Source organism: Catharus ustulatus, chromosome 2, assembly GCF_009819885.2.
Source record: "Catharus ustulatus isolate bCatUst1 chromosome 2, bCatUst1.pri.v2, whole genome shotgun sequence".
Taxonomy (NCBI): domain Eukaryota; kingdom Metazoa; phylum Chordata; class Aves; order Passeriformes; family Turdidae; genus Catharus; species Catharus ustulatus.
The window spans coordinates 120,335,618-120,407,706 of NC_046222.1; the positions used below are offsets into that span (position 1 = coordinate 120,335,618).

A 72,089-nucleotide genomic window follows, 5' to 3' on the forward strand; every position below is an offset into this window, starting at 1 on the left:
GCTGGCATATCAGAAAATGATGCCTCTGTTAATAAATGATTGAAACTATTGAAGACTGCACTTCCAGCCCTTAAAGCAACAATAATCCAGCTCTAAACCCAAACCACTGTGCGGTAATGAAAAATTCCTCTATTTTTATTAAAGAAAGGAATATTGACTAGGAGTTGGGATAAGTTAATTTTGAAATAAATTTATTGTATAAGTAGATTCCATAGGGAAAACTTTTAAGCCCTTTAGGAACTTTGTCACCACCTCAATACAGTGAAAAAAACACTTCACTGGCCATCAGTGTCTATTGGAAAAAATGAAATTTTACCTGCTTTTACCCACAAGAAAAGTGTAGCAGTTTACTTTTCATTATTGCTTAAAGTACACGGAACTACACCCAAGCATTAGCTACAAATCCTGGTTTGCTGGCCTGCCAGATCCCAGGGATCCAGTGGCTGAGGGGATTTTAAGTGCCTCAGGAAGAGGAAATTCTAAAATGTTTTACTTCAGGTATTCTAGTTTTGTATCTGCAAAAAAACCCAAGTGACTCTTCTTTCTTTAGTGATTAACCAAAGATGTGGGGGTGCAGAACCCTTGTGAAAGATCATTTCTGATTTCACCCTGCAGACATTCATTCTGCAATTTGAAAGCTTCAAGAAAAACTTACAAAATATTAATCTGCACTCTCAATTCCTGCGAGGCTGTAAGACCCTTTGGTGATAAGCAGACCAGGAAATCTGCTCAGGAAAGAAATGGCACTGAATGGAGCAGGTGAATGCATCTACAGGGTCTTATCACAAAATCCAGTCAGCAGAAGAAGTTTATGGTCTAACACAGTTTAAACCACACCAGCAAGTTCCTGCTTGCCCTTTGAACCACAGCACCAAGGGAGATTTTCTGCATCCACCTCACTTGACTTACAAATGAGCAAAAGTGTCATTCCAGCCCTGGTAAGAATTTCATTTATGGGTTTTCTGCTTGCCCACAAATGGCCAGCAGTGGATTTTCAATCCTGCCAGGATGAGTTCAAATAATTTAATGATTTAAAATGGAGGCAGAGTTTGCAAGACAGGGAGAGAATGCTGGACTAAATCTTTGCTTGTAGAGCTCACAAGAACTTTTAAAAATAGATCTCCTACATAGAATGTGCAACTGGTGTCTAATTTTACCTAAGACTTGGGGCAGACAAGAGCATGCACATGAACAGCAGGGGCAGCAGTGTGGAAGAGCAATTATTTAATTCCCCCATAATTTAGCATGTGTCTGTGCCATAGTTTAACTCACTCATAATTCACCACATGCCTGTGCCATAAATCAGCATCCTGTGTGTGGTGGTGACTTGAAGGGGAACATAGAGAAATAGAGATGGAAATGTCTATTGTAATAAAATTACTGTTGATTTTTGTTTGTTTGTTTTTTTCTGGTTTTTGTTTGTTTTGGTTCCCCCCCCCACACTCCTTTTTTAAAATTATTTTTTTTTTTTCTGGTATACCTTGATTGTCTTTATGAAACCCAGGAGCAAATACTTAAAACAAGATGAGAACTTTTAGACACTTATTTTGTGAATATAAAGGATTAAAGTTACCTTCCCCAAGATATGCAAAAAAGGATCATTTAACAAAGGGCAATAAGCAAGCATGGATTACTGCCAGCTGATAAGCTGCAAAACCTGTAAAGCTTGTGAGTCTGGGGCATTGCTGGCCCACAAAGGTGGGGCTAATTTGTGTATTTTTCTTCTGCTTTTTTAATCCAGAGAAGGATGTGGAAAATATATTTAACTGCACTTCATCCAGATAGAAGATGGATACATCAGCAAAAATAAATCAGCAGTTAAAAATCAGTATAAACCACCAGCCTGGAGAATGTTCAAGCTGTCCAACAATACAAACAATCTCATTCAATAAGAATGCAGAAAGCAATGTGAAAATTACAATTAAAAAGCACTCAAGGGAAAAGTAAATAGTATTCCTACTCAGAGTACTTCAGAACAGTTCTGGGTGCATGAAAAGAAAGAGTTTGAAGAATCACAATACCTTGTTTATTCATAGAAAGCAGTCTCATCTAGCTAACTGCTATAAAAATCCAATACTCTAATATTTGTGTAGCCACTGGCAGTGCAGATCCTTGTATTCTTCTCAACAATCTGTATTTATTCTTCTCAACAATCTGTATTTCTTGGGAAATGCTATTGAATTCCCTAGCCAAACAGATGATGAGTCAAGGTATAGGCAAGTGGTACTTGTCAGCCTCTAGAAGGAAAGAAAAAGAAAAAACAACCCACAGGCCATTTATTTTTAAAGAGTTTGTTTTGGTGGAGAAAGGGGAGAATAGTAAATGTTTACTGCTTAACTGGCCATCAGAATTACACATTGTACTGGAAAATTATACAGAGCACTTGCATTCCAACCTTCAGGTATTTGTGTACACTATCATTGTTTTAAAAAAACTGTATTCTTGCAGTAAATTCTTACTTTTGTGATTTACACAAAAACTGAAAAGCTGTTTTGTCTAAACTGGGCGGTTTTCATGGGCAAGGACGAGAAAGGGAAGTGTGAATAAACAGTTGTACAGATCTGGATGCAATGAGCCTGGAGTGCAGAGGGTGCTCTGAAGGTGATGGTGATTTCAGGAGCATAAGGGAAGTTTAGGGAAGAAAAAGAATGAAAAGTTGTGAGCAGAGCTGTGCAATAACAGGATCGTGCAATGGTTTGAAGGAAAAATATTAAACAGTTGGTACTCCATCTTACTTAACTAATACCCTGAATTTACAACATATACAATCAACACACTGTGCTGACTTAAAAAAGCTCAGGGCTTAAAATAATGGATTTTAAAAGAGGTGTTCAGGTGGAGGGAAGAGGGAGATGCGAAACGATCAGAAGACCCTAAGCTAAGGACCTTTGAGGTCGGATATTCAAAAAAGAAAGCGAAAATAACTTTTAAGGGAATTCGGGAAAAAAACCAGAAAGTGCAGAAAGGGCTCCCAGAGTTGGAGAACGCCCCTTGGGCTCCACCTGGCGAGGAAAGAGCGCGGAGCAGGGACAGGGACTGGGACAGGGACTGGGACAAGGACAGGGACGGGACAGGGACTGGGATGGGAACAGGGACAAGGACAGGGACAAGGACAAGGACAGGGACATGGACAGGGACTGGGACAGGGACATGGACAGGGACAGGGACAAGGACAGGGACTGGGGACAGGGACAAGGACAGGGACAGGGAATGGGGACAGGGACTGGGATAGGGACAGGGGACAAGGACAAGGACAGGGAATGGGGACAGGGACAGGGACTGGGACAGGGACAAGGACAGAGACAAGGACAGGGACTGGGACAAGGACTGGGGAGAGGGACACGGATTTGTGTCCCTTCCCCATCCCATCCCAGGGCAGGAACAGCCCCAGGTGTGACCCGGAGCTTCCCCTCTCAGCTCCGTGAATCTCTGCTCTTTCTGCCCCATACCAAAGGCTGAAGCAGGAATATCTGATACTTTGGGTTTTAGCTTTTGTATTTTCCAGATTCTCTGCTGCTCAGTGTGTAACTCTAACTTCACATCAGGTGTGAGTTTTCTTCACAGGGTGGTTGGAAAAAACAATTCCTTTATAGCTGGAGAATCAAGGACACCCAAAAAGCAGAAACAGCAGTGAGGGAAAAGGGGCAAACCAGGGGCTGAGACTTCACAGCCTGGGGCTGTGGTTGGACAATTGACCCCAGTGTGTGGATGAACCAAAACTGATAAAAGTGTAAAAACTCCTGACCAGGATCCATCTGGGATTTGATTTGGGTGCAGCCCCAGCCAGGCTCTTGCACTGCCCAAGGTGAATCCTTCCAATAAATTCCTATTTTATCCCTTCTGCTCTGTTCCAGCTCAGCCTTTCCAGGCAACAATCAGTGATTTGGGAATAAGCAAGGGGAAAAAAAAATCACCTTGGAGCTAAACTTGGCTGCCTGCCCCTCCTGCCAGGGTCAGATGGGATCTACAGCAGCTCTGCTTTCCCTGCAGAGCTACAGCCAAAAACTGGAATTGAGAGTCACAGGGGGAATTTGGACTGATATAATTTATCAGCTTTGAAGTTTGTCTTAGCAGGATTTAAAAAGACACACAGCATAGGTGGAAAGAATTAATAATTTATTTTATGCAGCATAAAATCTGATTTTTTACATAGTGTTGTATCTGAAAATGGCAAGACCTGAAAGTACAAAGTATCAAGTTTTGGAGAACTGAGTGATGAGGCTTGATAGTAAGTGGGATAGAGATCCTAACAGAACCTGAAGATTGAATTAGAAAGACTATTCCCCTTTTTTCAAAATTTTGATCCCATTTTCTTTTCAGTCAATGTTAAAAACATTGTCTAATTAAAACAAAACAAAACAACAGGTGAAGAAATGCCTCTATAAGTTGGAGTAATTTCCTTAAAGTTGAAATCCTTTCCACACTTCCTGAATAAATATCAAGTAACAACAGTTAATGTAGTGTTAAAAGCCTTAAAAGATCTCTGCATCTCCATATAAAATTTGCAATAAAAAATGTGAACTGCCTGTTTCAGGTAAGTCTTAAACACTGAACTTTGTATAGTTTATGCACACAGAGAGTGTTGGCTTCCAAGGCAATTTTTTCCAGCACATATTGCAGTAATCCACACCTTTGTGCTATCAAGAAATTGTCAGTCGTCTTCTTATTACCTCTAAACATTCTCAACTCCTTTTTCTTTTTTTTTTTAATCACAGAATTTTCCAAAGGACAACCATGCTGCAAATACAGCCATTTGAACATTCAGCTCTACAGCCCCTCTCTGAAAACACAGCAATAAAAAAACATCCTTTGCAGGTTTGGCTTGGCCCTGTGAAAATTTCCTTCACCAGAGGGGGATGGGATGAGAGGATTATTATAAACAATGTCCTTTAGTCAAGTGTTTTCCCTAAATACACATTGCTGTAAAATCAGAGCAAACTCAGTTGCTCAGCTGGAGTTGTTTTTAGGACAAAAATGTCACTGATGGAGCTGTCACAGCTCCTTGTGGTCCTCCTCTCCACCCTGTACTTCCTGAGGATGGAGAAAAAGGAGAATATACAGGACCAGGGTGTGTTTCCAAGTGGGATGTGAAAAGCCAGGGAATGTAGTCAAATGCACAAAGGAGTTCTTGGCACACAATAAAATTCAGAGACCATTGGCACAGGTAAAGTTCTGGCTTAAATTCTTCTCCTAATGGCACTGCAAGTATTTTCAACCTACAGTTGATTTTTAAAGCATTAAGGAACTACTTGAAAACAGTTCTGTGAATGGTATAAACAAGAAAAATGTATCCTTTGTTAGAAAGCTGAAATTGGAAAATGGAGATCTTAATCTTTTGGCAACTTTTTTTTGGGGGGGGAATGAAAAAGGGTGAATGGCCTAGAAGACAAATCAGATTTACAACCAACTAATTAGGACAGCAACTATACGAAAATATATTTATTTTAAGAGATTGTTATCAATCAGGGGAAAAAAAAAAAGAAAGAGAGTACTTATTGAGGGCTACTTCTTTTTAAATTCTAAAAATTACATTTTGTGTTTTACTTTTTGGCTAGCTCAAAAGAAATTCTGCGTGTGCCTTCACGGTCTAATGTAAAATTCCCAGTATTTCAAAGACTACCTGACCACAAAGGTCCAGCCAAATACAATCCATTATTCTATTAGTACTGCACAGTACTGACACCAGCACGTTTTGTGATTTCCTCTCCTGCTGCTGGGGGTGAGAAACAGCATTGTGTGCACTGGTTCATGGAGAGGGGAATATTCAGCAGCTGGAATATTCAGCTCCTACCTAAAGATGATCACCTGGGAGTGGATAATTCCCAGGAGCACCAAAAGGCACCTTGGAGTGCTGGTTTCCAAAATATTGAGGCAAGTGGAGCCTTGCCAAAGGAAATGGGGCTGTTGGATGCTGCACCCAGAGCAGCTTCTCAGCAGCTGCTCTCTCTCTGTGGCTTTTGTGTTTTGGTTCCATCTCACCCAGGGGTTTGGCTGAAGCCAAGTATTTCTGCTAGCATTCCCCAGGAGCCATAACCAGCATGCTGGATTACTCACAAGCTGCATTAGCATCTCATTTAGCCTCAAATGCCAGCAAATCTGACTGGCTCACAAGATTGCTCTATACCATTACCAACCTGTCTTCCCTTCTCTCAACAGCAGCAAGGACTTCAGCAACCAGAAATGAACAATTTATCAATCAGAAAGTCAAGTTTGACAGGAACTAATGTCTTGGTAAAAAGTACAGCCTTTTCTGAAAAGGATCAATCTGTTATGCTCTTGCAATTTTTAATGAAGCTAAAGGCATCCTATTTATTTTTCTTTCTGTAATTCCCTTTACTTACACCTCCACAGGTCACTGTAACAACACCCTTCATTACTCTGCTCATATTGCTATTTATATTCATGTCTGAGATGAGGATATGACAACCAACACCAGCCCAGTTGTGGGAAAACTCTGCAGAAATCAAAGAAACTTTCAGCAGCACAACAATTTTGTAATACTGGAAAATGTAAGGATATCTCTCTCTCTCTGGAAATGTTGCTGTGCTATGCAACTCTCACAAGCCTTTTAATATTTAAAAGAAAAAGCTTGGCAGACAAATGCTCATCCTTCAGTAAGACAAAGGCAGCCAACACACAACAAGGAACTGGGTACTCAGAGGTTGACTTTAGCTGATAAATTTTACAGCTGTTGAGCACAAGAGATACCAAAACCCCTTGATACCTTGCATTTAGGTCGATTCAACATGCACATCCTAAACACAATCCTTCACCTAAAAACAGAACAACTCCCTCCACCTAACTTCTTTTGCAGCACCTGAACAAAAGCCTTATTATTATAATTATTATTATTATTAAAATGCTTCATCTGTTTCCCTCAGCATTTAAATTGTAGCAAAAAAAACATGGTTAGATTTCTAAAACCTGCAGAGGCAGCGGGGTAGAATTAACCTGTTCCTGGGGTTGGGCTCAGGTTTAACCACTCAGGCTCAAATCTCTGGTGATTGCACTGATGGTATCAAATAACCTGCGAGGCTGCAGCCAGGGGAATGCAGCTTTCTGACACTTCCCTGGGACCTGCTGTTACATCCCCATCACAGGAGACCAAGAAATATTGATATTTCTCACAAGGGATGGTTTGGAGCACTGTGATTTGGGGCATCCTGTCTTCCATAATAAATATTTTCCAGTTCATCTTTACTCAATGCTCTGTTTTTTCTTTTCACTCCTTCTCCCTCCTTTTATTTTTAAGGTGTGGTTTATTTTTACACCTGAAGTTGGTTAACAGGAGCATAATATATCTCACAACATGTATATTTTTTGAAATATATCAGAGGGAGGGATCACTATGAGTTACCAAGTGCCTACACTTGGTTATAGTGTAGTCTATCACCGTGTTTCATCTTCCATACAAAACTGCTCGAGAGCATCATTTTTCTTAATGTGTTGTAGGCTAAAAACGAACCCTCCAGGGTTTCCACTGCTCTCCTTGTTGCCAGAGCAACAAAGCAATGCTCACCTGAATTTCTGCCAGTGTAAGTATCAATTTACAAGCCCAGATGAAGTTTGTGCTGCTCGCAGGTGTCACTCACAGCATTTTTACTACGAGCCACGTTTTTAGTGTGAAGGAATGCCAGGAAAACTCAAGAATATATCAGCATTTCGTTTGTGCTACTTGGTTATTGCTCCTCTTCATTCAAGTGCTTCCCTTAAAATATCTTGACCAAGGACATTCAAAGGGAAAGGGTAACACTTAAATCTTTTATATGAAATCCAGTGCACTGAGAAGACTTTGTTCACCAACTCAGAAGAAATCTCATAAAAAGCCTACTCAGAACCTTTCCCAATAAATTCCTTCCTAAAACTCTTCGTGGTGAGGGGAGCAGTGATGAAACCTTTTAAGAACATACAAGTTGTTTTTACTTTCTGGATTGAAGGAGGGTTTATTGTTTAACACCATCCATCCAAAATCCATACCATGTTTCTGTTTGAAACAAGTGACAGAAGCAGAACTTCTATTGTCATGCTGTAGAAAAAGAAGGAATACAACTCTGAAGTTATTTGTTATGTGTAAAATTAAACCCAGGAGGACAACATCCCTATATTAATAATATCTAATTAAAAGATATTAAGAGATATGGAAAATAGAACACTGAGAAAATAGCTAAGCTCTATGGCTTATGTAATTCACAATTTTCCTCCTCTTAAAAACTAAGAGGAAGAGGAAGAAGGAGACAAACTCAAAATCTCCTCCTGTTTCCAACTCCAAATTTCACAAGAAATCATTTTCAGACGTTGGATCACAGCATCAATTATTTTACTCTACTGAGCCAAGCAATCTGAAAGTGCAAGAATTGAAAAGAAAACCACAGGCACTTCCAGTTATGACGTGAAAGACATAAGTTAGTTAAAAAAAAAAATCCACAGTGTTTTATTTTCACACACATGACGTGCACCTTGTAAATGCACCATTCCTGAAGAAAAAAAACCAAAAATCTTTCCTTATTCCATGCAGAGTGTGATGCAGAGGCAGTGTGAATCACAGAGCTATATGAAGGGGATTTGGGCAGAAAATTGTCTAGGCAAGGGACTGGGAAATTCAGAACTAAGCTTTTTTTTCTCCCCCCTCATTTCCCACAGATATGCAAACTGCTCTGCCATCAAAATGCAAAGGAATATTTTTCCTTTTCCTATATACATAAAATAACCCTCAGCCTAGCACTGTTTATCTTTCCAATCCAAACACTTAGGCCAGTGTTACAGAGAAGCCTGCAACTAGAGAAAAGAAAAATTGTCCTATCTGCAAAGAAAATGCCTCATTCTGACCCCAGCATGATGATCTGCACTTGCAGAATGGAAGCCTGATCAAATTCATTCTGCCCTGCTCTCTCCCACTGTTATTTCCAGTCCCACCACGTGTTTGTTTTCAGCCTGGACACACACACTTCTTGTTTGATTGATGCCAAACTGAACACCTCAAGCTGAAAAACAAGCCAGCAAAAAGACCTTCACTTCACAGCCTGTCCATAAAGACAGGTACTTCTTTGAATTTCTAGGTTGCTGAGCTCAGCTGAATTAAAACAAAAAAAAAAAGAGTTGTCTTTCTTATTTGGTTTTCTTTCTGTTACATGCTCTCTAGAAATACAGTAGAACACAGACCTTTCTTTCTTGTCTGTCCATACATATGCAGATCAGCCTTTTCTAAATATCAAATTCATAAAAAAACCCAGCAAAACTCCACATGAGGGGGGGAAACTGAAAGGTTTTTTTTGTTGTTGCTGTTTTTGGGGTTTTTTTGTGCACCAAAGTGGAAAATCATGAAGTATTAATTTTTATAAAATCCCAAAAAATTCAAAGCCAAGTAGTTCCATTTGGTTGTATGGAGCATCTTTGTGCTTCAAGACCAGTTCTAATCCACACTCTGACCAGTGGTAGCATCCTTGTAAATTAAGAGAGGTAGTCTTGTTTTACTCTAAGGCTGAACAAGTTTGTTTCCCAGTTTTCACCACCTTGGACTATTTTGTTACAGCTCTCAGGGAGGGTGACCCTCTCAAGTGGCAGCAGTGTTCTTGAGGGAGGGAAACCACACACCAAAATTTCTTCTTGATCTCCCTTGCTCTTTCTCTGCTGCCTGACTTTCCTCCCTCCCCCACACCATAAGCACAGTTTCAAAATAAGCTGATGTAAACAGAAAGCAGTATTCATTTAATGAAATTAATAAGAAAGATTATTAATGTTTTTTTCTCTTTTTCTACAGTCAGGGCTCGATTAGTTAGAAAATACTGACAGCTCCTTTTTTTTTTTTGTGAAAGAGAGATGGGCAATTTTGTTCAGACAGTGGAAGAACATCATGGTGTGGTTATCTTTTTTTTTTAACTTTTTTTTTTAGTTTTTTTTTTTTTTTAAGAAGGTACTGTAGAGAGCATAAAGGCTCCTTGTACTGCAGTAGCAAATCCAGTACCGAGCACTTCAGAGGTGGTTAACAGTGCTTTGGTTCAGAACCGGCGTTAGAAAATAAAGCTGTAAAAGTCACGACGCGGGATATTTGGTGGGATTTTCAACAGCGTTTTGTAGGGAGGACTGAGGAAGCATCGGCTCCTTCCCCTTGGCACAGCCCTTTGCCCTGCTCTTGAGCCAGTTTTTGGGAGCCAAAGCTCATTTCCAGCGGTGGCGCACCAGCGAGGACTCGTCGTTGACCACGTCGTTGTCGGTGTAGCGGTGCTGGCAGCGGGGAGGGATGAGCAGCAGCACGAGCAGGACCAGCAGGATGATCCCACACAGGCTCATCAGGGCGTAGGAGGCGATCCAGAGCACGGGCTCGTGGAAGGAGACGCTGGACACGCAGTTGCTGGCGACGTCTGCCGTGGTGAAAGGGCCCTCGATCTCCGAGACGGGAGAGCCATCAGCTTCTGGGGGTACAGAAGGGAAAGGATCAGCTCTACAGACATCATTAAAAAAGTATCTGTGGGTCCCTCTCCCTCGTGTTTTACCGCATTCCTCATTGCAATACAAATGCAAGAATCCCGCTAAAAAGGAGAACGTGACTCTCCCACATCTCCACAGGCTGCCTAGGAGAGAACAGGCATTTCAATCAAAGCCCAAACCACTGGATCATGGTTTTTTTCTCTGCACTAATCTTTCCAAAATAGCCATTTAAATATCCTCCAACATCCACCCAGTTTTTTTCTTGTTTCTGGTACTTCCAACAACTGGAAAAGCACCTCGGGTGATTCTTTAATCTTCTGTGTTTGTTGTCATCTTAGGGAGCAGCAGGAAGGTTCATCAGCTTCACTGCCACCTTTAAGGACTTCATCCTGAACACAAGGAGCAGTGTGGGAAGCAGCACAGACAGCCTTGTGGATGAAAATGCAGCAGGAAGGCGAGGTGAGGCAGGAGAGCTGGTGACAGCTGTCCACAAAAGGGGAGTGGGGGAGAGGAAGGTCAGTGAGGAACAGGGACATGAAGGATCAGCAGTGTTGGGGCAGGAGAACTCACCCAGCAGCTCCAAATATGATCACAAAATTAAGGCAAGAAGCAGTCATAATTCACTTCTCCACTTCCATGACACATCTGACTATTTTTTCATGAAGGTCTCAGTTTTAACTGTCCTGCTGGATTTCTGGCACATTTTACATACAGACACAGTCTTGCCTGATTGGAAGTGATCCCATCTACTAAAAATTGTATCTCTTATTTTCACATATCTTAGTCATAACTGCTGAAACCACATTTAAAGAGATTACCATGAACTACCCACTTGGAAGGAGGAAGGGAGCCTGGATTTTGCAAAGCTGGACTTAAGATTCTTAAAAGGTTCTAAAGATTCTTTAAAAAAATGCAGAGTAGGTTAGTTGCTTTATCTTCATAGATTTTGGTTGTCATTCAGTCCCTGGCCTCATAAGACCTCGTATTATTTTAAGATTTAGGTTTTGTTAGACTTTATTCAAGTTAATTGTGGGCTGGTGTTGAAATGGACAATCCTGCACCCTCACTCCTGTCCCTCACAGTCCCTTTCGTGTTGGTGGAGGGAATGGGAGGCTGCAACTCACAGATCAGATGGGAAACCAACCTTCACAACAAACAAAATGCCCAAACAAGGAATTTTCTGTGGAATCACTCATCCAAACCAACCCTTCCTCCACCCCTAAGTGTGGGAAGACTCCTTTAGCAGGAATATGCTGTCAGAGCAAACTGGGGGAACCTGAGGCTGCACCCACGAGGACCCTGGCACTGGTGAATAACCAAACACCCACTCCCCAAACTCATTAGACTGTAAAATTCTGCCTAGAAGGTCTGTGCCAGAAATCCTTTCTGTCCAGAGCCCTAGGATTGCACTTTGTGTGCCATGCAATTATTTCTTCTGGACATCTCACCCCCTCCCACCATGGGTTTGTCTCTGTGAAGTTCTGCAGCAACACCAGACTCAACCACATTTAACACCAATCTGAAATGCAAGGCCTGAGAATCATTACTTAGTTGCACTTTGAATAAGTGGGGGGAAAAGAAAAAGCAGTACAATTTTCCACCTTGGAAATAGCTTTGAAAATAAACAGTCTCTAATTACTCATTATTTGGCTCGAGCACAATAATTACTCCTATTAAAGAAGACAACACAAAGCTGTTGCCATAGTGGCTGACATTTTAAATTGCATTTTGAGGATGCTTGATAGCACAGCCTCTGCTTTCTTCCCTCCAAAAGGGAAAAAAGTTTTCCCTCACACTCCTCCACCCCCAGAGAAATTGAGAGGAAATTTGCCTAAATTGTTCAAAGAAGCCCTTAACATAAACTAAGAGTCTCACACACTCAGCATATTACACATTAACTGAATTAGAGTATTTTGATGTATTATTTTAGAATAACTAGTGGTACCTAACTACAGTACTTTTATAACCGTGAATAAATGAGATTTTCTTCATTGTTGATGACTGCAGGACAAAAGAGGTGCCTCTGGAAAAATGCTATTTTCTAATGTTTGTGTAGAACTCAACACACACTAGCTCACGCACTTGGGTGGTTACAAAGGAAGTAAAAATGGAATTAGAGCAAATTCATCATGGAATTGTAAGGTACAGCTTGAAAGGGGCCCCTGGAAGTCACCTGGACCAGGATCCTCAGAGCAGGACTGTCAGGATCAACAGATCAGTTCTGCTGCAGATTTACCCAGCCAGGCCTTGTAAAACCCCAAGGATAGGGACCCTGTTTCAGTGCTGTACCAGCCATCTGGTGAAGAAAAAACTCCTCATGTCCAACCTTCCTGAATGCTGCTCTTTGTTATGTACAGTAATTTCATGATTATAAGCCGCACCTGATTATAAACCGCATGTTACAATACAGAGTGTGATAAAAGGTATCTGTTCTATCACCATCTGTTGAGGGTGGGGGCAGTGATCCTGATCCCCGTGGGAGATATTCTGCTAATGGGCCATCCACTGAAACCAGGCAGGGCATTGTTCTTTATCTTTTCACAACCCATCCTTCCTCCAGCCAGTCATTTTCTGCTCATGGCCATTGAGTCCCACTGTGGGACTGATAAAATTACTGCATCCCATTGGGAGTTGCTCCAGCCTGGGGGAAGAGCCCAACATTTCTTACCAAGATAAAAACAGAGGTTTTGGGACACTAAGGGAGCCCCTTTCTCCACTGGACTCCAGAGGAAAACCGGATTTCTCCACATCACCACTGGAGCTCCGGAGGGAAACTGCACCTTGTACAGGAGCACTGCTCCAACTGAGCCACATCTGTCACTGCAGGAGGATGCAGCCACCATGGAATGGGACTGCTGCCAACACCCTGCCTGACGGGTGTCAGGTTGTACTCTGACTGTGTCAGGGTTTGGGGTTTGTTTCTTTGTAGTGCTGTATTTCTATTTTAATTTCCCTAGTAAAGAACTGTTATTCCTAATTCCCATATCTTTGCCTGAGAGCCCCTTGATTTCAAAATTCTAATAATTTGGAGGGAGGGGCTTTACATTCTCCATTTCAAAGAGAAGCTCCTGCCTTTCTCAGCAGACACCTGTCCTTCAAACTAAAACAGCAACTTTTTGTTCTTTGTCCATATATAAGCCACACCTGATTATAAGTCGCACTTTGGGTTTGGATCAAAATTTTAGTCAAAATGGTGCGGCTTATAATCGTGAAATTACTGTAATTTCATTTTCACTTACCTCAGCTTGCTTGCAGTTTAGGGCTTACCAAAACCAATTTTTTCTCCCACAGGGCTATTTTTTTTCCTTATTTTTTTCTTTGTTTGGAAAGGGATCATAAAGATTATCTAGTTTAAACCCCCTACCATGGGCAGGGACTTTCCATTAGACCAGGTTCTTCAAATCCCCATCCAGCCTGGCCTTGAACATTTCCAGGTTGCTTCACTAAAACCAACTTGTTGATCTGAACATCCTTTCTCAAGAAGGGACCTGAGCCAAAATCCTGTCCTAGTCATCCTGTAAACATTATGTTATCAACAGGCAACTCAAAATTATTGGTTCTGAATAAGTCTTAAAGGGTTTCATGTAATGAGGAAAAGGCAGATTTCCTGCTACAATGGAATAGCCTCCTGCAGCCATCTAACTTTCCTCATTTTTGGTACATCCTGGAGAATGAAAATGGACTAAGGAATAACGTGGGATAAGCCAGTTCTCATCTCTAGCCAAGTCTGAAAAGTAACCTGGAAGTTCAATGAAATTAAGGTTTTTAGTCCTGTTCCATAATTTTTGTATTTATCACGTACAGCTCTAACATCTTACAAAAACATGGAATTAATTTAATGTTCACAGTAAGAAAGCAAAGGTCATTGCAATGCCACACTGAATGGTTGTTGGAACCCAGAACCCTGGGAATTTTGAGTTTTCTGTGCTTTCTGGCACTGACCCCCTGGAGAACACTGCTGTGACCTGAGGCCTTGGAGAAGGCTCCAAATTTGAGTGATGGAGTTAAAGTCATGGGTGTGTAGTTAAATAGAAGTGTGTGATTTCATATGGTGAATGGTTTGAAATTTGAGGTTTTTATAATACAGTAATAGGTATGGGACAAGATGGAGGAATTTGGGTGTTGACTCCTGTCTTCTTCATGGTTTCAGGCAGTAGTTTTTGGTTGGACAGTCAGTGCTGCACTGAGGATCACAGGAGTTTGGTTATTGGGTCAAAAGTATAAATAATATAGGTGTTGTTTCTCTATTAGACTGTTTAGCTTTAAGAGACCTTGTAGCTAGCTAGGTTCACCTCCATTTTGCTCACTTTTAGCTGGTAGCTAGCAGTGTTGCAGAATTTTCTGTATTGTTTATAAGATTTGATAAACAACCAAGCCCAAACACAAGAAAATTTGTCTCCTTCATGTTTTTTAATCCTGGCTCTGAGTGAAAACAGAAGAAACCTGAGACAAGCCACTAAGTAAGTGGTGCAAAACACCACACTGTTACAAATGGTCTTTAACATTCCTCTGTTTCTGAAGATTTGAGCCACCAGTAATTCAGTTTAATTTACACCCACGAGTGACTAGAAGGCTCCAAATAAATGCCATTAATGTAGCTGCTAGGGAGAGCAAGGGGAGCCAGTCAGGCACCCTGCACTGATGCTCACCACTCACAGCCATGGCTCTGATGAAAGTAAATATGGAAACCACGAGCTGAGAAGTGAAACTCAATCACAATCCAGAGAAATGTCATCTGCCCTGTGGAAGTGGCAACTCTGTGCATCTTGTCTGATTCCTCAGTTCTGTGAGGTTGGGTTAGACATGAGCAGAAAACACGGACAAGGACACAAGGGTGTAAAGTCTTGGAGGTGTAATCACATGTCCAAGCTCATGGAAATTCCAGTGGCAGCTCTATTCAGCAAGCTCAGCCCTTCCTCACTGGCAGAACTACATGAGGAGGTCAAGCTGTACTGGCAGGGAGCAATATTAAGACCAAGCTGTTGTTATTGTGGCTCCCTTTTCTCAACAAAGCAGCTGTAATGCACAGCAGCTGCCTGGTGTCCCCTGCTGACCACAGGTGGTCAGTGTGTTCTGCCAGATGTCCCCTCCTCCCTCCTCTGGTGGCTGCAGCAGGACAGGGACACGAGGCAGCTCCACACTTGCTCCAGCTGCAGCAGCAAGAATGAAAGGCAGGAAAACCTGGCCTGCAGTGTTTGCCCAGGTTCACTCTCCTGCCAGATGCATTCAAATCCTCTCTTTCATCACTGCATGGCACCTCACAGAAGTGTCCATAAAGCAATTCATATCAATATCCAGATTTTCTCTGGGAGCGAGCTCAAAGCTGACGAGTCTGAGCTTGTTAACAACTGAGAGATTAAAAAAATAAAAATAAAGCTTTAAAACTGCCCTAGAGGTACAACTCAGCCAGCCAGTATCTCTGTTTTTCCCCTCAATGATTGCATTAAGCACTCCGGTCCTAACAAACTTTACCCTAAAGAAGCACTGCCAGTTCCAGTGCTTTTCTCATGCAAACCTCAGGTGAGACAATGTTTTTCAGGGCATGGATCATTCCTGTTTGGGACAGAGACCTGAATATGGGTGCACATCCTTCCCCTCCTCTCCCTCTTGGAGGTTCTTGTGATGTCAAAGCAAGGTCTGAACAACAAGGTCTGAACCCCAGAACTTTTGGGTTTTAGTGAGAAAAGAGAAATCATGAAAGTTAACCAGCCAAAAATTATGAGCTTTTCCACATCTCCTCGGCAGCCAGTTAATAAATTAGTGGCTTTCTGCTTACAATGAGCAAAGTAATTATTTAGAATTAACACAAACACTAATTTTAATGTGAGTCCATTTTCACCTCAGCTCTTTACGAATTTCTGAGGGGCTGAACAGGCTCAATTTGCATGAAGAGAGAAGTGTGAGTAAGGCACTTCACTGCACACTGCAAGAGTTGGTTAAGAATTCATTTATCTACAACCCTGAGCAGGAACCAACCCAAAAATGAAGCTGCATTGAAAACAGGGACTCATCTGTTGGGGAAACTGCACACACACAGATGTCCCAGAAAGATAATTTATGTGAGAGGGAAGAACCCAGCACAGATACCCAGAGCTGAGGCTGATTCACTTCATGCCAAAAGATGTTGCAACACAGTTTTAATTTCCATTTTTTTTTCCTTCCTTTGAAATGTGAATATCTTGGAATTTCTTTAGAATACACCCTCGACACTGTGGGAGTAACCCTGAAACAAATAAGTGGCAAAGGTGTTTCTCTGAGTTTCCTCACTCCCAAATCCTGGGGAATTTTTCTCTTACCTGCACAGGGACTCACTGCAAAGCCCACTCTCCTCTGGGCTCTGTCAAAGATGACATAAAATCCTTCCATGACTGTAGCACCAATGACCAGAGCGTTTGTGGAGGAGGAGATGCCAAATCTGTAGCACTGCAAATTATCTCCTATCACAAGGATGGGTTGAATATAAAGCTGTTAAAAAGAAAATAAAAAAAAAAAAAATTAAAAAAATGGAAGCCAGAGCACAAAAAGCAACACCTCACAGCAGCTGAAACGGAAAAGTTTAGACTTTTTCATTTTTATAGTTCAGGCATGCAAATTCCATTGGAAATAGAGGATGGATGGGGCAAACAGATTTTTGAACAGGATGTAAAACTGGTCAAAGCTAGCAGGTAGGTAAGAGGTAAAGATCCTAAAATAAATTTAAACACAGTCAGTCACTACATGCAGGTCAACAGCAAATTCTTGAGATTCTCACTTTTTACCACATTTTCCATAAGGGAAAGATGGCTCAGGAAGAACCTGGGAGATGAACTCAAATTAGAGAATAATTTAGTTATTAAAAGAATTATCAGGATGGAGTTGATTCAGTGTCAGCTTCAAGGTTCTATATTTTATAAATTCAAGTCACATTTCCCCCCCTGTCTCCTCAGGGAAGATGAATGATTGCCAAGCTACATGATCAATACAGAAAAAGCTTATCATAAGGCTTTACTATATTTCAAGTTAAAATGTACTTAATAGCTTCATTCTTTCCTTTGCTCCTGCCTGTCCCTTGAGGTAAAAGAATGTATTAGCAATGTGAGAGGATACCTGCAACTTATACTGGCAGGAGAAGGCAGAGAAGAAAAACAGAAGTGGCACATTATATTCTAAATATAATGGAATGGATGGAATATTAATAAAAGATAAACCAGGCGAGTTGCAGAAACTGGTGAAGAGCTCACAAAGGGTCACAGGCAAGATTTTCATATTCAGAAGAAGTGCTGCAACTCAAAATGCCACGAGACACAAATCAATTCCCCTCCCAAGACGAGAAGATCAAAGTGAGCAGAGACATTCTGTATTGACATCTGATGTGGCCAAAGCTCATGAAAACAAAACAAAAGCTTGCCTGTTTTTCCTGACAAATTGAAAAAAAACCAAAAAACTCCCAACTAGATGGACTGCACTGAGAGGGAAACTGTGCTTTGTGCTTTTCTTTTTTGCTTTTAGGTTTGACAAATTTGTTATTTTCCCTATTTAAAAACTGATTTTTAGAATTTGATTTAAGAAGGTTTCCCTTGCATGCAATAGCTCCCCATTACTGCTAAAAATAGCTCCTATTTTTAAGAGGATGTGCTTTATAATAGTAAAAATAAATGCACAGATGAATAAACAAAGAAGGTTGAGACCTGTGGTAGGATAGAGATCCGAAACGACCTACTGGAGTTTTCATCCCTCAGGTAAATGGAGATTTTGGGAAACAAGGACCAGGGCTTTTCAGTTCTATCCCAGCAGGCAAGCTGTGAACCAGTCCAGAAACCAGAAGAGAATTCTTGTATCTGTAAAACAAAACAACCACACAAAATTATATTTACAGACAGCAGATGTTTGATAGGTTTTTGTGAATGATCACTACCATGGATCCATGGAGAAATTAAAGGACACAAATCTGAGCTGCTTCTTCAAGGACCAAAACAAAAACCAAAACCCCAATGCCCAAACTGAGGTGTGTGGTGACCCATCATGACCTGGAGAAGGGGAAGACATAAAAGCAAGTTTTGTTTTCCTTTCCCTCCCCATTTTTTTCTCATTATTTCCTCTGCTGTAGGAACACATGGCCTCCCTGAGCAATCACTTCCACAATGGGGTTTTACTGCCTCCCTCCCTCCTCTCTGACCAAACACCAATGTTTTGAAGCAGCATTTCACATTTTATAAAAAGCACAAACCAAAATACAAACCATGTGAATGTGTAATAAGATAATGAGGTCACCTCCCTTCCTCGTGCACCTACAGCTTCTTACTCAGCTTCAGAGTTTTGAAACCAAGGGCTAAGCCAGAAATCTCCTGGCATCTAAGGGAATCAAGGTTTGCTGTAATGGAAAGAAACACATCCCTCTGTCTCTTCTGTCTCCCTACCAGTACAACCTGACATGCTTTTGAAATAAAACAGATTAACAGTACTTTGTAATACATCCATGGAAATGACAAAGCAAAAAGCAAACCCCTTCAGAGCTTGTTTGGCTAAGACAAACATCTTGCTCAATGTTCCCTGAAGCTGACCTGTTGCCACATCTCAGCAAAACTCTTCCTCATTTCATTGCATTATTTTGGCTGGTTCTTGTTCCCCCTCAAAGCAGCAGTCCAGGGAGGAGTTTGACAGCCAAAGTCTCCCATCTGGGTGAAGGGAGAAGATGGAACCCAGCCTCTGCACCCTCCTCATTTGTGTTTTTCTGTGATATCGATTATTCTGTAAGCATCAGCTCGTTCATTACAATATGGCATTTCACAGGTGACAGGCACACCCCAGTGAAGTGTTTGTTAGGGCTGCACAGATTCCTTCACACTGCCAAGTGCCCTGCTCATGTGAGCAAGGAGATTTCCACCCCAAAGAGCCCTTTAGTCTCTCAGTTCATGCTGAAATTCATCCTGGCACGGGGCAGAACACTCCTCCCTCACTGCTGAGTCCCAGGACAAACCTGCTGAGAAACCTGCTGAGAAACAAACCTGCTCTTGGAAAGCAAATCTGAGAAAAACTGCAAGATGCCACCCAGGCAGGTCAGGCCAAGCCTATAAAGCTCTGGTTTAAGTGCCTGCTTTAATTTCCCAGAAAGATTGCTCAATGCACTGCATTTCTTTCCCTTCCTTCTGCAGCGATGCATGTGGGAGATGTGAGAGCACAATACCCAAAAGGCTATTAAAAGAAAGATTTTAGGATCATCTGAGCCTTTCTTCATTCAGCTTTTTAATTTAACGTTGTATTACTGCTGTCCTGACTTCAGCTCAGGTAGGTGCCTCCCATCCCTGGCTCATCTCTGCCCATCTGCCAAAATCACCATCCTTCCACACCAAACTGCATCACAACAGCTGCTCCCTGAGAGACTTCAGCCAAATAGTTCAGCTTTAAAAAACCATCTGCACCCATGAAGAGCGCAGAGCTCACAGCCTTGCTTTTAAACTGAGCTGAGTAAAGGAATGTGGCACACACAGTTATCCCAGCACATCTGAGAGGGAAATAACACCTGGCTGGGGTGCTCATAACAAGCTATGAGAGCAGGAACTTGTTACCCTGGCTCACCTGTGGTCAGCAAAGTGTGTCTGACTACAGCAGATGATTCTTTTTCAGTGGTACATCTCCTGCCAGAAGCACAGGGCTGCAGTGCAATTGCTGAAAATACCCATTTTCCTGACATTGCTCCTACACAGCTGGAATCCCATCCTTGCAACCTGTAACTACTTTCTTATTTAGTTTATTCTCTCCTTTGTTTAGAGCTGTCAAAGTAAATTCTGGGGTGTGTGGGGGGAAAGGGGTACAGCAGGAAGGTCCTTGAGATTAAAAAGATTTCAGAAAAAAATGCTACTTTATGCATTTTTAATAGGAACAGGAAAAAAAAAACCACCGTTAAGCAGAGTGAATGGTTCCCCTCTAATTCCTTATTGATCTGTCCACTGTTTCCTCGTCAGGTGGAGGCCCCAGCTCAAATATCCTGACCAACATCAGAGGGGGGTGTGGAGCACAGTGACCCACTGCCCAGGAGGATTCCTTATCCACAGGGTGACCTCACAAGAGCTCTTGTGGCTCCTTTCAGTTCTCCCCCCATGGACTGAAATTGTTCCAGCCAACACTTAAGTGCTGTGCAAAGAGAAGAACCCGTAACTGGTACATTTATTTCAGATACTGGACATCTGCAGGCTGTGAAGAACACTTCATGCCAAATCTCTGCTCTCAATCAAGCAGGAAAAAGGATCTCAATCTTGAATTATCAGCACACAGGCAAACACTCTGTCTTTGGGGCAGCTGCTTGCTGTATGTCCTGTGATTTGCATCAACAACCACAGTCTGATTGTGAGCCCATGACAAAAATACCAAGTTTGTTCACACTGAAATAGCTGGTGTTTATTCTTCCTCTTTAACCTTCTTGGTGCTGTTCCTTGTATTGAACAAAAATTTATGAATAGTTTTTATTAAGCAGAAAATGCTGCTTCAGCCACTCCACACACAGAGAGCTCCACCATCCCCATGCCCTACTTCTAAAGCCCACTCTGTTCCCAAAGAAAGATGCTTTTGAACATAAATAATTCAATAATGAAGGTCAAAAGCAGCTTTATTGATATGAATAATCCTAATGAATGGCATTTATTCTAGACAGCTCTGAGAATTATACTTGGAAAGGAACTGCTTGCAGCAGCAGGTTCTCCTACTTTATGAACACTCTGTTTTGAATGAAAAGACTGATTTTTGCACTCTTAATGCTTTGAATCAGAGCAACAGGGATTATGTCCGTGTTTCTGCAATGCTCAGAATAAAACACTCCATCTCTGCCCTATTTCTGATGCATTTCCATACACACACCTCTTGTCTGCACTTGTGGCCCCCCTCTTTTCCCTCCTCCCTTTTTTTTTTCACCTCTTCCTTTCCATCAAAGGCCATCAGTCATTTCTCCCTTATTAACAGGGCTAGACCAGGGAAGGTTCAGCTCCCCTCAGGTGCAAAACCCACGGCTTGCAAGGCAGGCAGCAGAGATGACACTCCTTTCAAAGACCCTGTGATCCTTTAACAGGAGTTCCACATTTCTGAGCAGGTTCCATGGCATTTTCTTACCAGGGATGTGCGAGCTATTGCCTGCACCACAGCACTGAAGACTTTCTCTGGCAGTCGAAGGAGAGTGGTTCCACTGTCTACTATGGCTTTATCAGCATTGTACTGGGGAGAAAAAGAGAAAAAAAAAAAGAGAGAAGTTGTACTGTGTAGTTACTGTAATGCAGATCCCACTGTCTCCTAACCAGAACAAAGCTGCTCCTTTTTGGCAGCTGCCTTCCCTGAACTGCATGTCATACTTGTCAGCAGCTCTCTCCAGCTGACAGCTTCAATTCCAGTGAAATCTGAGAGAAAAAAAAAAAAAAAAAGCAAGATACCATCAGCCTAGAGACAAGAGTGGGTTTATCTGCACCGGTCAGGAAATTACTGTGTCACCACAGCTGGTGCAAATGGCCATGCTGCTGGAAAAAAGTGAAGTCTGGCCCCTCTCAGAGGGGGAAAAAGCAATTTAATATTCAGTAGAGAGGTGTTAAACACCCTGATGCAGCTGAATCAAGGTCTCTGCTAGCATGGGAAAGACTCTAGTTTAAACACAGAAGCCTGGTTTAATGGCTGGCATATCTAATGTAAGAACAGCCAGAAAAAATTAGGTTTTATTACATGTCTGTACAGGCTCAAGAGTACAAATGTCACATCTTTATCCCTTGACTGCTGAAAACCCCTAAAACACAAAAAAAAAAGTACAAAGAAACTTGAAGTTTCAGTCTTGTTACTTTAAAATCCCAAAAAAACACCCACAGAAAACAGCTTTCTTATTGCTAAAAGTTCAACCCTAAAATTAAGAGATTTCAGCAAACTTCAGATACGGTAAATGAGGTATAAACTTTTTAGACTGCAAACCTTTTTTCATGAACTCCTTAAAAACTATGATTAACTATGGGAAAAAAAAAAGGCAAGTAGCAGTGGCAGCTATTTGCATTAACTACTTTTGCTGTCAGTTTAGGCAGCAGGATTAATATAACTGAACTGTGACATTTTTATGGCATAATCATAAGACACAGGATGATATACAGCCTAAGCTACTTAGGAAGAGGTCAAACAGCAAGTGAATTTAAAATACACTGGTTTGGATGTTATCAAGTCACATGGAGTCCCTTCAGATGCAGTGACAAAAATAAAACCCACCAAAAAAAGTAAGAAAAAGTAACTCTGACAGTTATTTCCACATTTTTTTTGGAAGAGCTGCTATGGGGCTGCCATAGAGAGCTGACAGAAAAGCAAACAGGAAACCATTTATTACACACTTGGAAATACTTCTGAAGAGTGGAAAGAAATGCCAAGGCAATTTGGAGCCCATTTTAAGAGATTTGAACCACAAAATACACAATCACTGGCATCCTGGAATGCCACCCTTGGAAAAAAAAACAAAATAAAAAGTTAAAAGGGTTGACCATTGATGAAAACTAAATATCTGGGAGTAGTGGGATTGCTTTCCTGGATGTCCTGGTTAATATTTACCAGTGCAAAGTGCTCTGCTGGCAGCTCAGGATTTCTCCCAGCCCTGCTGCCAGGCTCAGGGCCACAGCTGGGCTGCAGCTCTGGACACATTCCCAGCATTGAAGCAAGGGGACAACTTTTCCCTGGCAAGGGAAGGAGCAGTCCCTGGTGAGGGCTGTGAGAAAATGTTCCATTTCCCAGAAAACAACAGAGAGGAGAGAGGGCACACAGCTCCTCATCCCAGAGTGAATCACGCATCCTCTGCGAGCTCCTAAGCAGCCAAACTTTAATTGTGCTGCTCCTGCTCTACTGCTCTTCCTCTGAATTTCTGTGGGAAGGTCTCCTTTGATCCAGGAAGGCTTGATCCTTCTGCACCACTGAAAGCAAGCCCTGGCTCAGAAAAGAGCAACAATTACAGGAAACTTTCCTGACACACCACTGAATTTTTCAGTGAGTTGTTTTCTGGCAACAGCATGTATTAAACCAGTGAAGGGCTCCCCTTCAAAAACATGTTGACTGTTTCTTAAGGCAAGAAAGAAAAGCAAACATTTACTTTAAAGTACAAGTGGTTTTGCATTCCTAACAGCACAATAGAAGCATTTAAACAGACCTTGTTCTGCTTATTGAGATGAAAGATGCTGCAATTCATTTTAAATTATTGATATGGCAATATGATTTCAATATTTTGCATGGAAATATAATATTTATGCACATGTAATATGGTAATCATGAATTCCACTTAATTTATGTGAACCATACTAAACTTATCACATCCCATTGATCTCCAACTAAGAGCATGAGAGTAAAATGAAATTAGGATGTCTAAAGAAATTGGGGCATAAAAAATATAGAACTAAAATCAAAACATGAATAGGAGTAAGAAAGAGATAAAGCACACACATACACATATATCCTCCATAAAAAAAAAGAAGAAAAAATAAATGGCTTTGGAATAAAAATTGCAGCAGCACAGTCTCATTAGACTGATCCAGATTCAGCAGAACATTATTCCTAATAGAAACAGAAAGCTTATCCATCAGGAATAATAACTGCCAACCAAAAGAGAGCAAAAGCTGATTGCAAAAACATAAAATGAAAAAGGAAGCCTAGGATGAGAACTTGAGGAAGCAACCCAGGGTGACACCTGTCCTCTGCCACCATGAGTTGTGAGCTCAGCCAGCTCTACAGGGGTCAATCCAAAATCTCCCATTTCCTTGCTTTGACCAGAATTGCTTTAATTCAGGAGATTGCAGTGCGTGCCAAGACAAAACTGAGCAGTTTGGGTTTTTTTTCCCCTCAGCCAAAGCTGGATTTCACAGAGACAGGAGCACAGAAGGGCCAGTACCTCTCTGCAGTCCAGCTCCAGGTTCTGTCCCCCCACCTCCAGTTTGAGGATTTCCACCTGGTAGTACCACTCCTCCTTGATGGGTGTGTACCAGATGTCCCCTGTGTACAGGCTGGGCTCAATTCCACCCAGCACCTAAGGGAAAGGAGAAAAGAAGTCACACACTTTCAAATCCCACACGTTGGGTTTTGGGGCAGGTGCACCCAAAGAAGGGGGGTATTTAATTGTCATACTCAGGGGCATCAAAGTTTTAATTTAGTTTCATTTGTTAGGATGTTACTGTCAGGTTCTCTGTCAATAATAGAGCAGTGTGAAACAATGCTAGGCATTAAACAGATTGTGCTTCAAACAGAATTCCCACACTAGGCCAGATTATCAGCATTTTCACCTACAACCTCACACTGATTCTATTATGAAAACTCCACTCTTTAAAATTAAAACAGTATCTTCAGTGGTTAAATCTAGGCTATGCAGAAATATGGGACAGAAGAATAAATTACAGGTGAAAAATTTGCTTTTTCAAATCAGAAAAGCTTCAGTATTGTCCAAGAAGATTTCATTTTTTCTTACACACATCTGAAATGGAATCCCACCCTGTCACTGCTATCACTGTTAGCTTCCATCAAAATCCAGGCTGAGGATGGCTGGGAGCATTTGTGGAGACTCTGACTCTGAACTAAACCTAAGGAAGTTCTCTCTTGGTCTTCAGTTATAAGAACAACATTTACAATATGTGGACTAACTTCAAAATAAGTATTTGTGATCATCCTGTGCTGAGATGTTTATTTCAGCATCATTTGGGAACAGTCATTCCATCTCCCAATTCCAGATATATAATGTGCCAATTCATGGATCCACTGAAGATGATGGAAAGAACTTCCCAGAGGAACAGCAAGCAGGAGATCTGATCTACAGATTTTTCCCTTTATTATGTTGTTGACAACAAAAAAAAGAAAAGCCCCTTGATTGCTCTCCCCCTTTTCACATCATGTAAAAAAAAAATACTGTAGCATTTTGATGAGATTGAAAAAATTTATCAGCTGAATAAGGGACAGCTCAGTTTGAGAAATATAGCAGAATCTGCCCTGAGGAAACACCACAACATTCATGTTTTCCTTTGTTAAAAGATGAAAAGTTTACTCAAACTTGAGAGAGAAAAAAAAAAAGAATTGAGAATAAAAATAAATAACACTCAAATTTTGCCTAGAGGGCTTAGCTTTTCTTTCAAAAAAACATATTTAAAATATGAAAATATCTTTAAACACTAAATTTGGCAGAAGAGTCAGAGAAAAGAGGGAGAGAGATGAACAAAGATACATCTTCCCTCTCCTATTGACAGATACCCACAAGACTACCTCCGTTGGTACCACTTCCAGAAACAGGGAGTCCAGCACCACACATCTGCAGGGAGAAAATGTTGGGGATCTTGGCCTGCCTCACGAGGGAATCAAAGAATGTCTCCACAGAACTCGAAGGCTTGAAGGTGTTGAAAAGCAAAACAAACAAAAACAAGAATTGGAGGGTTCGTTAGAAAGTTTCTTCACAGAAATCAGCAAATCATTCAAACAAGACCACTTTTCACGAGTAAATTGAATTTCTGACAAGCAGCTGACGAAAGTTCTAGGCATAATAAGTCATTAAAACCCCAATATCTGTCATTTTTCTGTTTCTGATGTTTTTAAAAATGTTTTTGCTCTTGACCACTGTCAGTGCTGCTGCCACCAAATCCCTAAAACACAGGAGTAATTTTCAATTGCAGTTTCCAAACCCAAGCATCCAAACTTCCTTAGTTAAAAAGCAGAATTTTAAAGTCAGGATTTTCAGTTTTTCAACATTATTGAATTGTAACAAACTTTGAGTTCAGTGGCCCTGATTTTCTCTTCTCTTCCTTCTCTTCTCTTCTCTTCTCTTCTCTTCTCTTCTCTTCTCTTCTCTTCTCTTCTCTTCTCTTCTCTTCTCTTCTCTTCTCTTCTCTTCTCTTCTCTTCTCTTCTCTTCTCTTCTCTTCTCTTCTCTTCTCTTCTCTTCTCTTCTCTCTCACGACCAAAAGGTCAGAGAAAATAATTTCTGTGATTTTTTTCAAATCTTTTGCTTTAAGAAGCTTTAACATGAATTTTTTTTTTCCTTCTCTCTTCTCTTCTTTCTTCTCTCACTTCTTTCTCTGCTGACAGTCCATGAAATCCATAAAAACAACTCACACAAATCTGGACTACAGCAGACTCATCAGGCAGTGCTGAATTATTTGCTCTGTCTGGGTAGAACTCACTTTTGGTTGAAAATTACAACTTCATATTTTTCCAATCCCTTTTTCAATTTTAGATTTTTGAGGTTATACATTTTGGCCTATGATTTTCAGGTTTTAATTAAATCTTCTGCCTGAATTTCCTGCATCCAGGAGCAGGATGTGCTTGTTTCTATGTTCCTGGAAATACTGTAGCTAATGTTTGTTCTGACATTACCCATCCACCTCAAGCTGATGAACAGAAAATGTCCTAGAATGAACTGCTGAGGGCTTTGCCTTGGACCAGTTTTGAGAAATATCATCAGAGCTCTAATACCTCCCTCCACACACATCCCACAACCACACTCTGGTACTACAAGCTCTGTAAATGCTAAAATCAGCATTTCCATCACCAGAAAAGCCAAAATCCTCACAGGGGGCTGTGGTACCATCACAACCCAGCAAAGACAGAAGGAAAGAGTGGCTGGAAGGGTGGAGTCTGACACTGACAGACCATCAGCTGCCTTTATTTTAGCAGATTTCTATGCATTGTCCAGGACAGTCAGTGGGAAGGGATGGTTTACCTTGGCTAAGGCATCGTAGGCAAGACCAAGGATCCCATGCCACTTCACCCCTGGCAGGAAGAAGTTCTCTGACTCGAGGATGGTGGCAATGTTGATGGTGTAGCTGCCATAGAGCCCTTTGGGCATGGTGATGACATCTGTGCCCAGCACTCCAGTCCAGCTGCCTTGGCTGTACTTCACTGTGACCTCAATCCCCTGAGATCTGTACGTGCTTGACCTTTAAAAGCAAAGGACACACTGATGCACAGGCTGTTCATTTACAGTGCAAGACAACAGAATGTATTCAAACTCAGTTTTGCCCAGAGAGGGAAAAAAAAAAAAAAGCAAATCAAGTATGCAAAATACAAATCCATACTGCTTGTAGAAACAGGAAAAAGCAGAAATTAAGAAAACCCAAAACTCAAAGCCCCATTTTTATCCAGAAGCTATCCGTATCTCAAAGTTTTACAATGTGTTTTTAAAAAAAAAATAAATCTAAGGTATTATGTCACCTAGTGCAGTGTCCCTGACTCAGACTGGTCCATAGGAGCAACACTTAACTGGAGAAGGAATGTATTAAATGGCACTAGAAAATGTAAAGCTGCTGTATTCTATAAATCTAAAATTGAAATGCCAAGCTAAGTGAATAGCTGTAGACTAATAGCTCATTAATAATCCTAAAATACCCATTTTGGGTAAATTGGAATATTATTTTGAATATCAGCATAAGACAGAGGTTTCCTAAACCTGCAGTTTGGCCTATCTGTGAGGAAGTAAGCAGAATTTGATATTATTAACAAATGATTCACTGACTTGGAGGAGGAAAGGAACTAATTTTTTCTAGGCCAGGGAAGCAAAGGCAAAGGAGCAGTTAAATATGACAAACAAAGGAAGGAACTGAATCCTGTTTAAAAGGCTTAATAAAAACATTAGTAAAAGCTTCTATAGATTTTTCATTTTAAAGACCTGTAATCCATAAGCATTGTAATCATATCCCACCCACATCTCTACTGAAGAGCTACAAAAGTTCTAGATCCATCATAATTTATTTTGGATCCCCTTCTTGGCACACAGCTTCTCCTTTTGGAGAGACACATGACCACACTCAGCTCATCTCAAAAGACTTTTCACAGCTTATTGGAAGGTAAATTAAGGGGAGGAAAAAAGAGCATAAAATAAATTTATAACAGCATCTTTACATGTGTGTAGGACAATAGAAAGTGCAAGGGTTTATCAGGTGCTGATACTGTTGTCAATCCAGCTTTAATCTAACAGCCACATGAAATGGCTTCACAGCCCCTGTGCCTGAGCTCACCAGCATGAATTTGGGGTGACTTTCATTATTATGAGGAACAACCTTCAGATGACAACCTGGACAAGTCCCACAGTTCCAGCACTTTTTCCTGAGAGCATTTTGGCCACATGGACCATGCAACTGACTCTTCCTAGCTGAGGAAGGGAGGCCAGGCTCTAACCCTGAGCAGTTCTTGACACTCCAACCCTTCAAGGGTTAACATCCAAGAAATACATGAGATAATATTTCAAAATGCAGGAGTTCCAGAGATCCTGTTATTACCTGCATCTGATCACTTCCACTGCATTTGTGTGACACTTACACAGAGGAACATCTCTGCTCAGGCAGGGTCTTCAGAACACCTCTGTGACACTGCCAGTGCATTTTATAAATCAAAACAGAGTCTGAATAATCAGTGGCAAAGGGGAACTGGGGGCAGAATATAAAAGGGAGAATATAGGGTTTTTCATGTAGGAAAGTGTCTGGCTGAGCAGCAGAAGAGGGAACATCTGACATCAGAGAGAAAACTGAGTGCAGGGAGAATGAAGCAAAGCAAATCTGCAAACACAACAGAGCATGACTCCAACAGCAGCAGCACACAGCTCTTCTTCCACAGGCAGGAAGAGCCTGATGGACTGAGCTGTGGACCAGGACACACCACGACTGGATTCATTTTCCAGCACAGCTGGTGACCTTTCCCTTCTCAACATTTGTGCCTCAGCTTCCCCACCTGCAGAAATGGATATGAAGACACTCATCTCATTTGTAAAGTTCACAAATGTCATACTGAAGAGAAGACTTTATTACTTCCTTCAAGGAGAAAAATTGGTAATGTGGGAAGGATCTTGCAGTAAATTATATTCTGTTCTGCAAAACCATTTCCTGCCAAATCCAGGTGATCAGCCAGTCTGGTTTTTTTCACTTTTCCACCTCACTGATCCAAAGGAAGAAAACTTTAGAGGTCAAAACCAGAGACTTCTTGTAATTCATGGGCTGAGTGTTTTAAAACAAAAATAACAAATAGCTGTTTTGGCTGTGATGAGAAAAGAAGAAATTAATCTCTTTCAGCAGGACAAAGTGTATCTTAGCCAGAGGCAAGGAATAAGGGCTCCTAGATCCTTCTCCCTTCTCTCTCTCCTTCCCATTCCCGTTTTCTCTCCAAAGCAGCCACCAGAAACCTGGTCCTCAAACCTCAAATGGATCTCAAACAAACCAGCAATGGGGTAATTTTCTCTTGCAGAGTTAATCCTCATTACCAGCACACAGAACAGAACAAGACACAACCAGAATCTTATTTCTGGTGTCACCATCCCTTTGCAGCAAGCTCAGCATGGCAACAACAAATCCAGCACAGGCAGGAATCTCTGTGTAACCCCAACCTCACCAAACAACTTGAAAACAAAGCAAACATGAAAATACAACAGAAAATATTAATTTCTAACCAAGAAGTCCCATCTAATCTGCAGGGCTTCCACAAAAAGTTTATCATTCATTCCAAACCACAAGCTGAACACTGCACACAACCTTGCAGGGTCTCACTGCAAAAGCAGCACTAACTTTTGTTTGATGGTATATAACTTATTGTATTACCTCAGTTTATTGCCTGTATTTGTCTTACCCCCCTATCTCTTGGAAAGATCAACTCCTGAGCAGCTTGCTTTTGAACCTTCAGATGGTGAGGCAGTAGTACTCTTTATTTATTTACTGAAGTAAAACTGAATTCTGATCCTGAATACTGAGCATGTCAGATTTACATACTGCTGCAGAGCCATCACTGATCACTGGGGTTCAAGTGTAAAAATCCCTTTATGTGCCTGTTTAAGCAGCTCTTTTATCATAAGTGGAGTGCTCAACAAAACTACTTGTTGTTTTGAACAGCATGAAAAACAAACACTGTGATTTCTTTTCAGTTCAGGACAAATCAGGTCATTTTGCAAAACCTCGTGGTGACTTACAGAGCATGATTATCACAGCAAACTCAGAACTTGTCACAGCAAAGGTTTGTCAGAGCCACTTAAAAGCCCAAGTTGTGAAGGAGTGCATGGTTAACAGCTTAATTGCTTTGTACAGAAAGAGCCAGATAATTAAACAGGAGGATTGTATCACACAGATTAAATGATACACAACATCATTTAACCAGTTAGTTCTAGAATTGCTCCAGGAGGGCTCTTCCTGAAGAACACACCCTCTGGGTCCTTTGAAACAAAAATAATGCCTTTCCCATGCACCCCCCTCAATTTCAGTCAAAAAAGAATCATGCATTCAATTTCTGATTTTGATCGTCTGAATAAAATTAAACTAAGAGTGTGGCACCAGGAAATTAAGACCCATCACTCTCTCCAACACAACATGAATATTCTAATAAGCACACATCTATAACTCATAACACATTAATTTAACAAATTACTAATCTTTCTTTCCCCTTCTCTTCAACTTGCAGTTTAAGATGTCGGAAGCACTCCATGACAATATAGGGGAAAACTGCAGGAGTGATTAGCAGGTGACAGAAAACCCCTTTATCTAATGTTAAGTGTTCCTCCCAGGAAGGAAGAAAAGTGCACATAGGTTGTTTTTCTCATTTGCACGTGGGCAAAGGTCACTCTTGGGTAATTTTACAGATGCAGCTGATGTGATATCAATGCCCCTGCAAAATCATGAGAACCAAGTGTGATGGTTTGGGCTGGGGATGGAGTTAATTTTCTTCACAGCAGCTAGCACAGGCTGTGTTCTGGATTTGTGCTGAAAACAGAGCTGAAATGTAGAGATGTTTTTGTTGTTGTTGAGCAGCTCTTGCACAGAGCCAAGGCCTTTTCTCCCTCTCCCCCCACCCCAATACTGCCAGGCTTGGTGAGAATTTGGGAGGGGACACAGCCAGGACAGCTGACCCCAGCTGACCCCAGGGACATCCCACACCGTGGTGTCATGCTCAGCACACACAGATGGGGAAGAAGGGGGAAATGTTTGGGGTTATGGTGGGGGAATGAGTGAGTGAGGGCTGTGTGGGGCTGAGTTGCCATCAGAGTTTAAACCACAATGCCAGGGAAGGTGTTCTGACTGCTGGAAAAGTCTATCCTAAGGCCAGTCTCAAAAAGAGACAAGCAGCAGCACCCAAGGAAGAAGAGGTGACTGGGCTTCACCTCCAGTCAGGAAAAGTCCCAAATAAAACCTCCTGGAATCTGTTTCCAAGCACGTTGTCTTGGGTCACAATACAGAGTGTGATAAAAGGTATCTGTTCTGTCACCATCTGTTGAGGGTGGGGCAGTGATCCTGATCTCCCTGGGAGATATTCTGCTAATGGGCATCCATTGAAACCAGCTGGGGCATTGTTCTTTATCTTTTCACAGCCCATCCTTCCTCCAGCCAGTCATTTTCTGCTCATGGCCATTGAGTCCCACTGTGGCACTGATAAAATTACTGCATCCCATTGGGAGTTGCTCCAGCCAGGGGGAAGAGCCCAACATTTCTTCCCAAGATAAAAACAGAGGTTTTGGGACACTAAGGGAGCCCCTTTCTCCACTGGACTCCAGAGGAAAACCGGATTTCTCCACATCCCCACTGGAGCTCCGGAGGGAAACTGCACCTTGTACAGGAGCACTGCTCCAACTGAGCCACATCTGTCACTGCAGGAGGATGCAGCCACCATGGAATGGGACTGCTGCCAACACCCTGCCTGACGGGTGTCAGGTTGTACTCTGACTGTGTCAGGGTTTGGGGTTTGTTCTTTGTAGTACTGTATTTCTATTTTAATTTCCCTAGTAAAGAACTGTTATTCCTAATTCCCATATCTTTGCCTGAGAGCCCCTTGATTTCAAAATGATAATAATTTGGAGGGAGGGAGTTTACATTCTCCATTTCAAAGAGAAGCTTCTGCCTTTCTCAGCAGACACCTGTCCTCCAAACTAGGATGGGGGGCGGGTGGAGGACAGTCACGCAGTCACAGACACTCAAGGAGGAATTTCACAGGCACATCACACCTGACCTCACTGCCTTCTACACCAAGACTGGATGCACAGCTGAGGAGAACAGTGCCTGTGGCACACTTTGGCTTCAGCCAGGCTTTGGACATGACTCCCAAGGCATTCCCACTGGAAGCTGAGGATGTGGGGCTGAACAACCCAGCCATGGTGTGGCTGAGGAGTGGAGGCTGCACCCCAAGGAGCCATTGACTCCTGACAAGCAGAGAGACAAGGGGATGTGAGTGGAGGAAAAACTGTTCCACAGCTGGGGAAAAGGAGGCTCAGTAGAGACTTTCTTACTCCTTACAAGTCCCTGGCAGGAGGGTGCAGCCAGGTGAGACTCACTCTCTTCTCAAAGCAGCAACAGGACAAGAGGACACAGCATCAAGCTGTGCTAGGAGAGGCTCAGGTGGACACCAGGAGGAATTTCATCATGGAAAGAGTTGTTAAACACTGGAACAGGCTGCCCAGGGAGGTGGTGAACTCATCCCCCTGGAGGTGTCCAAGGAAGGGCTGGAGGTGGCACTCAGTGCTGGGGACAAGCTGGGGACAGGTTGGACTCCAAGGTCCTGGAGGTCTTTCCCAGCCTCAATGATTCTGTGGTTCTGTGAATGTCTTCATCAAGCAGCTGCATGAAGGACAGACTGCCCACCCAGATGTGCAGGGGATCTACATCATGCTGACTGTCACAGCCAGGAGTTACATTTTTTGAGGTTCAGGTTGGACAACAGGAAGTATTTCCTCCCAGCAGACTGGCACAGCACTGGAACATCTGCCTGGATGCAGTGTGGATTCTCCATGCTCAGAGGTTTACATGGCTGGGCTCAGGCATGGCTCACCTGCCCTGGTGACAGCCCCAGCTCATTTGGGATGAGTGCTAGGGGACCTACAGAGCTTTCTTGCAACCAAGATTTTTTATAATATCTACCTGATTTCACTGGGGCCAGGATGCCTCCAATTTATCTATTTAAATGTAGTTAAAATATTTAAAATGGAAGAAGCATGGTGCACCCATGCTAATGTTTGTATTCTGAGCACACTGCAGGACTCCATCAGTGCAACCCAAACCACAAACTGTTGCTGCAATTGCTCTGGACTGTCATGACTTGATTTTGAGTAATTTAACAAAGCACCCTTAACTAACTCTTCAGGGCCTGGACTTCAAGGTTTTGTTGTTTACCTTATATTAAAGTCCTCAAAACACAGTGTGTGCTGAGAACACCAGTCACAAGCTGCAACCTTCACATGATTTCAGTCTTTCTCCACACACAAGCCCTGCTGTGGCTGTTCCTAATGCTCTGTGTTTCTGATGAGTGAGGCCTTGTCCTTCCAGTCTCAATAACATCAACCAAGAGACAAGGGAGAAAGAATGCTTGTGCTTTTAATTCTTGCAATTAAGTTTTCTCTAGCCACTGCCTATGGAAGAGGATGGATGGTTGGCATGGGAAACCCTGCAGTAGTGCAGAAATGCCATAAAGTGCAAATTCTGGATTTTCCAGACCTGTATCATATCAGCATGATGTGAAATATCTCCATTAACATCTAAATATATGACAGGTGGTGAGGCTACTCTACTAAGCAGCATGCAGATATTAGATTTCCCTCCATTTCCAGTACATCTTATTGGAAAAAAACCTGTAAAACCCCCTGTTAAAACACGTATGAGGTAGTGAGAAGGGTGATACTCCAGTTTCCCAGCACTGTTAGCATTTTTATCCATATGCTTCAGCTAAAGATAGACACTGCAGTTTGGAGAGGTTTACCTGAAATAATTGAAACTAGAGAAAGGCAGAAAGGAAGGAAGAAAAAGAGGAAGTGTGATTCAGGCAGACAAAGCTTGGCTGTGATTAATGTCAACTTATGTTAAACACATCAAATTTAGTGCATAACAAACACCAGAACCACCAAGTTGTATTTTGTAAATAACCAGATCCATCAGGGTCTGTCCAGATCACTGACTGATTGAGGCCTGTGGCCAAACTAAACAACAAATTAGGTTTTGACTAAGTAATTTTGCTTCTGGATGAAATGTCAAGTAACTGATACAATTACCAGCTTTTAATTTTTTGTTTTCAAACAAAGGCAAAGCATATTGAAACTTTTAATTCCTTGCAAGTCTATTCAGGTAAGAAATTGGCTGAAATTGGTGTGGTTTTGCAAACAATTTTTAGCCTGTAATCATCTTCTCTTTTCTCCAGTTTTAATGATTGCTGCTGATGTTCACTCAGAGCTCAGCTGTGCTGCCATCACTGGGGCTGTTCAGTGTTTGACAAAGCCAAAATTCCCACCAGGCAACCAACATCTCACTCCCATGGGATGGCACAGGAGCCCCAGGAGCTGCCTGGTCATCCTTATCATTCATGGAGGGGCCAGAATCCCAAAGAACCCCCCTAATTTCCACCAGGGGTGCAGAACAGGTACTTACAGCTCAGGATTGAAGTAGGATGTGACATCAGGATCAGGCACACCTGCTACAGCAAAATTGCTGCTCCCAGTGTCAACCAGAATATTTAACTGCCAAAAAAAAAGGAAAAAAAATGAGAGGTGATTTGCATATCCAATTAAACAAATGAACAACAACAAAAAAATCACTGCAGTTTTTGTCTAAACTGCCTTCAGTTTTAAAATCATGGTGAGCATTGACCTGAGAAATAAATTTAGTGTCACTTTTGGGAAAGATTGCTGCTGTAGCCTATCCAAAACAGCTGATCATGCTGAAACACTTTAAAATAGTTCTGTTCCTGGAGGGGGGAAAACCCGCCAAGCCCACATTTGCACAGCAGATGAATTCCTGATCATCTCCAATTTCTTTTTGGCCCAAGCCCACATTTGCACAGCAGATGAATTCCTGATCATCTCCAATTTCTTTTTGGCCCAAGCCCACATTTGCACAGCAGATAAATTCCTGATCATCTCCAATTTCTTTTGGCCCAAGCCATGAGTCTTGGCAACCTGTCCAGAGCACAGGCTGAGTTATGGACTGCTTAAAGCACTGTTTGTCTTAGAGCTTGGGAGATTTCAAGGTAGGGGCTGAGTTCAGGTCTGGACAGAAATAAGCAGAAGCACAAAGTTGTCTCATGGATTGGAAATCACAGGAGCAATGCCCAGTTCATCCTGAGCAGCAGTGACCTTCCACAGCTTTACCACCTTTAAAAATGAGGATGGCAGAATTACTAACACCCTGACTGAAAGGTGGCCTGAGAGGGGGCCCCTTGTTTGGCTCATAGGGAGGGTGATTTAGGCTGGAAATTGCCATGTGGATAAAATGGGACACCTCCTGTCCCCATCCAGCTCAGGTAACCAGGCTGGTCCATCACAGCTGCACGATGGCAAAGCTGAAGGAACTGCAGGATCACTTCTTTCAGTGAGATCTGGAAACTACACCAGGTACAGAACCATTAAATGGTAAGTTTAAGTCAGCCAGAGACCCTACTGCCGCCAAAAGCAATGGTCACACTCTTCCCTGCTCTTGGCTGGATGCTTCCCAGGCCTCCCTGGCAAAGCCACAGGGCTGTGATGCAAATCAGATCAGGTTCCTCACTTAGAGATGCCAAAAAAAAAAAATTTTTTTTAATCTGCCATATCAGAGAGCCACTCAAATGGGTATGGTAGATACCAGAAAAGGGTGATTCCCTCCTTTGGTGACAACACGGTCTCACATTGGTTTAAGATACCTGCTCCCCAGAAAAATATGAAAGAATTAAGGATTTTCCTGTAGGAGGGAGTGTGACACGAAGATTATAAAGCCAGCTCAAAGCAGCCCCTTTGGGAAGGAGTAATCCCCATCACTCCTTAAGATGTGATGTAGCTTGGGATCTGCAAAGGGAAGGGGATGTGGGAAGGGCAAGAGAGAACAATCAGGGAAACAAGTTTGGTGTTGACAAAGGAAGTGGAGAAACAGGGCTGAGCTCAGAAATGAGTGTAAACACAAAGGAGGATGAAGCATTTGAAAAAGATGTGCTGACTCCTTCTCTAATAAGACTGAGGTGGACAAAAAGTGTGAGTCAATGTTTAAAAACATCTTTGGTTTGCTCACAGAGGAGGAGGGAGGGGATGGTTACCCTTGTTTCACCCTTTTAATACAGAATGGGGCTGAGAAACTCTGAAATTTAAACAAGAACACAAAACCAACCAGTAATTTCTGAGAATCTATTCTGAACTGCAGGCACACTCTGTCATTGGTATTCCCAGCCCTAATCTTGCAGAAATTTTAAGACTGAAAAGAAACAAACCATCAACCTTAGCCAAGTGCCTCACTGCATCCCAGATTTTAGATTAAGCAAAGACAATACATAAAAATTTATTTTTCAGCCACATGAGCTAGACAGAGACCTAAGATCTAAGAACCAAAGGACATCCACAAGTTCACTTGGCTCCAGGAGCTGAGGCTTTAAAAGAAAAGAAGAACCTCTGAGGCACTGCAATAAAATCCAAAGTGTGCTACGTACTTCATTTCAATGATACCAAAAGCCTAACATTTTTCCAACTACCTGACAAAGTACAAACTATTCATTTCCCCCACTTCTCTGGCATAGAGATTGTAGTAACAAATAAACAACAAAGAGCAGCTACAACGTGTACATCTATCAGGACTGACAAAATTTGCCTCCAAGGGGTGCTGCAGGGCTTAAATTAATTAGCCATTCCGAGGTAGCCTGTGATGCCTGAGTAATGGGCACTATACATCAGCTGCATAAATACATGTAGGTGTTGCCTTAGCCTCAGTGATATGCATGGCACCATACGTGGAGGAGGACTTGGGAAAAAAAAAAAAGCAACCAAAAGCAAACAAAAGCCACTAAATATGACACATACGAAAGATATTTTACCCCCGCACCTTAAATACAATGTTATCATCACAGAATTCACAACCATGGAAGGAAAGGGCAAATTTACTACCCACAGCATGGAGCAAATCAAGATTTCCAGAAGAACAGAGATATCCCCCACAAGGCAAGAGGGAAAGCACAAAGCTGGCTGCCCATGCAAGCTGCAGCCCACTCGGACACACAGTGCTCAGTGACAGATGCTATTGAGGCTGACATTCTCTATCCACATGTTTGTGCATAATGAGATGCAGGCAGCCAGGGCAGACACTGATTTATTGTAGTCCTCACAATAGTGCCAGTGATCAGCAGTTCATTTTGGGGTGGGTATAACTTACTGAGTTCCCTTTTTCTCCTGGCTGCCCTTGGGTCTGAATTATCTTTAGTGCCTCCACATCTCACTAAGAGCCACTTTCATGTTGTCCCCACTGGAGCCTGCTCCATTCCATGCTGGGCTCAGGGAGCAGCTTCACCTGGATCCTGCCCCAGCCCTGCCCCAGCCCAGGGAGGAGCTGGAGCTGCTCAGAGAGCCCAGAGGAGCCCCAGGATGAGCAGAGGGATGGAGCAGCTCTGCTGGGAGGAAAGGCTGGCACAGCTGGGATTGTTCAGCCTGCACAGGAGAAGCTTTGGGCTGAGCTCAGGGTGGCCTTGCAGGGCCTGAAGGAGCTGCAGGAAACCTGGAGAGAGACAATTCCCAAGGGCTGCAGGGACAGCACACAGGGAGTGGATCCCACAGCCAGGGAGTAGGTTTAGATTCAATATTAGCATTAAAACTTTCAGACATACACAACAGACACAGAGAGCAAATGCACTAAATTGTTTCTTCCCCGCAAAGGTCACCTTAACCACAGCTCTGGGACATGAAATCTGCACCTAGTAAAACACCTGGAGATTTTTTTGCTGTCTGCATTTCCTCTATGCAAATAGTGTTGTTATTATGAACAGGAGGCTCATAAAGATCCCTGTTTTACAGTAAGCAAGACAGAATCATCCACCTCAGACAAACTCACAGAGGGAATCTGACACTATCTATATGCCATTAATTTGTGGTTATAAAAAGAATCAAATCCAAACTTTTTTACTGAAGGTCACAAACACTGAAAGCAGAAGCCTCGGAGGTCATGCATTTTACATTTTTTCTACACTGCAGGGGTAGACACTAAAAAAATCTCCACTCCTAATGATTTCTTTCAACTGGAAGTTAAACATTTTGTCAGTACTTCAAGGATCCCTTAAACTTTCCAGTGCTTGATTTAGCACCAGCACCAAACAGCATTTACTGCATTCTACACAGCTTCAATAATTCAACTTACCACTACATCTTTCATATTTTTAAGCCTTCCCTTGCTAAATATTGTTGTGTTTTGCTATCAGAAAAAACAGAAATTGCCCATTGATGTGTTTTCCTTTTTTTCCCTCAGCAAAGCTCTGGCTGTGTGTGGTTCAGGCACCTGGCCTGGTACAGCAGGTGATGTCAATGTGACGACATCCACACTAGACTGGTTGTTATTCATGCCTCATTTAACTGCCTGGCGTAAAACAATTTGCAGCTATCCACCATGCATTCACAAAGTGACTTCCTTCACATTTCCAAAGGAAAGTGAGAGCAGCAATCATTCATTTTTTGTTACATAGACATTGCTGGTATCCCTTAGCTGGGACAGAAGTTGCCTCTGGTTACACACACCCTGCTCAGACTTTGTAAAAGTTTCTCTTCTCTGTTTTAGTTTGAGGTTGGGAGGTTTTGGTAACTTCCAAAAAAAATATACAAAACAAATCCCACGGGCTGAAATTGCTAAATGGATTTCCTTGAAGCAGCTGTCTGCATGATTTAGCATCCACAGCCTTTTCCAGGTGTGGAATCCTGGGGCTTGCCTTCAAACCTGTTGCTTTTGATGTGATTCTCTGGGTCACCCACACTGCACTAGGGATATTCTTCATCCTCACTAAAAGACTAGTCCATAGAAAAATACACTTTATTTTTTTTTTCAAGTTCACAGGTCTGATCAATCCTTTTAGGTCAAGCAATAAAGTTCCCCTACTGGACAGGCTGACTTTCTACAACTACTTGAGTGAGCTGGTATCAGTCTTTTCTGGTATCTTTTCTCCCAGATAACAAGTGACAGGATGAGAGGGAATGGCTTCAAGCTGTACCAGGGGAGGTTTAGGCTGGATATTAGCGAAATTTCTTCCTCAGAAATTGTTGTGAAATGCTTGACCAGATTGACCAGTGAAATGGAAAAGTCACCATCCCTGGAATTGTTAAAAAACATGTGGATATGGCACTGGAGAACAGAGTTTATGGGTGAACATGGTGCTGGGTTGATGACTGGGCTTGATCTGAGAGGTCTTTCCCAGCCTTAACTATTCCATGATTCTGTAAAAAAAACAGACTGCAAAAATGTGTTTGGCTCTTCACTCCTGCTTCAGCTGAAGCATAGGGATTTGGGGGGAAAAAAAGGAACAGGATTTGCACACATAGGGCCATAATAGAGTAAACAATCTCATTTAATCTCATTTACTGTGGGGTTCAGTCAAAACTTTAATGATAATTGGTAGTTTCCTTCACAAGGCAGCAGTGCAAAGAAGCTGGCTCTGTAAGAATTCATAGAATCACAGAATGGTTTGGGCTGGGAAGGACCTCAAATCCCATCCAGTGCCAGCCCTGCCATGGCAGGGACACCTCCCACTGTCCCAGGCTGCTCCAGCCCCAATGTCCAACCTGGAACTGAACATTCCAGGGATCCAGGGGCAGCCACAGCTGCTCTGGGCACCCTGTGCCAGCCCTGCCCACCCTCCTGAAGGAAGATTTTTTTCTGATATCTAATCTAAACCTACTCCTTTTTAGCAATGACCTCTCTTTGCATGATGAAAGCTACAGCCATCATTCCTCCTCTGGGATTTTAACTCAACCCAAGGGCACCCCTTTCTTCTCCCTTTTCTCTTGTCCTCAGTAAAGAGCACAACCATTCCACACCAGTAACATTCATGTGCCACTCAAAACCTTCTCCTGCTGTGCTTTCATGATTTCTCCCAAAGCACCCACTTAAAATAGGGCTTGTAATTCTACTCTGCTTGCTGGAGCATGTCACACAGTGAACTATGACAAGGTGAAAAAGTTTTTATCCCCATGCAGAGACCAGAAATAGGAATCATCCCATTACCTGCTCAGGAGCTGTTACCACACATCACACTGTAGATGTAGAAGTGCTCCCCATTTCACCCCTGAGCTTGTACCATCTCTTAATTCTCTTTCTTATTTTGTCCCACACATAATAAACCCTTCAGAAAATAATCTGCTAGACAGTGCTTAGGAAAAAAAAAAAAAAAAAAACAGAAAAGGGTTCAAAGAAGTGCTGCTTCTTGTTGGGGATTAGCAGCTAGAAATCATTTGGGTAACAGCTCTTCTTTTGCAAGCTGGTTAATAGATAGGAAAATTAGTTGGCAATTTAAATGCTGCCTCATTTAACACAATGATTCCTAATTACATTATCAGCCCATCTGGCAAGAATTGCTTACAACCATCACACAGAAAAGAAAACACCAATAACTATATGCTGTGTTTGCCCACAGTTATTACGTGTTATTATTGGCACTGACTGTCAGGTTATTTCAGCAATTTGTTTCTACAAATTAGTAATGTTACAATATACAGTGACTTTTTAAGCACAGACATGCTGTATGGTTTTTTTTCTCCCCTGTGTTACTTAGAGTTAGCATTTACAGCCTACTTTCTAATAAAAAAAAAAGTATCAGAAGGCTAGGCTTTAATATAGATTCTTCATCTGTTCCTCTGAAGATGCAGAAAGAAAAGCAATTTAAAAGATGAGTTAAGAGAAATTTTTGGAAGCATTTCTAGATGTAGAGGACTGCAAAGTCAGATATAAACTTGAAAAGCCTCCACAAAGACAGATTTCTGCTTGCAGAATTATGTGCACTTTGTTCAAAAGGCAAGACTGAAAACAAAAACAGGTGAATTTGTTGGACTGGCACACTGCCCATGAACACTGGGGCAGGGATGGACTCTGCCATTTCTCACTGCTCACAGCACTGGAGGAACACCTCACCCCAAAGCCAAATGAGCCTCTGAAGCTGGGATGGAGGAGCAGGAAAAGGAAGAGGAGGAAGGCAAACCCACATCTTACACCAACTCAGGAGTATCTCCAGCATTGCCCTGAGTGAGCTCACCTCACCAGAGAAAACAAACCTATCTGCTCCTACCTCCAAAAAACCCCTCCCATGGTCACAAGAAGGGCTGACCCACGCAGCCAACATAAAGAGGCATTGTGAGGAAAGGAAAAAAAAATAAAAAAGAATTGAGATTAATTTTCTGCTGACGTTTGTTCAGCAGGTGGTGCCCACATTCTGCTGCAGCTCCAGGGATGCAAAGGAAGGTGATTTATTGCTGCACGAAGACGTGGGCAAACCAGAAGGTCAAGTTTATCACCAAAGATAACTCCTGCTTTCACAACAGCAGAAGTTTGTCACAGAAACTGCGCTGTGTTTGTAGCCTGGGGAGTCGACAGGAGAACAAGACCAAGCTCTGCAGAGAGGGTTTGGCCTTTGCTGCCATTCCCAGATGGTGCCAGGACCTGGGATTTACATTTACTACCTTTACATTTACTGCCTCCACACTCACTCTCTTCCCCAGCCACTTAAAACATCAATTCTCAAACACTCTCACACCCTCACTGGGCTCAGCAGAAGACCAAGAGCTTTTCCCCTCAATCTCTCCATGATCTGCACTGCTAGACTGGAAGGAATATTTCTTTTTTTCCTGCTTGAAAAGCAATAATCTCTTTCTTTGCCAGAAGATTACAAAGTACTATCTGGATTAGCCAATCTATCCGTGCTTAAGAGCACTGCATGCGTCTGTAGTGGAGATTTGTATAAAAAACACAAATGCTAAAATGACAGATTGCTCTGAAGTATAAACTTGCTAAACTAAATTGTGAGTTGAAATATGAGCATCTGACTGTGGGACTGATGAATAGTCATTTTGAAGAAAAATATTACAGGAAGTGCTTTATATATATTATCATTTTGACAATAAGGGAAGGCTATTATGGTTTAAAGACAAAAAAAATAGTCAGCCAATCAATCCTGGTAACAAAACAAAATATCTATTCTTCATTTCTACGCTCTCCTTCCTGCCAATGCCCTCGGTTCCATAAACATTAGCATTCTTTCTGCACATGCCATCTCATGTGCTATCTTATTTTTCAGGCTGAAATTTATTTGCTGTGTCTAGATTTATCATACAACACATCCATCCTATTCATGCTATATGAACATGCTTTGCTGTTGAACATGAGCCATTACTTGCTTATCTTAGAGCTGTGTGAATCGTAGCAATTTTGTCTCATTGCCTTTTCTGAAAAGATTAACCTTTTTTCCCTCTTTTTTATTATTCCCCCCCCCCCACCAGATATGAGTCTCTCTCCCACCTCACACCCTACAGCAGATAAAACCAGGTGTGTGAAGCAATCCTGTAGTTCAATAAATCAGCTGCAGCTGAAGTCATGCTCTGCTCCAAGCTCTGGGTTTTAAGGAAAATCTGGACTAATTAAAGAGTAATGACAATAATTTAGAGGTCTAGAAAAAAATCACCTGTAAATAAGCATTGACAGGCTTTAAATGGCTTGAGAGGATGAAGGGAAAGTGTGATAGCTTTTTAAGAGAGATAGGGGTGCCACAGAGACCCCCAGGTGCCAAACCTTTCAGAGGGAAGGGGTTGTATGGAAGCCAAGAGGTGCCTCCATCAGCCTTTCCCAGGGCAGCCACCAACACTCAACCACAAGTAGAGTTTACTGGGAGCAGCAGAAATCCTCCCAAATTTCAGTGAGGAAAATCTGTATATTTGCTGTACTTACACCACACACATTCTTGAATGGAAAGAGAATGAGTGCCTAGATAAATGGAGGGATAAGAAAACCCCCACAAACGCTCTGAAACTCAAGAACAAATGCATGAGACATCAGTTATTGTGCTTAAGTGTAACACACAAAGCTCTTGTTAAATCCAAAAGGCTGTTTCCACCTGTTAGTAGGTGTAAAGGAACTAAATTAATCAATTTTCTGGTAATTACAGCACAGCACTGACGAGGCAGGGAGGCTGTAAGACAAATGCCACTGGGAGCAACTCTCACATTTAACTGCAAACCTCGAGAGGAATCCCAGTGCCCACGCAGCCTTGGTTTAGAGACAGGCTCAGTCTAAACCCTGTCCTGTGTCCTAAATTAGCAAGAGTCTCATCCAGAGCTCACCCCTCCCTCCCTGGAGAACAGGGGGACTTAAGGTGCTGGAGGGACAGCTATTAATGCAATAATTCCACAGCTAAAAAGAGCTTAACTCTGGGAGCTGTGCTTGTGAATGGCATCACCCATTGCACAGGCTCCTTCTCAGCATAAAACTCTTTGTCACTTGGAAGCCACAGAGTGTCACCAGCACAGGATTTTGAGCTCTTTGGGACATTGGCAGCCACACAGATGGAGCTGAGGATGCTGCAGGAGGACCTGAGGAGGGGGAGAGCTTCCAGCTCCACAGCAGAGTCTGAGGTTAAATGTTTGCTGTGGCTGTTCTGCTCACCAGCACTACTCAGGGCATGATCTTTCTCAAAAGTATGATCATGGCAAAGAATTGTAGAGGTTGGTCTTTTTTAACTTAGTGAAAAAAAAAAAAAAAGGAGAATTCATGCTACTACATTACCTTTCAGAATACAATATTAAGGAGGGCTTTTTGCCTTTTTCTTTTTTTTTCCTTGGGTTAAGGAAATGAAATCAGTAAGCCTACATTAATGTATTATACCCAGTGAGTGATTACAGTTAGAAGCTGCATTCAATTCAGAATTTCAATTTTCCGAGGCTTTTGCTCTCCAAAATTAGCTTCCAATTTATTTTGTCAGGTCATTCTTTTCTTTTCCTCTATCGCTCATTAAACTCGGCGAAACTGCTGTCAAATAATAAAAAAAGGCATTTTTAACTCTTCTTCTCTACCCAACTTCAGAAGTCCTAGAGTACAAAATAATAATAATAAAAAAATCTTGTTTTCAAACTAAATCAACAATCCTCCAACAGACCAAAACAGTTTTATACATAAGCACAGAGCCAAGCCATGCTAGGCAAACTGAAGAAGGCTTGAAGTGACTAATGTTTAAACCTTCCTCACCCTGCAGGTGAGGCACTGCCCATGTTTGCTGTGCCACCTGGAAACAACAAAATTCATCAGGGGAGTGAAGCCCATTCCTAATGTTCTGCGGCTTAGGCTAGGAGGCATCTCTATGGACACTGCTGTTTTCCTGGGAATCTCCCTTCTGCCAAAGCCACCACAGTCCTCTGGTCCTTCAGCAGCAGGCAGGAACCCTGCAGGAGAGGCTCAGTCCCACTCCTGAATTCCCACCTTCTTTCAAAGGTCTCCCTCACACCAAAGACTTGAACTTCAAAATCAATTTTAAATAAGATCTCAGCTTTCAATTGCGTTAGAGATGTGAAACCAAGTGCCAAAGCTGCTCCTTCAATACCCAAGAAAGTTCTGTTCTGGTTTTTCTTAGACTATTTACAAGAACATAGGGAATGGCTTCAAACTGAAAGAGAGTAGGGTTAGGTGGGATATTAGGGAAAAGTTCTTTCCTGTGAGGGTGGCCAGGCCCTGGCACAGGGTGCCCAGAGCAGCTGTGGCTGCCCCTGGATCCCTGGAATGTTCAGTTCCAGGTTGGACACTGGGGCTGGAGCAGCCTGGGATGGTGGAAGGTGTCCCTGCCCATGGCAGGGGGTGGAATTGGATGATTTTTAAGTTCTGTTCCAACCCAAGCCATTCTATAATTCTTTGACTTGAAGGCAGTGAGTAAGTTTGAAAAAAGGCAACATTTCAGAGGCAAATAGAAAGAAAATGAAACTCGCTGGACAGCAGTGAGAAAAACCAGATTTTTCAGAAGGCTACATGCCTTGTCTGCTGTCTTACCTCTCCTCCCCCCATCACCTTGCTCTTGTGACATGATTCTTTCCAGGCTTTTTCCCAACTCCTCTGTCAAGATGTTAGTTTTGGAGATGAGTGTTTGTTAGCAAAGGTTTTTCAAAGCCTGGAGAGCTGTGATGAGGAGAGGTGAAAGCAGGACACTCCTGACTCATCAAGTCTATCCATTTTCCCTGGAATGAGTTCATCCCAGCAGCACTTCCATCCCCACACTGTGGGGCACCACTCATTAGAGCATCCTGCTAGCTGCCCTTGCTGCCTGCTTTTAGGAATTCCTCCTTATGTTTTTTCAGTGCTTCTCTTCAAGGACACTGAACGCTCAGAGACATTTTCCAGTCTGTTCTCGCCGTAACAAACCCAAAGTGCAAAAGTTTTCCCTGGATTTTCTCAATCCACACACCACAACAGTGAGGCAACCAACCTTTCCAGTGGATGGAGGCTGATGGATATGATGCCATGGGAGCACCCAGCTTGCTGCTGAAGAGGAGTTCAGGGCTCTGAAAGCCTCCTGGAGGCCAGGAAAGCACAGCCATTCCCATGCTCACCCAGTGAGATCCCTGGATTGGCTGGGATAGTTGGGCATGGAGAGGTAAACAAACAAGCACACACCTTGGAAAGCCATCTGTGAACTTCAAGGCATGAGTTCTGCTATGAAAACGCCACTATTTGCTCTTCAGCTCTGCCAGATTTATTTAACACGAGATCTGGGTTGTGTGAGGAGCTGAAAAGGCCAATCCCACCCTCTTTACCTTGAACCACCTCTTCCTCACCTGTCCTGGCAGCTCCCACCTCCCCTTCTGCCCAGAAACAGCCACCATCCCACACCTTCACACACCTGCTGGGCTGGCAGGATGGCAAAGGGACACAAGTTCATCAGTGTCAGGCACAAAGAATGGAATTTGGTTTTTCTGATCGTGCTTCCTGCTAGAAAAGTTGTGCCACACCTCTGGGGAAAAGGTGTAGGGCCAGGCTTCCCCCTGCTCTGTGCCATCTCTGGTGGCCACAGGAATGTGCACAGGCAGTCCCAGGGCTCAGAGCACAAACATGGTGATGCAACTCCAGTGGTTTTATTTCCCTGGCAATTAATAAAGGGAATACAACAGACGGAAGGCTTTCGCTCCCCACTGCACCTGACCTATTTAGGATATTGCCAAGCAGAGTTTGATTGTCATCATGGGTGTTCCTTGGAATTATACCCAGGAGTTCAAAGGCACAAACAGAAAACAGTTTTATGCTCCATATTAGCAATAATATTAGCATTATTTGACTGGGAGGGAAAAAAAAAGAAAAAAAAAATGCTGTTAGCCAATGTAATAATGATGTGTTTGATTAATTAAAAATAAGAATCCTGTTTTTATTCATATTTGTTCTAACGTTTTTACTTAAAAATTTGGCAGGACAATTTAAAAGGCAGTCTTGATTCTCAAGTGAAGTAAGATATGCTTTTTAGAAAAAATTCTCTTTTTTGAAAGCAGCACTGTTCCTCCCCTGCTATTGGAGTCGTTTATTTCTCTCTCTCCTTGTCAAACATTCATACTTTACTCTTTCCCCTGGCTAATACTGGAGAGGCAGCAGCTCTGGGAAATGAACCAGAGGCTCATACATCATTACAATTGTTAACCAAGTTCCACTATAAAAATCCTGATTACACAGGAGAACACGGAGGCAGGCAGGAACACAGCTTCATTTCCAGATACCAGATTGAGTTTGTAGGGCAGGAAGTTAAAGGACTTTGTTATGCTCTGGGCTGATGGAGTCTGCCAGGACACACCACAAGAGCACCCATCAGGCAGCTCCCTCCAACCCATTCCTCCACACAGCAACAATTCCAGTGAAGGAATAACCTTCCTTCTGCTTTGGCCAGGGGTGACATCCCACTGTGTGATGATGGATGTGTGATGGGAGCTGGAACTGGATGATCTTGAAGATCTTTTTCAACCCAAACCATTCCATTCATACCACTGGAGCTGATGGTGCTCAGGGCACTGGAATTGTGGAATTCTGCCCAAATGCTGTTGTGTACACCTGCTGGGGAGAAAAGCTCCCAAACCTGGACAAAAAGCTGCAGGTAGTACCACTGGCATCTGGGCACTTGCCAATGACCAAAGGTCCTTCAAGGTAAACCTGAAGGCTCAGCAGAGTGCAAGTGAAAGTTAATTTTAGCTGGAACATGTAGCACACACCAGCACTCATAACCACAGCTCCTGAGAAATTCTGTGAACTTTCCCCATCCCCCACACTGCTTATCTCAGCGGTTCCAATGCAAAAATCTGGCACTTTGGATCATGTGAAATGTTTGTGTTATTCCCTGAAGGACTTTGCCTGTGAGAAGCAATGAGAAGATTATTGTCTGACAGTTCAGCTGAAGCACTGTGACTGCATCAGATGTTACACTGCTCCAGCAGCTCCCAGACTTTTGGGAGGTGTGACCACCTTTGAACTCCTCTGTCTTATTTGCAACCCGAGAGTCGCTGGGAAGAAAAAATGAATGAATTAAATAAAAACCTCTTTAGTCACAGAGAAAGGTGGGATTGATGCATCATTTTCTGACATGCCTCACACTTCACTCTTTCCTGTAGCAGACATTCACCAGGCAGCACAGTGAATAAAAGCACAGCCTTTCCAAACCATGCTTTAGCAGCTCAGTGATACTGCCCTGAAGAGCTCTGGCTTGAATCACAGAATCATGGAATGGTTTGGGTTAGGAGGGACCTTGAAAATCATCTCATTCCAACCCCCTGCTTGGACAGGGAACCTTCCACTAGACCAGGCTGCTAAAAGCCCCATCCAGCCTGGCCTTGAAAAGATGCCACAACTGTTAATATTGTACACTGCAGACACTGACAGTCAAGGTTTCTGTATCAACAGGTAGCATAATGGAATTTTGGAAGTCAGGTTTCCATTTACATAGAAAAAAAGTGTGAGGAAGAAACCTCCCTCGAGATTTCACAAAGTCACAACTTTGAAAACAGATCCAAATCCTGCAGTCAAAACAAACCCCCCCAGTATTTTATTTTCTATGCCAAAATTATTGCTGCCAATGGCATTCTTCAAATTCTTTTCTTCCCGAATGTCACAACAAAATTTTCAAGTTGGCTCATGCAGGATCCAGGCTTCCAAATGATGGCAAAGCAGGTGAGCCTTTTGTTCCTGTAGAAATCCCAGATCCTGATCTTCTCTGGTGTGAAGCTTCTCATGGAAACAAAATAGGAAGCAGAAAGAGCCTGGGTGGTGAAAAAATTCTCACATCTGGCCTTGACCTGAGCCTGAGCACTGGGTGGGCTCCAAGGTGCTCTTCTAAGAGCCACACTCACAGACAGATCCACTCACAAATATCAAGGAATTATCTGAGAGATGGCTGCCAAAAGCATCCAATTATTTTTCCCCTGTCAAATGGCAGGAGCTGGCCTTTAATCCCTCCCTCAAGTGGAAAGGTGACTCTCAGTTCTCCAGTTGTCACGTCTTTTTCTTTAAAGCAAAAATGCCAGTTTTGGAGTTTTGGATCCCTAAGGATGGATTCTTCTCTGTATTTAGGGAGGAGAAGCTTACCAAGTGTTACTGCAGCATTAAGACCTTTCCTCTTTTAAAATAAGACCAGACTAGGATGTGAGACCAGCACTCTCCCTGAACACATGCAATCTAGCTTAACAGCAGTTTTTGCTAGTAAATAGGTACAAAAATAAGCCCAACCAGAAAGCTAAATAAAATCAACTAATTTTAGCTCTCACAAGCTGAGCAAAGAGGACAAAATCTACAAGTAATTTGTTTTTTTCACAATATCAAATTATTAGTAAGCAGTGGTGAGGGGAAAAAGGGAATGCAGTGTGCAATTACTGCCTTAACAGATTCCCTTCAAAAGGGCCTAATTATGACACATTAATTGTATTCAGTGAATTGCAATTTTCACTTGAATAAGATCTTTCCCCCCCATCCAGCTTGTTTTCCTCAAATCCCCTCTCTGTAATACCCCACAGGTTTCATCTGTTTGAGAAAGACTCCTAAAAAAACAAAACAAAAGTCTAGAACATTCATCCCCAGCTGCCCTCCCCATAAAATACTCTTAGACATAAAAAAGGCAGCGAGAGCAGTAGGAAAGACAGACAAAATGAAAATGGGGGAGGGAGTAAGAACAAGGGGGGAAAGGAGCTATTTTATCAGCCTTGGGTAAAAGAGGGAGCAAACACTGACTCTGTCCCAGGGCTTTCTGGAGGCTCCAGGACAGCTTCCACCCCATGGGGGAGAACTTTTCAGAGCACCTTGGTGAGGCTCTCAGGTGATCCCAGGCTGCCTTTTTTTTTTTTTTTTAATTAGAGCTGAGATTGAAGTAGAAGAGATGGAATTTTGTGTTCAGACTCAGTTGTTTATTAATTTTTATTTATAGTACAGTGAGTGCTACAGTACTTTTAGATAACAAGCTCAAAACGAAAAAAAAAATTGGAGTTTTCTCTTGTTCATTTTTTAAGGCTTAATTGTTTAATTAAAAACTAACACTTCCATTATTTTTACTTATGTCTTAATGACTAAACGCTCATGACTTGCAGTGTGGTATCCTTTATTCAATTAAAAAAGTATTATTTAAACTTAAGAAGAAGGAATAAGAAGGAAGAAAAATCCACTGCTTTAGAACGTTTATTTTGTCTCATTATTATATTCTAAAACCTCAGATTCTAAACCCTTCACTGTGTGATATTATACATTCTATTCAAACTATACACCAGTGATTTTAATTCCATCACTTAATTTTGGAAGCTTTCTCCAAGGATCAGGTCAAAAGCAGTGTTCTCCAGGGGGTCAGTGTCAGAAAGCTCAAAAGTCCCAAACTCTTGGGCTCCATCCCTCGCGGTGCCGAGCGCGGCGGTGCCAGCGCAGCCAAACCAAAGCTGTGCAGACTCGACCTCCTCCAGGTCCTGCCAGTGGTGGAGGAGCTCCCTGAGCCTTTCCAGCCAAGGGAAAAGCACAGTGGGCTGCTCATGGTGAGGTTCTCCTCTCAGCCAGGCTGCTGCCAGCCCCAGTGAGCCGGTCCTGCCAACCCAGCTCCTGAGCGCCGCGATCCAGTCACGCGGCGGGCTGGGATGGAGGTGCAGAAAGGAAAATAAGATCTATCTTATAGCCCAGGGCTGCTTGAAATGCTTTGAAAGGCACTCAGCTGATGGGTATTCAGGTGTAAGAGTGACCTTAGAACACATTCTGTGTTTGCTTCATCAGCTTGGATCTACAGAGCAAACCCAGGCTGGAAAGCAGAATACATAGGACAGGCCTGTCAATAGCAGGAAAAAACACTTCCTATTTTAAGGCAGCTGAGAGCTGCCTCCTTTACTTTGAAGATTTGATCTCAAGCCCTAATCTATGCTGAAATAGAAGCAACAAGTTCCTTCACTTATTTACACAAGTTGTTTGTGCAATAAAATCTGTATTTTACAGCCAGTAGGAAAAGGGGGATAGAAATCTGTCCAACCCATACTGAAGAGGAACATGTGAGAGCCATTGTACCAGCTTCCTTTTTCCAACAGAGCTGTGCTTGACAATGACCAGACAACACTTCAGGTCAGACTCGTTTCACTCAGACTGAGTGAGGAAATTTCAAAGATAATAATACATGGAGGCAATGTAATAGCTAAGGTGTCCTCACACACTCGAAATCATAAGTGCTCTTCAAAAAAATTAAGACCCCTGCAAGTTGCTTTTAAATCTGTCTTGCCAAATACAATCCCTAGAGCTCACAGTCCTCTAGTTAGAGAGGGGGGGAAAAGGGAAAAAAACCCCAAACAAAAACCCAAACAAGAAGAGAAAATTTCTTCCTTAATAATCCAAATGAACCAAACACAAGGAAATTCCACACAGGTTTTCTTTCATCCACTGTTTCATTTTCGTTTCATTTCTGCTCCAAATCCCAACTAATTTACACTTTATTCAGGCAAAACAGTTGTTTGCTTGCCCTCTACTTTCCTCTTTCCAGATTTAACTGATGCTTTTTCCTTGATAAGGAAAGAAATACAAAGTGGTAAAAAATGTGAGCCCGACACCTATTTCCACCACCCCTGCTCCTCACAAGAGCTCTTCTGCCCCAACCCACCAGGATGTGAATTCAGGATTGCCACCACCAGAGACCCTGGATAATAAAGCTTCCATCACTTCTCTGAAGAGGAAAAAGCACCTTTAAAGGAACAGCTAGTGGGGCTCTAACCCCTAATTCTGGGAGAGGAGCACGTCCTGAGGAATGACCATGGCGAACCTCTTCATTCAGTGTAATTAGCACTCATATTTTGGGTTATTTCTAAAGTACAGGCTCTACTTACCTCCACACAGTCCCTTTTGCCAGGTCTAATTTTGGGTGGAAGAAGGTGCTAGAATGCTGATTTGTAAAGGCAGGGACTTTTTAGTCAACCAAAACCTAATATATTTGCTTGCTTGTCTTGGGTCAAAAACACATCACAGCCCTCCAGGGCACAGCTTTTCACTGTATTAGTCCTGAATTACAACTGCCAGGTTCTTGTCCTTTTTATCATGCAGGTATTCAACAACAACAACCAAAATTGACTCAAATCACCGTTTAAAAACAGGAATATTTTGCATTTCATTACTATTTCCACTAGACATATCTGGAGGGATTTTGACACTGCCACCTCAAAACACTCCAATGCACACAGAACTTGTCTTTGCTTCACAACCTTTTGTTTCTTCAGATTCATAAAGAACTCAAAAATAAATACAAAAGACCTTAGTAATTACTAAAAAAAAGGAAAAAAAGACAGAGAGACTCAAGATGGAACCTGCCTTCTGATATTTGAACAAAGAAAGATCACATTTTAAAACTCTTTGTATCTAAAAAGACAGTGAGGTCCTTTTCAGCAAAATTAAGATAGTGAGTCTGAGCTTGTTGTGGAACAGCACAGCACCAGAAATCAGATTACAAGAGCAGTTGAATCTTTCCTCACATTTTCAGACCTTCCAACACTCAGGGAATGAGAACTACCACCAATTAAGGAATAATGGCTGCAAGTTCAGAACTTGTTAATGTGTGTGTACATCACCTTCAATACACAAAGCCATAAATTGCGAGTCCATGACACATTACAGGTATTTAATACATATCCTTCTTTATCATTCCTTTATTTAATAGCTGGAAGAAATGGAAGGGGAGATAACCTCCCACCAATTATGTGGGAACTGAAGTTTGTGTTTTGCAGCAGAGGCTGTGAGACCCAACATCCACACTGACCTTAAAACTTGGGAGCAAGTTTGTAGAAGTGGGTTTTTGCTCACCCCCTGCACAGAACAAACTGCCATTAGGATAAACAGCAGGTATAAAAGCCTCTTCATGGACAGAATGACAAAATGACACTGAAAGAAAGGAGCTGTGACATCCAGAGCACAAGTTGGATCCTTCTGTCATTAACCAGACTGGAGCTCTCAGGGACCACACACTCTCATAGGGAAATTTCAGGAATAACATTTACCTGTTCTCAATAAAAACACAGCTTGGAAATGCAGTGGGATCAACAGCACCACCTCACACAAGAGGCAAGATGAGGCAATGGTTCTGTCCCTGCAAATATTCAGTGCAGTCCAGATGGACTTCAAGAAAGCTGTGAAAAACATGAGTTTTTTTAAGAGTTTGACTATTCTTTTGGTCAAAAGCTTGTAGGAGAAACAAAATTAATATGAAGAGAACTGCAGTGAATATAGCAGAAAACCCTAAATGATTTTTGATTCAATTTCCCACAGTGCTTATAATCTCAGGGTAGGAAAATAATAAAAGATAGAGCAAAGGAATTCCATGGGATTATTTAAAGAAATAGCTAAGAGCACTGCACACAATTCATATTGGGCTCTTGCCACTTATTTAAATCTGGAATTGGAAGAAGTGCACCTATACAGACAGGTATAAAGCACATAATCCATCAGGAGTGGGACACATAATAAAACATCCATGAAATAAGGGACAAATACATCACACCCTTCAATACAACAGACACTTTTCACCTTTCACATAATTCTTAAGTAGCTGTATATGTGAATGAATAAGAATTAGTGGGAGTAGTAACACTTGACACCGACCTGGGAGCTGGTCTGGAGATCTGATAGGATTAGGAAGGATACTGTATCATAAAACTGGAAATGATCAGAAACACTTTGGCTGCAAACACTTTGCAAAACTGGATTGACTGCACTGAAGTTTCCTGTCTTGGAAATAAAATAATTTTGACTTCACACAGCTGCTCTATTTTTGTACCATCAGAACAAGTGCTTCAGAACTGCCATTGTGAATCGCAGTTCTGTGCCATGTTTATCTGCTATATGACAAATCAGAACGAAAGCCAAAAAGCATGCCTTAAATGACCTGAAAAACGAAATTCTGTCATAGTAGCTTCCTTCCAAGAACAGAAATTAAAAAAGGAAAATTTCTAAAAATGCAGCTGAGCAGTAAAGCAAGCCCTGTAGTGCTGAAGCCTTTCACAAATGTTCATTCCCCATTCTGGCTCAGCAGCTTCCAACACTTGACGCACACGCTCCCAAAGTCGCTGGGCACCAACGCTGCTGTAACCACCACGTCAAACCTGGTTCCTCTGCTCACAGCCTGCTACTTGGTCACGGTCCACCACTGCTCTGAGAGCATTTCCCCATCCCCTCCCTGCTCCATGCAGAGCAGCAGCTGGGCCATGCACCTTTCTGCTCCGGGAGCGCAGCCGCGCTGCTCCGCCGCTCTTGGCTGCCAGCATCCTCCTTCCTCCTTGGCACAGTGTCAGGGCAGCTCCTGCTCCCTGGGCTGGCAGCCCTGGGACAGGCTGCCTGGGGCAGCCAGCTGGGAAACCCCAAGCTGGAGGGGTGCAGGAGCACAGGAAGGTGTCCAAGCACCGCTTTGCAGCGCAGCTTCTGACGCGAAGCAAAGTCGGGTGGGGAGGAGCGCTTAAATCAGGAAAAGATTTTCCTTTCCTACACCATCATGCTCAGCCCACTCCCAGCTCCAGCAACGACTTGCCCAAGGAGTTTAACACTTGGCACTACCCAGACACTTGCTCTTCGTAGCAGCATGTGAAGCATTCAAGTACCAACAGTAGCAGCTTTGTAGCTTTGTACTACTCGATGCAAAGCAGAAAAACAGCAAGTACCTTTGTGATCTTTAAGTCTTCTGGTTTCAGGCAGGGAACGAGATAACTAATTCATCCTCATCAAAAGTACAGAATAAATTCCAAGTGCACTCCACTGAGTCATTACACACCAAGATCTGATTTGGGAAACAGAAGCATTTATAACCTTCCTTACAACCTCAGTGGGTCTACTTGTGAATAAAACCTCATATGTGCTAAACCAGTGGTAGTCTTTAAAATAATTAACTTTGCAAGAAGTGAGAACTAGTTCCAAATAGTAAAAGCTCTGCAATCAGATTCAAATCATGATTTTTTTTTTCATGTGGAAAAAATAAAAAATCAGAGGCAAGTCTAGCTGAAACTCTCCATCACCTGTAATATAAGTGATACGAGCTGTTAAGCATAAGTGAAGCCTCTGGGTGTACTGAGGGCAGCACATTTCTCCCTCTTAGACCTCCAGTCATATTATTAAAGGCCTGTCACATTTTTCCTTCTCCATTTTTTCCAATTTCAGAATCCCCCTAGACATGTAAGGAGATAATATGCTTGAGAGTCACTTTTCCTACCTGAAATAATTTTTTTTCATCTAAGACATGCTGAATTGGGTGATTAGTCCAATCAAATCAGTGCCTCGATTCTGGCAGAAACTAATATTGAATGTTTGGATGTTCCCTGGAGTTATGAAGCACACACCACATCACACTAACAGAACTAGTCAAATAAGCATCACTCAACACAGGGGGAAAATTATTTCATGGCCTTTATGGCTACTGGGCCACACCTTGATACGTCAGACCTAATTAAGATTTTTTATTTTTTAATCTCTATTTATTGATCATAACACAATACCAGCCTTTTTCAATGCATGTATTGATCCCAGTGTGATATCTTTTGATTAGAGAGATGATGTGGCCACTCCTCTTACATTCGAGGGGCAAAAAAAGAAAGAGCTCACAGACATCCAAAAATGCAATGACAGCTGAACACTCCCTATTGGCTGCGCATTTTGGCATTCATTGGCTTTTTATTACGTAGGGGAGTTAAACAGAAGAATAAAGATTTTAATTTTTTCTGTCTACACTGGGAACCTAAGGACCTAAACTCCTGAAGCAAACACAAAGTTCTGAAGGAAAGCCCCGAGGGCTCTCAGGAAATTAATCCCCACTCAGCTGACTAGTCATCCCCACCAGCAGCCCAGCACCGCTCCTCCTGGGATCTCATGACACAGATGAAAGAGCAACTACATGGCAAAAAAAAAACCCGAAACAAACTTCAGCCACACTGGTGGAGGCAGAGAGAAAAGATTCAAGGCAACACGGTCTCTCTGAAAACAATATTTAGAACACACACATTCTTTGCCCCGTTAATGAGCAACACATGATTCCCGACAGAAGGGGCTGCTTGTGCCCAGCCATCACTTAGTTTAGCAGGAAGATGCCGAGTGATTCTCCCGGGAAGATCTGCCAAAGCACCCAATCACGATGCAGAGCAGCTTAAAAAAGCAGAGAATAATAAAAAAAGCACCCTCTGTCTCTAAAACACAGTCAGTTCGACTGGCAGAGCAACTCGCTTCGGATCCAAACGCCGTGACACAGCCTAAAAGCAAGCGTGGGGACCAGATCCGCGGATTTCCCCGAGCAGGGGCAGGACAGGGGGATGCTGCTCTCCCTTCTCCCCTCCCTGCCGGCCCGGAGAAAGTCGCTGCTGCTGCCGCTCCCCGCGCCGGGCACCGGGCAGGGAGGGAGGGAGGGAGGGGGAGAAAAGGGAAGGGAGGAGTTGGCAGCGCCGAGCACCGGGACAAAGTTGCGTTGGAGCCGGGGGTGCGGCAGAGCAAGTTTGGCCCCTTCCTCCCCATCCCTCCCAACCCGCAGCCCCGCAGCTCCTACCGCCTGCGGCGGCGTCCCGATCAGCATCTCCAGGTAGTAACCTCGGCCGGAGTCGCCCTGAAGGTTCTCCACCATGGCTAAAAAGTTGAGGGTGCCGCCGGGATCCGAGGCCAAGGCCAAGCCGTCCGCAGCCCCGGGCGCATCCTGCTGCGGGCTGCCGGCCGGGCGCAGCAGCACCGGGGCGGGCGGCGGCGCGGCGGGGGCGGCGGGGTGGGACACGCGGAGCGGCAGCGAGAACAGAGCCCGGCAGAGCCCCGCGGTGCCGGCCAGCACCACCAGCAGCACCAGCAGCAGCAGCGAGCCGGGAGCCGCCAGCGCCGTCCCCATCCCGGCGGCAGCGCCGGGGCCGGGAGTCGCTTCCCAAGTGCGGCCGCCTGGCTGCCAGACTGGAGCAGCCGAGGGGTGGAGGAGGAGGAGAAGGAGGAGGAGGAGGAGGAGGAAGAAGAAGGGAGCGGCTTACCCACGCCCCGGCTCCATCTCCCCCTCCCCCGAAGCGAGCTCCTCCTCGCGTTCCTCCCGCACGGCCCCCGGGCGGCCGGAGCGCTCGGAGCTCCGGGAGCCGTGCGGGGAAAGTTGCTGCGACCCAGCGCCCACGGGAGAAACTTCCCGGCTGGGTTCAGCCCTGCCCGCAGCCCCGCCAGCGGAGCGTGACGGCACGGTGGGGACAAAAGTTTGCGAAAGCTTTAATGAAAGGAGAGCGGCGGAGAGGTGGCCGCGGTGACCGGGGAGCCTCCGTGGGGAGCCGCTCCCATCGCGGGTGGGGATGCGGGAGTGTTCACACGGGTGTGTTTGTGCGTGTGGAAATTCGTCTGCTGCGCCGGCAGGAGCGAGGCACGCAAGGCGTCTGCGAGAGAGAGCATGCGAGGCTTTGAATGTCTTCATCACGCACGGAATTCATAGCGGCGGGCAAGTGCGGCCTTTTGAAAGATGGGAACGCTTAGGGTGGAATTAGTCTCGACATCTCTGGAGTAATGACAGTGCCTGATGGATGGCTGGATGGAGAGGATAGTCCGAAAACCTTGAAATGTAACACTGGGCAAGTCTAGGCAGAGTCGCTCTGTGGCTGTTTCTGGCTCTTCCCCCGGTCGTCGGTAGTAGATAAAGTTGAAAAATGTCCAGCTGAAGTCATGTGTACTCTCGGTGTCCCCTGATAAATTTGCTGTCCTAGGCAGCCACCTGGTCTCTCCCTGTGTAAATCTGTGCCAAACTGCGTGGACTGAGATCCCTCCCCTGCCAGAGTAAACCGAGAGAGCTCCCCTCTTCCCTTCCCTGAGCTGGAGCAATCGTCCGCAAGATCTCCAGGTGTTCACAGGTATTAAATGAAGTTTCACTGAGAGGTGGGCAGTGTTCATTGCTGGGAAGGCTGAGCAGCCTGTTCGGGGGAAGGATACTTGGGCAAACTGTAGCCATTTGTCAGAGTTGCCTTAAAAAGAAAGTGGGAGCCCACCTTCCCTTGCTGGAGGAAAAGAGGTGTTTTCACATTTTTTTGCTGATGTTTTCGTCGCTCTGGCTCTGTCACCTCAAATCTGGAGCCCTTGTGCTCACTTTGTAGGGCCTCCCGTGGATCAGTTCAGTGCCTCTGGTGCAGCTGGATGCTTTTCCTCCTGCATCCATGGCAGCAGGGGGATGCAGACCCTGTCCTGGCTGGTGCAGCGCTCTGCAAGAAGGAAAGAACTGCAGGGGAAGCCTGCAAGGACCGTGGCCTGGCTGGGGACTGGAGGAGAGGTTGTAAATGAAGCTTCCTCTCAGGAGGTTGCTGTGCTTGTGGGAAACCACACACCTTGGTAAGAGGTGAAATTGTGCAAAGTTCCCCTGCTGCACAACGCTTGCTATTTGCCTGACAAGTAGGAAGGTGAAATATTGCAGCCCTGGTCTGTCTGGTCTCACCTGCTCCAGGCAGAGGGAAAATGCTGCTGGCAGCTGAACACCTGAGGGAGTGGCAGCCAGGCTCACACAAAGAGGTTATCTCCGGGGTGCCCAGAAATGGCTTTTCCTAACTGCCTGGGATAGTGACAGCTTGCATTGTAGGGCTTGCCTGGCTGCAGCTGAAGCTGAAGGGGAATTAAAACACTTGGGGCTCTTCATGGGTGAGCTGAAAACTGGAGAAATGCCCCCGCCCCTTTGGAAAAGGGAGTGTGAAAAGTAATCAGGAGTATAATTGAACACCCCCTCAGAGTGGTAGGGATGTATTTAGAACAGTCAGCAGCTATGTGCATTTTGTTTTAATTCTTTTACAGTGCAGTAAGTCTTCCCCCTTGCTGCTGTTGCTAAGATACGTTACCACACTCCTGGCTAAAGCAATTCCAGCCAAAGGAGTGCATAGTTTTTAGAGCATAGAAGATATAGCATAGCCTTTAAGTGTTTAAAAGAAAACTTGTCCTTTTTTTTCCTTTTTTCATGCTGTTTGGTAAAAGTTCTTGTCCTGTTTTCCAGAGCTCTGGCTCAGTCTCGCAGTAAATGCACATCAGACTGCTGCTGTGTGTGAAACCTTCCTGTCCTCCCATGGCATCATCCCAGCAGGGCTGGTGTGCAGCCTCAGGCAGGGTTTCTGCCTTGCCTCCTCTGCTCCTTTATTTATTGAAGTATCTGAGAAGGATTAGGCTGTGCCACGTACAGGTGAGAAGTTCCAGTGCATTTCTGAGCTGGCAGGAGTGGGCCTTTAAAGTGCAATGTGAACAGCTGCTTGGGAAAGGAGATATAAAAAAAAGTCCTCCCAGAGAGCCAAATGTAACCACATCCAAGATGTTCCTCAGAGAAGTCATCCGTATGCAATGAATGCCACAGTCAACACGCACATTTGGGGTTTTTTTTTATGTATCACATACAGAAAATAAATGAAATGCCAGAATCTGTACAGTTTGTATTCTACAGTATTTGGTGAATTTGTTTTTCTCTATTTTTGTGATTCCCAATATATGTTCTTCGAGTAAATAATAATAATAAAAGTAATTTGAAGTATCAGTCTCTGTGCATAAGCCTTTTTTTCTTTAAAATCAACTGTCCACATACAAATTTTCAGGTAAAACTTGACTTTAATCCAACTCTGCATTAATTTAATTTGATGGCACCGTGGTGCTTTAGATGTTGTGCCACTTGTCAGTGAATTAACATTTGTAACACAACCTGCCACCAGTATTTACAGAATACAGAGCATCATAAAAATGCACTGCTCTGTGCTGTGGACAAGGTGTGTGAACTCAGAGGGGACAGATGCTCTGTGGAGATGTTAAATCAGGGCTGTTGAAAAAACAAGCAGGAGCAGAGGAGGCATCTGAAGATGCAGAGGAAGTGCTGGAGCTGATCTGAGCAGAGGAGCTGTGTGTGGCTAAAAAGAGATCCTGTCCTTCCCGAGGAGGAAGCTATTAGGGGACTGCTCAGATCGAAGTGCCTCTCTGCTGAGCTTCTGAAGGAGTCAGGCTGACCTGAGCCAGCCTGACACAATGATAAGGGCAGATGGGCACAAACACTTCTGTCCTGAAATTGCTTTGTCTGCTTTCTGTGTTCTTAGCATAATCAATACTTTGGTTTTAAGGAGAGTGGTTGTTCCTTACTGTAATTCCACCGTGTTCCTGAAGGAAACAGGGCTGGATCTGCAGCGTGCAAAGGGTTAATTCACAGATTTCGGTAGCCCAAGGAGAGGAGAGGTTTTGTTCTTCCTGGACTGGGAAAAGGGCTTCAGTCTGTGGCTTTGTTGCAATCAGCTTTTTCATATTTTGGGGTCTAATCCAGTGAAGTATTGCTTGTACAAGCCAAGTGTAAACAATCAAGGGGCAGCAGAGGCCACGAGGTCTGGCTCTGTTTTGTGTCTGCCAAGGGCTGGCTCTGTTTGTCTTCAAAGGCCACAAATAAAACAGCTGGCCCAGGGGATGAGAGATGTGCCACCCAGGAGAGCTGTTCCAGGGTTATTCCTGGAGCTCTAAAATATCTCCTGTGCCAAAGGAGGGGCATGGACACTTTGGGATTTTTGAAGTATGCCCTGTGTGCAGAGCTCATGCAAAATGAATCTTGTGGCTGAAGACTTGGTGCTTGGGGATGCAGGTGCAAATCCTTATCATCCATCTCATTATTTTGGGTAGAGGATCTGTGGGTGGGGGCATCTTCTTTGGTCACTCTGTGCAATGAGTTTTCTGAATGACATCTCTCTTTGGCTGAACATGTGAGGTAGAGCCAAGATGCTCAGAGGGATGGAGCTGCTCTCCTATCAGGAAAGGATGTGGGAAATGGGATTGTTCAGCCTGGGGAAGAGAAGCTTCAGGGTGACCTAATTTTGGCCTTCCAAGAAAGATGGGGAAAGAGTTTTTACAAGGGCATGAAGTGACAGGACAAAGGGGAATGACTTCAAACTGACAGAGAGTTGGTTTAGATTGGATGTTAGGAAGAAATTCTTCCTTGTGAGGGTAGCAAGGCACTGAAAAAGGTTGTTGGAGGAGCTGTGACTGCCCCTGGATCCCTGGAATGTTCAGTTCCAGGTTGGACATTGGGGCTGGAGCAGCCTGGGACAGTGGGAGGTGTCCCTGCCATGGCAGGGCTTGGCATTGGATGATCTCTAAGTTTCCACCCAACCCAAACCATTCCATGATTTTATGATCCCTTTCTCTCTGACAAAGTGGTGTGTGACCAATCAAAGGGCAGAGCTGCAAAATGCACCTTGTTTGGTGCTTGTCCCAGTGCTGGAGCAGAGGGGCTGTGCAGAAGCCAGGATCCCTCCTTTGTGGAAAGGAGCAGGAACCGAGGAAGGGGAGGCAGAAACTGCAGGTCCAAGGGGCTCCAGGAAAGGCCTGCTCAGGCCACATGGTCCCAAAGGGCTGAGGTTAAGGGAAGGGTCGTGAACACCATCCATATATTCAGTATTATATTTATTTTGACTGTTTATCTCCTCCTGTTTTGAGTGTTTCTGGTCTGGTTGCTTGGGGAGCTGCCATTTGAGCTCCTGCCCCACATCTGAGCCAACCTGCAGAGCTCGTGATAAATGCATTGGCCACTCTCACAAAAGTGTTATTCCTCCCCAGAAAGTTCTGCAGGCTTCCTCAACTCTATTCTGCAGCTGGCACCAGGGAAGAAACAATTTGTGGGTTAGACCTTAAAATGATCCAATATCGACCTTCTAATTCCAGACCTTCCTACACCACAAACAGCAATGTTATAGATTCATAAACCATGAAAAATTAAACATGAACTATAACTGTGCTTGGAAAACAACACAGTGAGATCTGGCACTGCTGAGATTACCCAGATACAAATGTGGGGCTGCACCCACTTGCCCAGAAGTGGTGGAATATTCATTTGTTAATAATCATTTGTTAATAGTAAGAATAGCAAGAATAGCTTGTTACTGGGTGTTCAGGAAACCACCCAGCTTGGTTGAGACTTTTCAGAAGTGCTTGGACTCCACAATATTTACTTGGAAGTGGAGGATTTGGGATAGAGAGCCCTCATGGAATTCTAGGCAGCAGCTGTTGAGCTGGAAAGTGCAAGAAATAAAGGAGCTCACACACAGCAAAATTAGTTCTTGCAATCTGTCTTTATAATCTGCTGGTTTTTGATCCACCTTGCTTTATGACCCTGATGCTGACCCTGGCAGAGCCTCTGCAGACTGGTAAATTCTGTCATAATCTATAAAAATCTGCAGTTTCCTGAACTTGGGCTCCTCAACCCAGTGACTGCCAGCTGGGCACAGATCTTCTTTCCTTTCCTCTCTTCTTGGGGCAGCACATTTCTGAATTCTAGTCTAGAATATGTCTGGGATGAATGAGAATTAAGAGGGACAACCTAGGTACATATAATTGGAGGGATTAATTAAAGATTTTTTTAACACCTTTTTTTTTTGTTTTTCTTTTTTTTTTTTTTCTTCTTTTTGAGGGTTTTTTGGGTAGAAGGTTATTTGCAACCTGAGAATGAGTTCTTGATTTTTCATTTTTGCCTTTTTGGTCTTGAAATGATACTTTGTTTATTTATTTATTTATTTCTATATTTATAACCAAAATTATAATACAGAAACACTGGAAAAAATTTTTACACTCTTCCCAGTGACCTTGATCAAAACAACTTCTTCTGTATCCCATTTATTTCTAATTAAAAAAAACCAAACCAAACAAAAATAATTCTTAAAGCCCCAAAAATTGAGCTCTTGTTTTTCAAAAATTCTTGGAAAAGTTGAAGTTTCTCAGTTCATGCATGTATAAAGACAAATATGTGCATGACAAATGAAGATGTCACCAGCAAAGTAGTCCACAGGCACGGAAACATTCCTGGCTTCTAAGCCATGGGGAAAACCTGAGGTTCCAAAGAGAGGTTTGCATCTATCAGCTTTGCAAAATGAGGTCTTGTTGTCATCCTCCTGAGCCTCTGGAGATCTCTGAAATGCCAGGGAAAGGTGGAATGGAATTGTGTTTCACAGAGTGAACTTCTAGTCAGGATGTACCAGGGTATATTTAGACATTTGAGTGTTTGTGCTAATGCTAAATCCAAAATGCTGCTTAAAATTCACACATACTCTAAAAAAAAAGTGATAATGAACTGTTTTCAGCTGTGAATGTTGGACTTTCTGCAGGACAGAGCTGAAAAATGGTTTAGGTTTAAGGTTAAGTAAGTCAATTAATAAAAGGGCTGTTATCCAGCATTTACCTGGCAATGACAGTAATGAAATGGTCCAGAAAAAAATAAAAAAAGTCCTAAGGCAAAACACTTTAATCTGTTTCTAAAAAAATGGGTAAAAAATTGTCAACTTAGAAAGTTTGATTAAGTTATTAATGTGTAAAATGTTACACGACTTTGCACTTCAATTTCTCTGTCTTCCCAAGAGTTCATTATTCCCCATCAGACACAGAGGTCTTCTCATCATTTATGTCTCCTGCCATTTGTTTCCAGAACCCAACAATGAGAACAATTATGCTTGCCTCTTGGAATTCTTTGTTTTCAGGAAACAATGCATCAGGGAGGCTCTTTCAGAGATGCAGCCTCTGCCAGGCAGGCAGCCAAAAAGAGGCAGAAGGCTGAAAATAAAACTTGAAAAACTTCAGGTGGTTCTTGCCTCGTTTGTAATGGTAGGACCCACTGAAGTAAAGCAGATTGATTTGCTGCTTGTAAGGGCAAGATCTGGTAATTTTACTTCAATTTGTCTTTCCTTCTTTAATAGTTTGCACTGTTTCTTATGTTGAGCACCAGAAATATATTTCTTGGAGTTGTTTGCATGATTTCTGATTGATAATGCACAACACATTGAATTAGAGAAGCTCGTCACTGCTGAACTCAGGCTGGAGTTTTTTGGGCTGTAGGTCTGCCAGAGACTCATCCTATTTTCTGCAAGTTTGTTCCTGGCTGTTCTGAGGAATGCACTGGAGAAAAGAATATTGTTCTGTAATTAAAAACCAGTCCAATTGAGGTATTCATGTGTGAGAAGCAAATCTGGGATGTCCAGGTGCTAGAAAACAACAACAACAAAAAAACCACTCAAAGGAAATTTGCCTGTGAGGTATATAAAATAAAACCAAATGTGAGCATGGTTATTTTCCTACAAAAATCAGGTTGCATGTGCTCAGTTGCAGCCCATCTGGCAGCTCCTTTCTTCCCAGGACCCCTTTTACACCACATTCCATCTCAGGCTGGAGGAAGCTCCTTGGTCCTGGTGTGGGGCTGGGTCAGACTTTGCTCAGAGCTCCTGCTCCTGGATCAGAGTTTGCTCAGAGCTCCTGCTCCTGGGCACTGCAGTGCTGAACACGGGGACAGAAATCACAGCAGTGACAAGAGACTCTCAGGAGAGGGCAGGGAGGGACACAGCTCCCAGCTGAAGTGGCCTGGAGTGCTCAGGGGTGGACAGAAGAGCTGTGACAGCACAAAGGGACCTGCACAGTGACGTGACTTGGAGGAGAAAAAGGAGGAAAAGGAGGAAAAGGGCCCTGTTGGGGTGGCAGGGAGAGCACAGAGCTTTAGAACACTTCTCACCAAATGAGGATGGGAGTGCAGGAATCCAACACGCCTCGGATGAAGTGGTTTGGTAACTAATTAAGATTTTTCCATACCAGAATCTGTTCTGTCTTATTTTGAGAGCAACGAGACCTTCTGGATTCTCAGAGGCCTTTTCTTTCTTAGTCTCTACTGGGTGAGTTTATTGACTGCATTTTAACAGTTTCTGAAGTATCACTAAAAAAACACTTCAGGGTTTCACCTTCTACTCTGGTCCCCATGACAAAGATTTGGGTGGTGTTGCTTTTGAATATGAATTTCAGGATTTAGTAACGGTAATCCTATTATTAGTCTATTTAGGAAATGAAAAAAAATAGAAATAGAAGCTGACTCAGTGTTGGAGGTAATCTCCTTTATTAGACTTGTATGAGAGAATGTATTTTTCCAAGAGGAAAAGCCCTCAGGAATTTCTGCTTCATCTTTCTAGGGTCTCATGCAGGTTGAATATAATGTCTGCATAAAAGGACTGAATGAGTTTTTGGTTACCTCATATTAGCAATACCCTTATCCATCTCCTGTGCTCTATTAACACTTGGGCAAATCTTACCCATTTATAATAAAAACTTTGGGTTCACCCCACCTTGTCTAAGCAGGCTCTGCTTTAAATACTTCATGATAAGCATTTGGATTTGGAGGGGAATTGGCAGGAATGCCTTCTGCTGGGTGACCTTTGCAAATATGTCTGCTGCTGCTCCATGTAGTACCTAAGGAGATGGTGTTTACTGCACTGGTTCTCTCCTGGGAGCTGAGAAAGAGGACAAAGCAGCTCTTTGAGGCTTGGCAGAAGATAATCAGAAATGTCACTCCCCACTCCATTCCTGCCAAATGCAATTAGGACTTTTGCCGAGGAGAAAATCATTTAGGGGTTGCACTTAAATCTTAGAAGGCACATGTGAAATGCTTCATTTTCAGCAGCTGATGCTGCAAACAGAATGTGGATACAAGTAATGGAGTAGAATTTGTTTTTCCCGCAATGAATACAAGGTATAAAGTGTTTATTGACTTAAAAAGAAAAAACTGAACAAACAGAATAAAGAAGAAAGCATTCACGGCTGCTTTGAAGGAAAGAATGTTTTTATTTCATACTTTGAAGAAATTGTTCAAGTAGTTCAGCCGTGTAAAAATGTGACCCCCTCTAATGCTGCCAAGGGCAGTGAGATCAGGGATAATCTGCTGAGGAAATGCAGCTCACGCAAGCCAAAGGCAGAGTTTTAAACTTACAGCACCAATTTTTTTCCAAGAGGGAAGCACGGGCAGAAGTGGTTTGTATTTTTTTTTTTTTTTTGCTTCCTGAAGAATCCCATTACCTGTTTTGATGAATGTTCTCTCTTTGCTGTAGATGCATGTGGATGTGAGGCACAGTCTGACACATCTTCTCCCTCCAAACCTGCTTTGTCTTCCCAGTTAAAAGCTCCACATAAGAGTAAAGGGGCTTTAGGAAAACTGTACAAAAGTTACCTTTCATCTTGCATTATTCTTCTAAAAGAATTGCAGGATAAGTGCCAGAAAAGTAGACCAAACTGGACCTTTGCAGAACCTTTACATTAAGCAGGGACACCTTCCACTACCCCAGGTTGCTCCAAGACCCGTCCAACTTGTCCTTGGACACTTCCAGGGATGGGACAGCCACAGCTTTTATGTGCCAGGGCCTCACTACCCTCACAGGGAGGAATTTCTTCCCAATACCCAATCTAAACCTCTGTCTTTCAGTTTAAAGCTATTTTTGTGGCCACACAGAGATGAATGCTCTCATTGCTGTGGTGAGAGGAGATGTGCACATGTCAGGCTCATCACAGTTCTGGGGATGTGCAAATTGCTCTTTACATTTGTGTGGTGCTTCAGTGCCCTTGGACACTGCTGCCTGTGCTCTCTGATTCCCAGTTTCCTCTGGAAAATTTTGGCAGTGCTTCCTCTGCAGAGGAAGAATGGGTGGAGAACTTTTCCTCCTTGCCTGTCCCTGTGGTACCAGTGCTGCCAGGTCTGTGTGGTGCTGTGAGTGCTGCAAGGCTGTCTGGAGGATGGGCTCTGTGACACAGGTGCTCCTGCAGTCCTTGCACTGACACGAGGGAGATAGAATATCCTAGAGCAGGTCTTTAATTAGGGAGAGATGCCACCTCCAACACTCTGCTTCCCCTAAAATGTCACTGACTTCTTGTTCCTGGAATATCACAATATATCTCTCTTTGCTATTCCATGCAATTGCTCAGTAGTCCTTGCAGTTCCAAATATAAAGTCCTATTTAAAACAAGCTGCTGCAGAAAGCCTGAACCCCCAAATATTTTTCTGTGCAGTGAAGAGGCCCCTCTGGCCATGCCCTGGGTTGGGCTTTGAGGGTTGCTGTGTGGATAGATTGGGATCCTGACCTTCAGGATGGTGTTTCCTAGGACACTGTGGGTGTGTAAATGTTAAGTGCATTGGTGAGGCCACACTTGGAGTTCTGTGTTCAGTTCTGAGCCCTGTAGTGCAAAAAAGACCTGGAGGGGCTGGAGCATGTCCAGGGCAGGGAACGGAGCTGGGGAAGGGGCTGGAGCCCCAGGAGGGGCTGAGGGAGCTGGGAAGGGGCTCAGCCTGGAGAAAAGGAGGCTCAGGGGGGACAGCAGCAGGAATTTCCCCATGGAAAGGGAGCTCAGGGATTGGAAGTGCCCAGGGAGGTTTGCAGTGCCCATCCCTGCAGGTGGCACCTGGAGGTGGCACTCAGGGTGACAAGGTGGCCATGGGGACAACTGGGACTGCCTGGGCTGGGAGGGATTTTCCAAACCTCAGGGATTCTTTGAATGCTCTTTCTCCGTGTATTTCCTTCCATATGTAAATCCTACTGTATGAGCTGGCATCCACATTTGCCTTAAAGCAGTGACATCTGAGGCATCTTTCTGTCCCATGGACAGCAGGCTGCTGGAGCCTTTACATCTTGTTCTCATCCTTGCCCTGCAATTTATTTTGGCTGTCGTCACTGAGCACTTGCATTCTCTTGTTTTCAGAATCTTCCCTGGTAGCTGAAGTCTGTAAGGTCAAAATATCAATTTGCTCGGATGGGCAGTGCTGCAGCAGCTGCTGTAACACAGAAAAATGGTGGTGTTACACTTCTCTGCACATCAGACTTTGTTCCTTCACCCTCCTCTGTTTCTGCTCTTCCCCTTCTGGGAAGAGAACCCCAGACACAAGTCAGGGGAATTCACCAAGTTAGGAGTGCGCTGAGTTAGAAAGAAACGCTGCAGGAAAGAAATGTTCCCTAAATGATAATCCTCCAGCACCAAGGCATGAGCTGCTTTGTAGCACTTTAAGTGCTCTTGCTTTGTACTCATCCTGCTCCCAGACATCCCTGCCCTGCTCAGGAATCACATCCCCACTGCTGTGTTTGACCCAACAGTTTGTTCCTTCTTCTTTATGGCGCTGCTTCACCTCAATTCCAGCCTGACTGCTCCAGTTCTTGGCGGTTTTGAGGTGCTGCTTTTAGCACTGGGTATTGCTTTGGCCTCTGCTATCTCTCTATTTACACTATCAGCAGCACTTTTGCTGCTGGCCAGTGATATTGGTATGCTCGTAGCACCCAGGTATGTTCCTTCTTTCTTGTCTGCACATGTACTCATCAATAATTCTGTTTCTGCCTCCCTTATCTCCCTCTTGGAGAGATACAACTGCTTTAAAGATAACAAACCCCAGAAATTCTATTCTTCCCCTCTGATTCTCACCATTCATCTTTCTCCCCTCACTAGCAACACTTGTGTCATTTTTGCTGTTATTGCCAAGAAAATACCTTTTTAAGAAACAGTGGTGCTCAGCTTTGGACCCGTCTCGCCCACACTATCAAAACATGGCATGGGTATTTTTAGGCACAGTTCATCACAATTCTTAATTTTGGTTCAGTGGATAAGCTCTTCCATGTGTCTTTGTTTTGTGCCTCAACATCAACCATATTATCTATGATTATTTCTGAATTTCCCTACCCTGCATTCTCCTAAAGCTGATACAAACCAGACTGATTTTTTTCAATTTTCTTCCCTGTTCCTCATGATCTCCATCTTTTCTGCAGACTACCTTTTGTAGTCTGATATTCTCACCTTATGCTTATTTTCCTTCACCACCTGCCAATTATTTTTTTTTTCATTTTAGCATACTTTTCTCACTCCTTGCTCTTTCTACATCAAGCTTTTCTCATTTTTTACTTTAGATTTTTTCTATTAACTTGTTCTACTTCTTGTTTATTTCCAAAGTTTAAATCCCTTCTTAAAAGGACTTTCTGTATTTTTCTTCCTAATCCCATGTATATTATAGATCAGCATTACTTGTTTTCTTTTCTAGGCTATATTGCCCTGGAAGATATTGAGCTTGCCTGATGTTTTTATGTTTTTGTTGTTATTTATTTCTTTATATAATCCTCCTCCAAGTGTCATACTAGAAACCTTTACAAAGGGTATGGACCTTTGATTTCCAACTTCATCGTTATTCTGTTTCTGCTCAAAACTAGCATAATTTTAAGACTATATTTTCCAGAAAGACAAAAACATGAGAGGGCTTCTTTTCAAAGGAATCAGAGATACAAGAACTCACAAGGAACTTCTTCAGAGCCTGAAAAAAAATACTGCATTGGGCAATCCAACTTGGAAGGGAAAGGAAAACTTTGGAGAGGGTTCAAGACCCAGCTAAATGTAAACCTGGGGCTGCAGACAGTTTCTTGACCTTTTTTTTATCCAATGTGATTTCATCCCAAGTGCCAAACACAGTTGGTCACAGATTCCTGAAGTGCTGAATGAGACACAAAGAGAAAGAAAAAGCCTGCAAAACTGTGCTGGATGGGTGGCTGTAAGCCTGGAGGCAGCATCCAACTTTGAAAGCCAGAGAAAAATACTTCTGCTTTGGTGATTCAATGTGTTGTTTAGGGTGCTGATTCCATCTCAAGTCTCTCTGCATTTGAGACAATGCTCTGCTCCTGAAGACAGATGCTTTTGGTGCAATTCTCCTTTTTCACTGGAAAAAAACCCCATTATCTATCCTTTACATCTCTAGGGGAAAGAAAATTTGATGTGACTGTGTCTGAAAGATTCATAAACCAGAACGTGTATGAAGTCTTTTAAGATTTCAAAAAGAAAAATCATACTGTGGTTTTTAAATCCATCTTTCTGATTTGTGGGACAGGTGATTTGTCATTTGCCATCACAATCAGAATACAAATACCTCTCATTCCTACTAGAGGTGGGGAGATGTGGAAAGATCAATTCCTTCAGTGGGCCTTTGTAAGAAGAGGGACAGTGGGGAAGAGGAGGATTTTCATGGGAAAATCATGGAAGCTCCATTTACATGACACAATACTGGGAAAAGCTCCATCATGTACAGACTGAGGAAATCGGGAGAGATTTATGAGAAACTGTTCCATGTGTAGGGCATGCATGGGAGGATTAAGGTCTCTGAAAATGCTTTTAGCTGTACCTAAGCCTGGAGTGGGCTTACACCTCTGTTTCAGAGCTGGGAGGCTTGGAGATGTAAAAAAGCTGTCCTAGTTTGGAGGACAGGTGTCTGCTGAGAAAGGCAGGAGCCTCTCTATGAAATGGAGAATGTAAACCCCCTCCCTCCAAATTATTATAATTTTGAAATCAAGGGGCTCTCAGGCAAAGATATGGGAATTAGGAATAACAGTTCTTTTCTAGGGAAATTAAAATAGAAATACAGTACTACAAAGAGACAAACCCCAAACCCTGACACAGTCAGAGTACAACCTGACACCCGTCAGGCAGGGTGTTGGCAGCAGTCCCATTCCATGGTGGCTGCATCCTCCTGCAGTGACAGATGTGGCTCAGTTGGAGCAGTGCTCCTGTACAAGGTGCAGTTTCCCTCCGGAGCTCCAGTGGGGATGTGGAGAAATCCGGTTTTCCTCTGGAGTCCAGCGGAGAAAGGGGCTCCCTTAGTGTCCCAAACCCTCTGTTTTTATCTTGGTAAGAAATGTTGGGCCCTTCCCCCTGACTGGAGGAACTCCCAATGGGATGCAGTAATTTTATCAGTGCCACAGTGGGACTCAATGGCCATGAGCAGAAAATGACTGGCTGGAGGAAGGATGGGCTGTGAAAAGATAAAGAACAATGCCCTGCCTGGTTTCAATGGATGGCCCATTAGCAGAATATCTCCCAGGGAGATCAGGATCACTGTCCCACCCTGAACAGATGGTGATAGAACAGATACCTTTTATCACACTCTGTATTGTAACCCAAGACAAAAAGCTCACAGCACCTTTGAGACCTGGGAGGATGTTGCAGCTCCCTGTGCAATTCAGGGATGCACAGCTGCAGGGATTCAGACCAGGCAGTGGATTTCCTGTCTGGCTTACAGAAGAGGGGGTAGAAGGTGCTCCTGAGAAAGGGAAAGATCATTCTTTGGGTGAGGGAAGATTGAGGGATCCTGGTCTTCATTGTACAGAGCTGCCCTGGGTTTTTATGGGGGAGGACAGGAGGTTTCTCATCAGTGTCATGATCCTCCCTGTCCTGGAAGATGAGAGCAGCTTGTGGCCACTTTTAAGAAATTATCAAAGCAGTGGGTCTGGCCCAGGAGCTCTGACAGTGAATTTACTGCTGCCTCCCTGGCACCCCTGGGTGTGCTGAGCTGCAGGAACTGTTCTTAGGAGAATTCTCTGGAATGTCAGGCTGCTCAACACAGCTTTTGGACCTCAACCAGATGTGTAGGTGCTGCTGTGCTGAACAAGGCAGATTTGTTGGTCTGGGGAACATCTGCTCAGTGATGTCCTGGAAACATAAAGGCAGAGCTGCAACTTCAAGATGGGTGCAGATTAATGAACCTGGCCTGAATCAATCAGGTCCTCATGGTGGACTCAACACGTGGAGTTTTTTCTGTCTCCTGCACTGCAGGGTGTTTTATTGTTCAAAAAGATCTCCGGAAGGAATTGTTCTCCAGAAGAACGCGCTCTGAAGAATATTTTCTTCCATACCATGAAAAAGTACTCACACCTGGGCTTTATTTTATCAATAAATTATAGAAATTTGCAGTAGTCTATATGAGATGACTTGAGTTTAGGGGTGGGAAGAAGAGATTTTCGTGTGCTTCCCACCTACTTGCAGTAGCATGGGAATATTTGTTTTGAAGTACCTGCACTCCTCTCCAAAATGTGGCACTGTGATGTCAGCAGTGAATTCTTATTTTCCTCATTGTTTTCTCACACAGACACTTCCTAAAGCCATTAAATCCTTATGTGGATTTTAGGTCCCAACTATGATCTTGTTACCATATTAACTTGTAGACTGCTGAGGAGTTTTTTGTTTTCTCTTTTCCTCTTTACCTCTCTGGTATTTTCTCCCCTGAAATACACCTGAGTGATTGCCTCTGCATACATAAACACACAATGATTTCACTTTATAGAATCATGGGAGGATCTGGTGGGAAGAGACTCCTCCTTGGATATGTTGTCCTGGTCCTCCTGCCTGCTGAGGAGTTTACTGAGTTACAGTGCTGGCTCTTACTCAGCCTGGTGCCCACCATCCCCCCAAACCCTTCTGAGCCCTTTTCAGTTGTTTCCCTGTGTGTCCTGAGGCATGGAGTTGTTTCAGTCCAAAGCTTACTCCTTGTTGCATTCCAGGATGGTTTTTGTTGGCCCAATCCACCTGTTCTACAGGATTCTCCTGGATTCAAGCTCTACATTCAGCATGTGAATTTTCCCCTTTTTCCTGGTACTCAGGTCATTTTCCCTGATTGTCATGGATTTGCAGAGATGGCAGACAGGGGCCTTGCTGTCACATCAGCCAGCCCTTTCAGCACTCCTGCAGGTCTGAGTGAGCTTTTCTGTATAATTTGCAACCAGTTGCTCTCCCACTGTTTGCTGTCATCCTTCCCAGACCCCATCTCCATGGTAAAACACAGAGGAATTGAACAAGACTTGAAATTTGAATACTGAGGATAAAAAAAAGGAGCCTTGAGCACGCTGCCACTTTCTGCACTGCCCATCCCTGTGCCTTTTACTGAGGTTCACATTGTCTGCAGGCATGTGCTCAGAGAGTTTTTAGTGCAAACTGCCCTTGGTGATTGAGAAAATAATACCTTTGC

General features: G+C 43.3%; 1 protein-coding gene across 1 annotated transcript; it reads right to left on the reverse strand.

The window, feature by feature from the left end:
- Positions 1–4,099: 4,099 nt before the first annotated feature.
- BACE2 (beta-secretase 2) lies at positions 4,100–56,489 on the reverse strand. Its single transcript, XM_033052156.2, has 9 exons — positions 56,088–56,489; positions 34,742–34,830; positions 27,088–27,304; positions 25,631–25,759; positions 24,284–24,418; positions 21,505–21,606; positions 18,093–18,242; positions 16,722–16,890; positions 4,100–10,409 (listed from the first exon to the last, which is right to left on the reverse strand). The coding sequence occupies exons 1-9, from the start codon at positions 56,412–56,414 to the stop codon at positions 10,156–10,158; spliced, it is 1,572 nt and encodes a 523-aa protein (XP_032908047.1). The 5' UTR covers positions 56,415–56,489; the 3' UTR covers positions 4,100–10,155.
- Positions 56,490–72,089: the final 15,600 nt, after the last annotated feature.

Excerpts from the sequence above, each read along its gene's own strand:
- BACE2 (XM_033052156.2), bottom strand. The coding sequence starts at position 56,414 with ATGGGGACGGCGCTGGCGGCTCCCGGCTCGCTGCTGCTGCTGGTGCTG. Across the intron at positions 27,305-34,741 it reads TCCTACTTCAATCCTGAGCT|GTCAAGCACGTACAGATCTC; the intron begins GTAAGTACCTGT and ends TTGCTTTTAAAG. Across the intron at positions 25,760-27,087 it reads CCTACGATGCCTTAGCCAAG|CCTTCGAGTTCTGTGGAGAC; the intron begins GTAAACCATCCC and ends AACACCTTCAAG.